A 72,089-nucleotide genomic window follows, 5' to 3' on the forward strand; every position below is an offset into this window, starting at 1 on the left:
TACTAGAGTAGTTATCAATGCTTCACAGTCAAACTGGAAGGGCATATCAAGTGGAATCCCACAGGGACCTGTCCTGGATGGGGTTCTATTCAAGATCTTCATATATGATTTGGATAATGGCATAGAGAGTACATTTATTACGTTTGAGGAGGATACCAAGCTGGGAGGATTGCAAGCACTTTGAAGGACAGGATTAGATTTCAAAATGACTTTGGCAAACTGGAGAAGTGGTCTGAAATAAATATGTTTACATTACATACGGACAAATGCAAAGTACTACACTTAAGAAGGAATAATCAACTGCACAAATACAAAATGGGAAATGACTGTCTGGGAAGGAGTATTGAAGAAAAAGATATGGGGGTTATAGTGGATCACAAACTAAATCAGTCAATGACGTAATACTGTTGAAATACTATCCATGGGACCTTCCCACATCTGGGAAGGGCAAAATTTGCTGCTTTAAAGAACATATAAGCAACATTTATATTTATTTTTAAGCTGGTGTTCAAGGAAATGGCGTTTTATCTCTAGTTAATTTCTTTGTGCTATAAATGAGGCAACACAAAAAACACTTGAATCACAACATTTTGTTTACACCTTCCAGTTATTAATTTATTATTTGCAGACTCCAATCTCAATTAGTCTAAGTTTCAACATAAATTCTGTGATTGTGCAGTATTTTCTTTGCTAGGGCTTGGTTTATAAACAACTGTAGTAGATGCTTTCAAATTCTCATCTATGTATTTTCCATTACATAGACAGCAGGATATTTGCCATTGTTCATTTGAACATTATATAATTTACACACAGTTTAATCTTTATAGTGCAAATAGACTAATCACTGTATGTGATCCAAGCCAGATTTATTTTTAAAGAACAAGGAATGTTACTGAAAATGCATACATAAATATTAAAAAAAAGACTTGTGACCATTTCATAATATATTAGGGTCTAAAGGCTTGATCCTTCACCCAATGAAGTCAACAAAAAAGCCTTCAGAATCTGAACCTGTTAGTTATTGAGCTACCTGAATTCCAATTAACTCTAATGGGAATTGAGACCCTCAGGAACTGGCATTCTGTCTCTGCCAACCCTATCAGAGTAGATCTTACTGAAAAAACACAACTGTCAGAGCTTGTCAAAGAACTCTTGCTGAAATCAGTTTAGATTTCTTTAATTAGCATCATGTGAAATAGTATTTTAGAGATATGGTAGAGATATTGGACTAGACTATAGTTGGAAATGTATGGTTTGAATATCTAAATACTAACATTTGAGATATATGCTGATCTCAGCAGAACATTTCAGATTAGGTCTCCAAAACGTTGCCTCTTAATTTCCATAAATTATTCACTAAAAAGTTATTAGGGACCCTCTTATGCCCTGGGCACTTCATCCTGCTCACATTTAAGTAAATGGAAAAACTTCCATTAGCTTCAATGGTGCAGGATCACGCCCTTAGTGAGGGGGAAAAACATGCATTTATGCAAACTTTTCAAAAATATCGATCATTTGTCCAAAATGGATCAATGAAGTATAACACCATAGTACTGAGAGATTTACAACAAAATAAATACCCGACAAAGTTCCAAACATAAATTAGTTTATTAAAATTTAGTAGACAAAGAACCACTGCATAAATAAAATTAATAATATCTGGTGCAATCTTCTTTCCAACATATTTTGCAGAAAAAAAAGTTCTTAAATTTTGGAACAGATGGGTATTTCAGGATTTTAAAAGTCCTGGAACTGATTTAAAGGACAAAAAGTTCTAATGATGAAAAAATACATGTATTATAATTAAAGAAATGCAATTAAATTGTTTTGTTTCTCAGAGTTTCTTTGTAATTAGAGTTCATGCTTGAAATATTACAACCAGTCAATTACTGTGCACAAAAATAAGATTAACAGAGAAAGTACACAACTATTCAAAGCTTAAGAGAACTAGATACAGTGCACATTTTCAGGACACAACCTGAATGTCTCATATATGACTGTCAGCAATCACATTTTCGGTATTTTATGAAGTAATACACTAGTCTGTTCTGTACATCCTAAATGACGACCTTCTTTTAATTTTAATAGATTTTACTATTATACCTATTTGAAACAGCAGATCCTTTTACCATGTAAGTACAGTTTTCCATTCTGACATGCTGACCAATTTTAGCAAAGTACCTGGATATTTTCTTGACAGATGCGATACCTCTGGAATTTGTATTTTAATAAACAAAAATCATGGCAGCAATATCTTGGGTTCTGAGTGACACATGTACTTTGTTTTGACAGCTATCAGACATTGTTAATTTTCCATGCACATAATCTATTCAAACCAGTTTTCCTTTAGTAGAAAATGTACAGCATCATCAAATCCATTTTGGTACAGTGATTCCATCTTCTTCTGGCTTGGTGGGAATAAAGCTTGATTAAGTCTTACCAGGTTGGCCACAGACAACTGCAACAGAGAAGTATTCTAAGTTAGGCAACTGTAAGGACAAACTATTGTATTTGATTTTCTTGTTCTCTTCATCTTTCCTACCCCCTTTTAGGATAGATAAATGATGTTTCCAAAATCTAAAGACTACTGAAGACCTCGGTTGATCATTCGGATGGTGTAATGATTGTCTGGTTATAGGCTTGCTCTCCCTCCTTATATTTTAGATTCTTTCACTAAGACTATTTTATTTGTAGCTAATTTAATCCAATAATAAATAAAATTACACTGAATAAGATATTAGACATTAGTTTAAATGATTAACTCATTTAATATATATTTTATTTCTTACGCACTTCACAAATGGTGCAATATAATTATAGAATAATAATTACCTTTTATTTGAAATAAATAATTAATCAAATTTTGCAACCATGGAATCACTAAGCCTCTGGAGCCTTGTTTGAGTTGACTAGGGCAGTTCAAAACTCTCAGAACTATTGTTTCAGGTTGACTGCAGATTCAGACACACATCACTGCATCTGCTTACTTGGTTAACATTTTCAAGGTTGTCTCTAACTCTGAGGGCTAGAAACTGTTTTAAGTGACACCGGAGATTCTGGAACACAACTGTGGTGCAGGAAGTGACTTCTGTGGCAAATTCCAGAGATGCAGAATCACAGAAAACAGAGGGCCTCCAAATAAACTCTTTGGCATGTATGGATGAGGCACCAAACTTTGTTTATTCAACCAAGACTCAGCTAGATGACTCAGTTGGTCAATATCAACTTATTTTCTATATGGATTCATGGTGCAAATAGTAGCCAAGTAATGTGTGAAAGATAGCATATACATGTTAATTTCACCTACAAAGTCATCTTTCCAAACCATTCCTACTGCTGAAATCCTTGTCCATATTCTAATCATCTTACCTTGAATAATGCAATCTTTTCCTGTCTGCCCTCAGTACTCCCTACCTCCATTAGTTCAAAATGCCATTGCCAAAGTAATCTCTCTCTCATCATTTCATCCATGTCCCTGAATCTTTCCATTGGTTTATTGTATCTCAGGATGATTTCACTCTTGTATAGAAGACTAGCACATCACTAAACTTCCAGTTAAGACCTATTTTAAGTGCTTAATTAGGACTTCGGTGGTGCAAAGGACTTGTGCTGGTCATCTGCATAGGAAAGAATTTGTCATACTGCATATGTTTCAAGTTCCTCATTCTCATCACAAGTAAAAAGGCAGAAAACACTGCAAGTGAACTGTTGGCTGAATGCCTGGCTTGGATTTGTAGAACACTGAGCCACATTGCTCTGGGAGAGAGGACTATACGAACAAGACAGCCTGCATCTCACAAGCAGGGAGCTAATCTTCCCAGTTGGAAACTAACTGGGCCAGCTAGGAGGGCAAAATAGGAGGAGGAGGCAAAAGTGGTAGAAACTCAAATCCAGTGCATCATAAATAAACTGAATTGATGTGACATAGAATATGAAGACACAACATTTTTCAACTGTTCTATGGTAGGAGTCTGGACAACAAGCAAGAGAAATTGGAAGTTTACATTGGTGAGAATAAATTTGATATAATTGGCACTACTGAAACAGAGTGGGATGATTTGCATGACTGGAATGTTAAAATCACTGGTTATAACTGGTTTAGGAAGGACAAAATGGGTGAAAGAATTGGGGTGTGATATTAAAGATACCATTACTTGTTTTAGAGTTATTGGTAACTCAGAAGAATAGGATCTTGAATGCATAGGGATCAATGGGCTAACAAATAAAGCCCAGGAGAGTTTATTTGTGGGGATCTGTTACAGACCACTGAATCAAACCAGAGAGCAGGATCAGTTACTTCCTTAAGCACCTGTCTTTAATATGAGGAAGGAAAAATTGTGCGGTGATGGGGGACTTTAATATCAGCAATGTATACTGGAAGTCTCAACCAACCAACAGAAAAAAATTATCAGAGTGTCTAAAAATTATAATTTCCTAACACAAAAACTATTGCACCCAAAAGGAGTTAACTCTATTTTGGACATCATTATGATGGAAAAACAATCACTGGACTATTAGCTGGTATTTGCCTAGGGATCAACTATCATGACATGATTACATTCAATAAAAGGCAACAGAGGACAATCCCAGGCATATTTGGTGCTTCAAAAGGGTTAATTTCCCAAAGATGAAGAATATTATGAGCAAAATAGATTGGGAGAAAAAATTTAGACAGAAAGATCTGAATGAAAATTCTGAGTTCTCAAAGAAGATCTTATTAGATGTCGAAAAAGCCATAATTTCATAATCAAGAAAGAATACAAATTTGGCTGAAAGCCAATCCTGGCTCATTAGCAAAGTGAAGGAAGCAATTAGAAATAAAAAACCGAAATATATAACAAAGGGAAATAAACAGTAATAGATAATTGATAAGGGAAGCTAAAGACCTCAAGGAAAAAAACAATGGTTGGAAAGGCTAAAGACAATAAGGAGTGTAAGTACATGTGCCCTTACCAGCATCCCAATGCAAGAAAGCAAGGGGGTCACTGGTATCTGGTAGTGAGTTTCAGCTGGCCTGGTCCACTCAAGGTGCCCCAATTTGTTAATGCTAAATTATAGGTGTCATGTCATTGGAAAACTAATATCACACTGAACATTAATATTCTTAAGTGGTGTATGTATGGTAAATGTCCAAAGGATCATACAAATAGGAAGAAAATGTACAACGGGTGTTTACCAGACAAGTAAACAGGTTTTTCCCAGACAAAGGGCAGCCTGATGTCTCCAGAGGCCATCAGAGTCAATAAGCAATCACATGTCATTTGCATTTTAGCAAACACCAGTGGAGGAAGAAACCATGGAAAGTTCTTCATTAGCAGACTCCATGTCTCCTTCCTCACAGCTTGAATGAGCTTTACTTTGGGCAGGAGGGGGAGGGGGTAACCTTCAGAAGAGTCCATTTCTAAAGTTAACTAGACTATAAAAGAGAGAAGCAAAGACCCCTACGATGACAAAGGAACCAAGCACTATAAACTTTGTGGGACATTTTGACCAGAGGGGTGGTCCGCTATCTTGCTGGAAGGTTGTTTGATAAGGAAACTACCTTGAACAAAGGCTGGAGCTCGTTGTGTACTGTAGGTTACCCACTAGAAAGCATTTTTCACTTCTATTTGGTTGGAACCATTTCTAACACTATCTTTTGTACTTGAACTCACTTAAAATTCTATATTCTTTTGTTAATAAACTTGTTTTACTTTCAATCCATACTAACCCAGTGCTGTGTTTGAAACAAAATGATTGCTAGCTCCTGTTAAAGTGATAACGCTGTGCATTTTGTCTCTTTAGAGCAGAGGTGGGCAAATGACGGCCCACGGGACTGTCCTGCCCAGCCCTTGAGCTCCCGGCCGGGGAGGCTAGGCACCAGCCCCTCCCCTGCAGCCATGCGCCGTGCTGGCAGGTCCCTGGGCAATGGGGCTGCGCGCTCCTACAGGGCAGCGTGTCTGGCTCCGGCCGGGCGGTGCAGTGGCCAGACATGCTGCTCTGAGCGGCATGGTAAGGGGGTTGGGGCCGGGGGGTTGGATGGGGCAGAGGTTTTTTTGGGGGGGGGCCGGTCAGGGGATGGGGAACGGGGGGGTTGGATAGGCGTGGGAGTGCCAGGGGGCCTGTTGGGGGCGGAGGTGTGGATAGGGGTCAGGACAGTCAGGGGACAGGGAGTGGAGGGGTTGGATATGGGGTGGAGTCCCAGGAGGGGGTGGTTAGGGGACAAGGAACAGGGCAGTTGGATGGGTCGGGAGTTCTGAGGGGGGCAGTCAGGGGGCAGGAAGTGGGAGGGGTCGGATGGGGGCGGGGGGCCAGGCTGTTTGGGGAGGCACAGCCTTCCCTACCAGGCCCTCCATACAGTTTTGCAACCCCAGTGTGGCCCTCGGGTCAAAATGTTTGCCCACCCTGCTTTAGAGGAACAAACAAACCTTATTATTCCATTGAATGGTCCAAGGAAGAACTAGACATTGCAGAGAACATGCTTTTGGGAAAAACTGAGACTGGGGAGGAGTACTTGGGTCATCTTGCAAGATATAACCAGAGCTGGTGTATACTGGACTGTGGCTAGGGTTTAACAAGCTAGAGTTGCTGGTTCAGAACTACTTATTACAGACACAGTGCATGGCTTGTCTGCAGGCTGTAGGTATCCAGGCTGAGCCACAGCAGCAGAGCATTTAAGGCACAAACATTATGGGCAATCGATGACAAATCCCTTACTGGTTTGGCTTGCAGTATATTAGGAACAAAAGCAATCCCTCAAATGGTATACTATCCCATATTCCCTTGTTAAAGATGGAGATGGTAAAATTGTTAATAATGATGCAGAAAAGTTCCATAACTATTTCTTCCCTATATTTGGAAAGAACGGGGATGAAGTATTCATTGATGATGTATTTTCCAGCCCATTAGTACCAAAAGAAGTTAGTCAAACATCATCTACTAGGAATAAATATTTTTTAATCAGCAGACCTAGATAACTTGCACCCATGAGTCCTGAAGAGTTGACTCAGGAGATTTCTGGCCCGCTGATGTCAATTTTTAATAAGTCTTGGAATAGTGGGAAAATTCCACAAAATTGAAAGAGTGCTAATGTTGTGCCAATACTCAAAAAGAGCAACTGGACAGGTAACTATAGCTAGTTAACCTGACATAAATCCCAAAATAATGGAAAATCGGATATGATATTCAATTGATAAAGCATTAAAGGATAGGAATATAAATAATGCCAGTCTACATGGTTTTATAGAAAGTATGTCTTATTAAACAAAGCTGATTTCATTCTTCGAGGAGCTTACAAGTTTGGTTGATAAAGTTAACTGCATAGACCTAATATATTTCGACTTGTAATGCGTTTGACTTAATACCGCCCCACATTCTGATTAAAAATTAGCACCACAAACTATCAATAAAGCACACATTAAATGCATTAAGAACTGGCTAACTGACATATATCTCATAAAATAGTTGCCAATGGGGAATTCATGTTGAATGGGATGTTTCTAGTGAAGTTCTGCAGGGATAAGCACTAGTCCAGACACTATTCAACTTTTCATCAATGAGCTGGAGGTAAATATAAAATCACTGCTGATAAAATTTGCATATAACACTAAAACTGTCCGGGTGGTAAATAATGAGGAAAACGGCAATTATATAAAACAATCTGGATCTCTTGGTAAGTGGGTCCATTCAAACCAAATGTGTTTTAATACAGCCAAATGCAAGGTGATACATCTAGGAACAAAGAACCAGGAACAAGGCTATACCTACAGAATTGGGGACTGTGTCCTGGAAATCAGTGAGTATGAAAAGGATATAGGTGTCAGAGAGAACAAACAACTCAACATGAGCTCCCAGTGCCATGCTGTGGCAAAAAGGGTTTATGTGATCCTTGGATGTATAAACAGGTTTTACCTCTGTATACAGCACTGATGCAAGAGATAGTGGAATACTGCATACAATTCTTGTGTTCACATTTTGAAAAGGATGTGTGCACAAAAGAGCCACAAAATTTATGACGGCTTGAGAAAATGCTTTACAGTGAGAGACTAAACAAGCTTAAGCTGGTTAATTCATCAAAAATAAGATTGAGAGGTGACATCATTACAGCGCATAAACGTAGAGAGAAAATACTGGGTACTAAAGGGCCCTGCAGTCTAGTGGAGTAAGGCACAACAAGAACCAGTGGTTGGAAGCTGAAGTCAGACAAATTCAAATTAGAAATTAGGCATACACTGTTAACAGTGAGGGTGATTAACCATTGGAACTAAATACCAAGGGAAGTGGTGGATTTTCCATCTCTTGAGGTCTTCAGATAAAGCCTGGATGCCTTTCTGGAAGATATGCTTTAGTCAAAGACAATTTATGCTTTAGTCATACCAAATTACTGGGTTCTATACAAGGGTAACTGGGTGAAATGTAATGACCCGTGATACACAGGAGGTCAGACCAAATGATGAGCCAGTGATTTCTTCTGGCCTTAAACGCTATGAATCTATGAAGAAGGCCCTTACGCCTTGTGTACACAAGGAAATTAATCAGAGTATAAGGTTGCCACCTGTTCAGGTTTTCCCATGATCATCCTTTTTTGAGGTGGCTGTCCTGGAAAATCTGTAAGTGTGCTCAGTACACATTGCCAGTTGTCCAGTTTTGTGGGCTCAGGATCATCCTGGATGTCTTGGATTTTTGTACCTCAGAGGTGACAACCCTACTGGCATAGCTACTGCAGAATAGCTCCTTGTGTGGACACGATTCTGGAATAAGAATCACTTTTATTCTGGAATAATTACTCTACTTTGGAAGTTGTAGGTCATGCTGTCTAATCTTTCCCCAGGCCTTTACTGGAGGAATTGTATTAAGACAGAATAACTTCTTTATCTTCTTCTATGTCTCCTCTTTTTTCTTAACATTGCTCTATAGTATGGAGTTTGTAACCCTTTTTAACAAACTGTGCATGTGCCAATTGAGCACATTTTATAAACTGAAAATCCAACACTTCATTTTTTTTAAACACACCTAAAAAGATTAGGTTCTCAATCCCCATAAAAAGTCAATGGGAGTTGGGTACCAAACTATCCTAGCTGCTCTTGAAAATCACATAAAACAGCTAGCAAAAATAAAAATAATAAGGCTATCACCAAAATTAGTTAAAAACAAGTCACTCACCATTAAGTCTTGCTTTGCAACTTTAATATAGAGATCTACATGTCCTTTGTCTTGTGGACAGATATCTAATCGACCACTGAAAGGAGAAACAGTGACTGTTCGTCCCATAGGCAGAATAGGGAGGCCATTGGTAAGGCCACCATCAATCCATTTCTATTGGGAAAAAAAGTCAGAGTTTGTTATGTGCTGACTAGAGCTGGGTCAAATTTTTCATAGTGAATATTTTATTTGTTGAAAATGCAGTTTTGGTCAACCTGAAACTATTCATGAATTTGACATGAATTCACTGAATAGTTTTCTCCCTAAATATATTTTTCTGGATAGAAGAGGAGGCGGCCTTTCCCTTATAACTGCCAGCCCACTAGTTTGATCATTCACCTAGGATATGGAAGACCCAAGATTAAATTTCCCCTTGACCTGATGTAGAGAAGAGATTTGAACTTGTTCTCCCTCATTACGGGAATGTTCCCTAACAAATGGACTGTGGGATACACTGAGACAGATATCTCATAATCTTTCTCACTACGTATAAATAATGAAGTAGGCACTGGAGTGGGGACTTGAATTTGGGCATCCCACATCGTAGATGAGTGTCCTAACCACCAAGCTACAGCAATATTCTTACTTACTCTCTCTGGCCCAACGACTATTCTCTGTTCCAATGAATAGTGACTGGGCCAAAAGGAGAGAGAGAGAATATCTCTGTAGTCTGGTAGCTAGGGAATTCATCTACAATGTGGGAGACTCGAAACAGATTATTTTTTATTTGCCAATTTTTTTTGGCAAGTTTTGAATTCAGTTCGACCCGAATCAATTTTTTCAATTTTTCAAAACTGCTAACAAACAGAAAAATCAAGTATTTGCCCAGCTCTAGTGCTGAACCTTTTTCATTGGCCCCCTTAGATCACATAAACAAAAAAAAATGTTAAAAAACATGTTGAATATATACTGTCCTTCTTAGAACACTATAAAAGCAGCAGTATGTTTTCCTTACTACCAAATAAACCAAAATTCTAAAGTCTGGACAACACAAAGAATTCATTGTTCAGTAGGTGACATTATACACACGTATAACTTATAGTGAATGTTTCATATATACCTGGTAGTCTGGACTTGTCTTAAATCTTGACTCAGTGCTAATTTTGGTTTGTTTGTTTTTTAGTTAACAGATTAATATGAACATACTCATATCAATAAAATAAAAACCTCAAAAGCATGATACAACAGAATTCCTCAGAGATTATACAGAATTTAGAATACTAATAATTTACAATTTTGCATGCTGATATAATGTACGTGTGTGTGTGTGTGTATATACATCTATAAACAATAGAAATGTTTTATGTATATGTGCATGCATATATCTATATAATAACTATAAGATCTAACAGGGTATTATAGATCAGTTATTCTAAACAAAAAAAAAATCACCACACTTACACAAATGTGTAGCACAATGAAAATATGGATGCAAATGAACTTTTTGCAGAAAGTTAAAAGATATAACTGGAATTCCAATTTCCATTGTTCAAGATGGAATTTCTATCTAATCATACATATGAGTGCTTTTATATAACAATTCTTTTATTTAAACTATTTATTATTTTTAAAAGACCAGTTTGTTCAACTAGTTAACAATACAAGTAATAACTACAACAGAAGGTACTGCTGGCATGTTTTATTTATGAGGGCTATGAGCAGCATAGTGCACAAAAACTACGTAAGTGGTCAAACTATAGTTATAGATAAGAAGCCAACATAAGAGAACTTGTCTATCCCATCCATGAGACTTCTCATTACTTCCAGAGGAGCAGTTCATTGGCATCTATCATAGAAAGGATGTAGATAAAACACCACTAAAGTGTGTAATGAAGTTATTACTGTCATAGCGTTCGAATAAACACATTACAACTCACAATCAAATACTTCTGGGGAAATTCTGTGCCATTGTGCAATGCAGAATGTTGCAGAAATTAAAACTATGTATGCAGAATTTCTTTTCCCCCATACAAATGGGCTGCAGTGCTGCTAGCCACCAGTAGGGGATGCTGGACCCAGCAGAGCCCAGCTCGCACATAGAAGGCACTGCTGAGAGGAGGAGGAGGGAACTAGAGGGTTCCTGGCAGCTGCAGTTCCCAGCATGCCTTGAGGGAAGGAGAGGGCAATGCACAGGAAACTCCATGCAAGTCTGGGACTGAGCATCAGGCTGTACGGAAGGGGCTGTGGGTATCTGGTCAGGAGGGACCTGCAGCTAGGGTCTGGGGGAGGCAGGGGGTTTGGGTGTATTGGCTATGGGGGCCCCCGCAGCTGGGCCTGGGGGGGGCAGGGTTGTGGGTGCCTGGCCCCCCAGATTGGCTGGGGGGGGGCAGGGAGGAGAGCAGAGAAACAGGAACTGGGTTGTCATAGGGTTTTTTTTTAACTCTCTATTCCTGGGGGAATTTTGTGTGTGTCTGTACTGTTACAGACACACTTGCTGACAGGTATTTTGAAATAAATTACCAAAATAACTGAAACTAGCATGATTACGTAGCATTATTTTGACAAACAAATTGAAGAATTTTGCAGAATTTCAAAATATTGTGCACAGAATTTAATTTTTTGGCGCAGAATGACCCCAGGAGTAAAGCTAACCAGTATCAAGTTTTGTACACACCGATACAAATTCGGACGTAGTTTCAGAATTCTCAAACAAATAATTGAACACTAATGAGACTGTATACATCAAAAGTCCTGTCTGAACTATTAAATTAGTAACTGAAATAATCAATTTAAAGATAAACCACTAGATCAAAAAACTCTACATTAGCCAATTGGTATATTATAGCAATGTTTAAAAAAAACAGGTGTGGTACTCCATTTATTCTTTGCTTGCCCAATGCTAAGACAATTTGGATAACACAACTCAAGGGACAAAAGCACACACATTCTGACTATGAAAATCAACGACAGAATGCTGACAGGAGATGAGTATCAGGTTAAAAAAAAACTATGCCACATGTTGGTGATAGTAATAGTAACATATTATGTTTCCCGATTTAATTATAGCAATTTGTTTCATTATATTAAGAGTGTTCTAGTGACCATGAAGTTAATAGTTGCTATTCCACACACCTGCTGTGGAAACATGGACATTTTATAATTTTCTGCGATTAACTAGCATTATCCAGACTGGTTAAGTTTTTTGGGGAAACACCACCTATCAATCAATTTCAATAAATTATTCATGTCTAAACTATTATTATATTTATATATTAACTTGGGTCAGAAAATTATCTTCCCTAATTTGGCAGCTAGAGTATGCCTCACCAAATCTACACCAAAATTAATGGGCTTGCTAAAAGAGACTGAATTTGTTACTTGCTTAAAGGGACAGCTGAGTAAGGCTTTTGACCTCCCAAAAAAACAAATTTTGTACTTGCCTGAAACAATTTAAAAAACTTTATAACTTTGTTATTTTACTAATTGTAAATTGTATTTCTACAAACAACACAAGAGATATTAAGTCCTCATTGGAGGAATGAGCTGATAGCTATTTATAAGTGCCCACTGTCCAAGTGCAAAATAGTGCAAATTTCTGTAAACTTAATGGCAGATGATGAAGATACCTCTGGGGTTCAGTCACAGGAAATGCGGTTGTGACAAGTTTCCAAAAGAGCCCATTACCTCTACTCTGTCTGGAAATGGTTTATGGCCTTTGTCACATGAAGTGAAACCAGTCCTTAAATTAGGAGGACACTGCAAGACCCTAGCAATAATCAATGATGTGACCAATGTATAGCAAGCATTACCTCTGGCTATAATATCTGTTGGTTCAGCATCTCTTCTGGGGCTCTCCATATTCCACCATTTGGCTGCAAAGCTACCTCCATAGTGGACTGGTCTCTGCTGTAGGCCAGCCTATTTTTCAGCTCTACAAGGGCAGCTGTCCTTGGGCCAGCTCCCTATCTGCGACCAGCCATGTGATTCTGTAATCTGGCCTTCCCTCCATAGCCAACTCCAAATCTGACAATTCCAGAAGACTGCTCCCTCTCTCACATGCCCACATATTGTGACTCTATGATGGTCTTCTTTTTGCCTGGTCCCCCAGAACAATTGGGTTGTCACCAATAATGTATTACTTACTCTACTGCATTTCTAATAAAAATCTCTCATCCTAATTTATTTAAATTCCCATTTTTCTAACAATTTAACATCTCCAGCTTTGTAATTTCACAACTCAAACTTTCAACTTTTTTTTTCTAATTCTGTTTATACTGCAAAATGCCCCTCCTCAAAACTTCAACATTTGTGATACCATACACATAACTTGTAAAAGGGGCTGAATTACAAATCCTTTGTTCCATAGTCTTAAGCACTGCAGTCCCTGTTCCAGGTAATTTCTATGCCATTACACAAAAAGAGAAGGAGTACTTGTGGTACCTTAGAGACTAACTAATTTATTAGAGCATAAGCTTTCATGAAGTACAGCTCACTTCATCGGATGCATACAGTAGAAAATATAGTGGGGAGATTTTATATACACAGAGAATATGAAACAATGGGTGTACCATACAGACCGTAACAAGAGTGATCAGGAAAGGTGAGCTATTACCAGCAGGAGAGCGGGGGGGAGGGGGAGGAACCTTTTGTAGTGATAATCAAGGTGGGCCATTTCCAGCAGTTGACAAGGACAGTAGGAGGGGAAATAAACAAGGGGAAATAATTTTACTTTGTGTAATGACACATCCACTCCCAGTCTTTATTCAAGCCTAAGTTAATTGTATGCAGTTTGCAAATTAATTCCAATTCAGCAGTCTCTCATTGGAGTCTGTTTTTGAAGTTTTTTTGTTGAAGAATTGTAACTTTTAGGTCTGTAATCGAGTGACCAAAGAGATTAAGTGTTCTCCAACTGGTTTTTGAATGTTATAATTCTTGACGTCTGATTTGTGTCCATTTATTCTTTTACGTAGAGACTGTCCAGTTTGGCCAATGTACATGGCAGAGGGGCATTGCTGGCACATACCACATTGGTAGATGCGCAGGTGAATGAGCCTCTGATATTGTGGCTGATGTGATTAGGCCCTATGATGGTGTCCCCTGAATAGATATGTGGACACAGTTGGCAATGGGCTTTGTTGCAAGGATAGGTTCCTGGGTTAGTGTTTTTGTTGTGTGGTTGCTGGTGAGTATTTGCTTCAGGTTGGGGGGCTGTCTGTAAGCAAGGACTGGCCTGTCTCCCAAGATCTGTGAGAGTGTTGGGTCATCCTTCAGGATAGGTTGTAGATCCTTAATAATGCGTTGGAGGGGTTTTAGTTGAAGGTGACAGCTAGTGGCGTTCTGTTATTTTCTTTGTTAGGCCTGTCCTGTAGTAGGTGACTTCTGGGAACTCTTCTGGCTCTATCAATTTGTTTCTTCACTTCAGCAGGCGGGTACTGTAGTTGTAAGAACGACTGACAGAGATCTTGTAGGTGTTTGTCTCTGTCCGAGGGCTTGGAGCAAATGCGGTTGTATCGTAGAGCTTGGCTGTAGACAATGGATCGTGTGGTGTGGTCTGGATGAAAGCTGGAGGCACGTAGGTAAGTATAGCGGTCAGTAGGTTTCCGGTATAGGGTGGTGTTTATGTGACCATCGCTTATTAGCACCGTAGTGTCCAGGAAGTGGATCTCTTGTGTGGATTGGTCCAGGCTGAGGCTGATGGTGGGATGCAAATTGTTGAAATCATGGTGGAATTCCTCAAGGGCTTCTTTTCCATGGGTCCAGATGATGAAGATGTCATCAATGTAGCGCAAGTAGAGTAGGGGCATTAGGGGACGAGAGCGGAGGAAGCGTTGTTCTAAGTCAACTTATAAAATGTGGGGCCATGTGGGTACCCATAGCAGTGCCGCTGATTTGAAGGTATACACTGTCCCCAAATGTGAATGGGGTTATGGGTGAGGACAAAGTCACAAAGTTCAGCCACCAGGTTTGCCGTGACATTATTGGGGATACTGTTCCTGACGGCTCACCTTTCCTCATCACTCTTGTTACAGTGTGTATGGTAACACCCATTGTTTCATGTTCTCTGTGTATATAAAATCTCCCCACTGTATTTTCCACTGTATGCATCCGATAAAGTGAGCTGTAGCTCACGAAAGCTTATGCTCTAATAAATTTGTTAGTCTCTAATAAATTTGTAAGTCCTCCTTTTCTTTTTACGGATACAGACTAACACGGCTGCTACTCTGTAACCTGCTATTACACAGTATCTTTAGAGCTATGAACACTGATTGAAAATGCAAAAACTTCTGAATAAGTGGTTCAAAGATAGGGGAAATTCTGAAATAGTGAGCAATGAAAACCAACCCAGAAACTCAAATTGAGGATGCAAAGCATGAGGACTGGGCTTAATGGAAGCTACATATACCAGTAAATGTAATTTTCAAAATATATTGCATCTGCAGAGCCATTCTTTAAGAGTTACATGCTTTGCTTCATGAGCCACAGAACCATCACCAAGCAGTAAAATTTTTGCACGTCTCATCCACTCTTTAAGCATTCTGGAACAGACGGTGAAAGACCCCACACTCTCTAATTGCCTATAAATTCCCCTCCACATCAAAGGCAATAATCTTCTGTTGCTCTCCACTTGTTGATCAGCAACAAGTTTCAGGAGGAAGACTGAGTACTCCTAAACAAATGAAGTATTACTTCCCCCAAATTGTCCACATATTTAGCTTCTGAATTGAGAGAACAGAGCTACATAAAAGTCTGAATTGACCACGAAGCAAGAGCTGTGCATATTTCAGTGACTGGCATAATACATAGGCAAGCAGCAGTGGCTGCCCTTCCTTTAGTGGAATGGAATCTAAGTCCTCTTGGACAATGCTAACTGAGCCACACCAGGTAACTTCTGAACTGAAATGGCCTAGCCTTTCAACTTCTTGCCAAACACCAAAAAAACTAAGGTAGATCCACACTGCAAACTTCTTAGTGTATAGAATATAAAAAGCTAGCCCCATAGCAGGGGTAAAATAGCATTGTAGACCGTGAGGGACTGATTAGACAAGAAAAGACAGACCTGAAGCCTGTTCGTATGTACCCAGGTATATAACCTGCGTGGCTCTATAGTTGCCCAAGCAGTGCCTCCCCATCTACACTGCTCTTTTTAGCAGTGTAGTAACCTGTCTCTCCCCTACTGGAGCCTTCTCTGGCAGCAGAGAAAGACTCCAGCAGTGGGGAAAGGCTCTGCCAGCTCTCTGCTGCCCGAGTCTTTCCCCACTGCCTTCCCCTTGGCAGAGCCTTTCACTGATATGTGTAGCTACACATTACAATGTGGACACACTGTGGCACTGTGGTTTTTCACTGTGGCATGTAGCTACACATACCCTACGTGCTGCCACAATTGATGCAGTATAGATATAGCCTTAGATTTACAAAGAGAATCTGTCCCTTTCAAGTAATAGAGAGTGTTTCTGACATCCAGTGTATTTACCCTAAACTGTAAAAACAAGATCAACATCCAAATGACTCCATCTGGCAAAAAGTGAGGCTGCTACTGAATTTCTGGGGGACCTTTCGTCATGGTCTGACCCCCCTGACTCAGGGTGGTGCTCTTATGTGCCAGATATGATGTCAGTGGAGTTGAATTGTACAAGACACTATTACATACATCATTCCCACAACCAGGAAATGAACTCAAGCTTTCTTTTGGCAGCCAGAAACTAAATTGCCAAAGATGAATCCATTTCAATGAAGGGCAAAATTATTTATTTGACCTTATTCTGGAAAAGATCTGATGGGAGGAAAAACACTAAACGTAACATTAACATTTTGGTACATCTCAACTGAATCCAACTACAATGTTTAGAAGGAAGAAATTACCTAGAGATTTTTGTGCGTCAAACAATACTGTAATCATTAGCAGCCCAGCAAACTAGATAAACAACTGGATATTATATTAACATTTTAAGAATGCTGCTTTCAGGTCACTACCATTTCCAAATGCATAGTGTCTCTGGCATTCGCTATGTTTGTATAAGAATGGATTGCAATGACTTCCTCGAATGCTCTTTTCATCTACAGTGTTAAATAAATAACCCTCAGTGTGTAACAAAACAACAGGCTTGTGATTCTCCCTTCCCTCCACCCCCCAAATCCATCTGAGATTTTGATGTCACAAGTGAAGAGTGCTTTTGCAATTAAATACACAAGTCTTCAAACATCACAATATTACCTCTCCTTTATATTCCACTGCTTTAATTCCTGCATACACTGGCACAAAACTGCTGGCTAGGAGGACCTAGAGAGGAGAAAAGGCAAAAAAGGTGACAGTAAAATAAATCTGAAAATATTAATATTTTCTTTTGTGTGTCATGTAATCTTCACCAGTCAATACAATAATCATTATTCAACATGTTAGTTCCATCTACTTCACAATAACCATTTAAAAACATATTCATCTCAATATCTGCTATGTACTATATGTCAAAATGCGATTAAGAGTTCAGGACTGTTATTTTAGTTAAATTATAAATAGGAATCTCAGAGAGTGCACATGGTACAAATCAATTATTCTATCATTGATTTAATAATGTTTGGTTTAGAAGAATCCAAACTAATTTTAGATTTACTTTATTCTTTCATGTTGCTACAAAATCACAATTTCTTAATATAGATTAAAATCTAAATATATGTAGATTGTAAACAAACTGTATGTTATTCATAGTTCAATACTGAAAAGTGAAGCTAGAACTGGCAAAAGACAGGCATTTAGCAGATACTTTGACATAGTGTTTTTCTTTCTAATACATCAGTTTTTCTGAATAATAATGCAGTATGACAGGAATTGCACTTTTATAAATGATAGCCTTAAAATTCACATATGTATACCATCCACCTAAATGAATACTTTTTCTTTTTTTTTGTGTGCTGAACTATTGCAGAATGACAGCGACAAGTTACTATATGAACTTACATTAGGTTAGACTAAATAACCGACTGGATTTTGGCTCTCGTAAAAGTGATACACAAAGATTACACTCACATGTGCAAAAACAACTCAATTTAAAAAAGCAGCCAAAAAATAATATCTTTGTATTCCACTAAGCAATTCTTTGTAATTATTGATGTTTTACTATTACAACCCTTTTCACTGCTAACAGTAGTTACAATCATCAGGGCCAAGTGTTATGGACACATCAAGCATATAACTAGTCAAAAATTACAAGAGCAGAGTAGTTCCCAAGGCAACAGTTTGTAGTTTTCTAGCTTAGAGAAATACACTGCAATGCAGCACATGCCTAGAGAACTAACTCTACACTTTTCAGCACTCGCTACTGTAATAGAGAACATGCATTCACTGCAGATTGCTGTTCACCTATCTTCTCTCCAGAACAAAGGACATAACTATTCTACTCTATTCTACATAGGTTTTTATACTGCACTCATCACCATAGTATCTGAGTTCCTTCCGGCAGTGCACTAAGCAATGTGACTACACATCTGTCATGTTCAGGTCTCTCATCCACTCTCCAGGGGGAGAAACAAGTGCAGTGGAGTGTCTTGTTTTGGTAGTTTTGTTTTTTAATATACCTGTTGCTAGGTATTTATATTAGAGAAGACAAAATAAAAGAAATATGCCTTGCACTTGGAGCAGAAAGTGGTGAAGTCTGTGATGTTCCTTAGTCTTCATTCCACAGTCCTGGACTACCACCCAAGAAAGTTCTACTTCCTGCACAGACAAGCTACACTCTTACTGTCAAGAGTTACACTGTATCATAGGAATGGAGTTGTTGACATGATCTTTTTGATATCCCAGGCCCATACCATGGAGTGCTTTGAGGAGAAGGACTGAAACCCTGAACTTGACACAAAGTTCTATGAGAAACCAGTGGAGGACAGGTCTGATATGCTCACTGTAGGCTGTGTTGCTGAGAAGATGCCCTGTACCGTTTTGTACTAGTTGGGCTTTCCTAAGCACTGAAGACTTCACACCCAATTATACTGCATTGCTGTAGTCCAGCTGAGAGATGAGGAAGACATCAATAACTGAGGCAAGCTGTTTGCCCACCAGGATAATGCAGTCTCCTAGCCAACCAGAAATGGCAGAAAGCATTACTTGTGGCTTTTGTTATGTGAGAGCTCAGAGTCACTGAGGAATCCAAGAGTACTCCTGGACTACATACTGAATTGACCAACTGTAAATATGAACCTTCAACCAAAGGAGACTGTAGACTGGAAGCAAACTCATCAAAATACTTTCCTTTGCCCATCTGCACCACCTCTTTCATGCTCAGATTCAGTTTCAGACAGCTGAAGTTCTCTGCTTTCTTCTTCAACAAAAATAGCCCACCAATTTTGAATATTGACAGATTTAGCAAGATATTAAAAACTGGCACTTAAATAATGGCCTTTTAAATTCATACTTTGAGATCTAAACAAGTAGCTGGATTTTAAGTGCTGATTTTAAGTGCTGATCTAAACAAGTAGCTGGATTTTAAGCAGCACCAATCGAATCCAACAGATGCTCAGAAACGCAGGGAAAGAAGGAACCCTACCACACATGCCACTGGTTGGCCCATCTACCCCCTATGGATTTTAAATAAAATATTTTCAAATATTAATTGCCTAAAATACAGAAGATTGTATGCAATATTTTAAGAGGTTTTGGGGAAGAACCCCTTCCCCAACTACCTCAAGAATCCTCATTCCTATTTGTTTTCAGATCAGCACACATTCACAATCATGACCAAGTCTACATGGTGGCATTTAGAAGAAAATGTTGGAAAGCACCAGAGATGTGCCCCCTTCGAGCTCGACATACTGTACACATGCACATTTTTTTTTTTGGCAGTGTATAGGCCTGTTTGAACACAAGAACTTCCTTTAGATGTGTCCTTCTCTTCCTCTTATTCTGCCATGTGACCATGAGATGATACAATGCTACACTGACATCTGACATCAAGACCCATGAAGGCAGTGACCAAATATGGTGAACTCCCTCTACTACCCTGATCTACCTTCAACACTGGTCACCACATGATCTCTTTTTTTTTAAGTGGGTTTCAGTGAATAAGAGAAAATCGTGAAACAAATATTTAAGAAGACAGCAAAGGGACATACATACGTTTAAGGAATTCTTTTTAGCAAAATTTACAGAAACACAGGGGGCCAAATTCAATAGCACCTTCTTCATCAGGATGGGTTAAGTAAACATTTTGGGTCAATTTTCTGAGGACCTGTTTAGAGATGAACCCAAGGACCAGCCTGGAAAGAAAGCAGAGCAGGGCCAGGGAATCAATACTCAGCCCAGTAAGAGTCAACCCTGTTGTTTTTATTATTATTGCCATATGGTTAAACCTTTGGTTTGTGAGGGCAGGATTTCCAGGTTAGGATCAGTAACATTATTGCTATGGAGGAGGATGTTACATGCTACGGTGTTTATACCCTAGGTTGAGGGCATTACGTAAGAGATTTGCATAGCACCCACTCCCACCTGTCTGCCATGGGCTTTCAAAAAAGGATGACGAGAAGAATTTTTTTTGTCTAACTTTGCTTTCAATTAAAGCTTCCAAAACCCTTAAAGACTAACAGGCATGAGTGCTATATATTTTTGGAATTACAGCTTGTTGTTGTATCTGCAATGCCTATGTAATGCTGCATATGTATGCTTTGGGTAGCAAATTATTGTCCCATATAGCAATAACAATATCTACTTTAAGTACTTTTTCATCCTATTTTCTCGTTGGAAGGCCATGATTCTTCATGCAGCAGGCATTCTTTTGCCGTGCCTCACCCTGGATTTTCTGTTTCCAGGCTGGGGAGGGGGAGCCGGTAGGAATCAACTCTGCCCCCAATAATAGTCTGCATTCTAATCCTAAAGTTTGTTAATTGTGGTCCTTATTTTGTTCCACTCCTGGAAGGCGCTGCATGAAAATTAGGACTGTCAAATATTTAAAAATTAATTGCAATTAATCATGTGATTAAAAAATTAATTCCGATTAATCATGGGATTAATCATGCTGTTAAACAGTAACAGAATACCATTTATTTAAATATTTTGGATGTTTTCTGCATTTTCAAATACATTGATTTCAATTAAAACACAGAATACAAAGTGTACAGTGCTCACTTTACATTTATTTTTTATTACAAATATTTGCACTGTAAAAAACAATAGAAATAGTATTTTTCAATTCACCTAATACAATAGTGCAATTTCTTTATCATGAAAGTTGAACTTACAAATGTAGAATTATGTACAAAAAAATAACTGCATTATTATAAACACTTTAAAGCCTACAAATTTACTTAGTCCTACTTCAGCCAATAGCTTAGACAAAAAGTTTAGCTATAATTTGCAGGAAATAATGTTGCCTGCTTCTTGTTTACAATGTCACCTGAAAGTGAGAACAGGCGTTCATATGGCACCGTTGTAGCTGGCGTTGCAAGATATTTACGTGCCAGATATGCTAAACATTCTTATGTCCCTTCATGCTTCAACCACCACTCCAGAGGACATGCGTCTATGCTGATGACGGATTCTGCTTGATAATGATCCAAAACAATGCAGACCGACGCATGTTCATTTTCATCATTTGAGTCAGATACCACCAGCAGAAGGTTGATTTTCTTTTTGGGTGGTTCGGTACTGTAGTTTCCCCATCTGAGCGTTGCTCTTTTAAGACTTCTGAAAACATACTCCACATCTCATCCCTCTCAGATTTTGGTCGACACTGCAGATTATTAAACCTTGGGTCAAGTGCTGTAGCTATTTTTAGAAATCTCACATTGGTACCTTCCTTTGCATTTTGTCAAATCTGCTGTGAAAGTGTTCTTAAAACGAATGTGTTCTGGGTCATCATCTGAGACAGCTATAACATGAAATATAGGGCAGAATGCAGGTAAAACAGAGCAAGGATGTACAATTCTCCCCTGAGGAGTTCAGTTACAAATTTAATTAACACATTATTTTTTTGAAGAGCATCATCAGCATGGACATATGTCCTTTCGAATGGTGGCCGAAGCATACAAGGGCATATGAATATTTAGCATATCTGGCACGTAAATACCATGCAACGCCAGCTACAAAAGTACCATGCGAATGCCTGTTCTCAGTTTCAGGTGACATTGTAAACAAAAAGAAGGCAGCATTATCTCCCATAAATGTAAACAAACTGGTTTGTCTTAGTGATTGGTTGAACAAGAAGTAGGACTGAGTGGACTTCTAGATTTTTTTTGTTCCATAACTACACTCAAAACCAAAACAATGTAAAACTTTAGAGCCTACATCTGTAAGTTACACTTTCTCGATAAAGAGATTGCACTACAATACTTGTATGAGGTAACTTGAAAAATGCTATTTCTTTTGTTTATCATTTTTACAGTGCAAATATTTGTAATACAAATAATAAAACGTGGGCATTGTACACTTGGTATTGCGTTGTAATATATATTTGAAAACATAGAAAAACATCCAAAATATTTAATACATTTCAATTGGTATTCTATTGTTTAACAGTGTGATTAATCACAATTAATTTTTTTTGAGTTATTGGCATGAGTTAACTGCAATTAATTGACAGCCCTAAGGAAAATGTTTTATGGAACAGGAATTCAAGACAATGTTTTAGATTTCTGGGTAGAGAGAACTTTCTGAGACCCCCCCGGTAGCTTACTAAACCACTACACTCACCAATGGGGTGCTAAGTCACTGTGATGTGGGTGTACCCCACACAGGCCCCGAAGGGGTTACTGTCAGCCTGAGGCTAACTAACATACCCGGCAGCACCTCGTGAGAGAGACAGGCAAGCTTAATTGATGATGAAACCCAGCTGGGGAGGGGCTGGGTGGTGATTAAAAAGCCAGGAAATTTGAAACAGAAGAGGGCTGCAGGAAGAGAGTCTGCAATCACTCTCTGGAGAATAGAAGAGTGCAGGGAAGCAGCAAGGACTCTAAGGCCTGGTCTACACTGGGGGGGAGGGAAATCAATCTAAGATATGCAACTTCAGCTACGAGAAAGCATAGCTGAAGTCGACGTATCTTAGATCGACTTAGAATCACTTACTTTGCATCCTCGCGGCGCAGGATCGATAGCCGCCGCTCCCCCGTCGACTCCGCTTCCTCCTCTCGCCATGGTGGAGTTCTGGAGTCGACGGCAGAGAGCTCCCCAATAGATCGATCACTACCCACTGATCCGTGGCCTAAGGGAGCAGACTTTGGCTGTGAGCTGGAACCTAGAGAAGAGGGAGGGCCGGGGCTCCCCTACCAGCCATTAAGGAAGTTGGGGTGAAAGCCCTTGACGTAAGGGGCATAAAGAACCCAGAGACAGATGGCAAACTGGTTGTAAAGTCACTGGATTATAGTTAGGTTGGATTCTCTGTTAACCCAGATGGGGTGGAGTAAAGCTTGACCTCGCTGGAGGGCCAAATTTTGGGAACAGAGACCACTACACTGACAGAGCGACTGTCAGCAAGGGGTACTATATGGGGAAAGAGCTGCTGTATCATGCCTGGTCACAAGAAAGCAATCGTGCAGCAAGTGAACCCCTTCACAATCACCAGGTCCACTGCATACACTGATGGGACCCTACCACTTGCGAAAATTACTTTTTTTCCCCATTCTCGTATTTCTGAAATATTAGAGAGCTTCCCTTGCATGAAACAAAGTCTAAGCCAGTACTGGTAAATATCCCTGAAATATGACTTTAACCCACCATCTCTCACCTAGATCCAACTTTTTTCTTTTAATTAAAGTAAAATCAATGTTACTTACCACAGTGTGTGCGCGCACAAGGCTCCCAATGGTAGACAAGAAAATGGCTATACGTGAGAATTTATGAAGGAATGATATATAAGTATTCCAAAATGTTGCAAATTGTGTGGTTGTGTACAGAAAGAAAGCAAAATGAGGAGATTCTCTTCCTTCCCCCAATGGCAATATAATTAATTTACTGTTTCATTCCATTGGCAGGCACTTCCTCACCTGCTGGGCCAAGCCTCTCACCTAGAACTCTGAGTGTCACAATTAGCCAGCAGCGGGATCAGGAGGAGGACCAAGGAGGAGCAAACAGCACCTTGCTTTTAAGAAAACTAAGCAGGAGAGGGGCACACTCCATGAGGAGAGACAGCTCAAGAAGTTCCTGGATAAAGAGGGTGAACAGGGAGCAGGACCAAGGGCTCATAGCCAGAATGATGAATATGTGCACCAGCAGCATGGTTCAGCAAGCTCTTGTGCTGCTCCACAGCCACTTCATGGCACAGTTCAAGCACCAATGCATGTGCCAGCTACAATGTCTGTAGCTGCATAGATACACGTAGACATTACAGGTCATGACTCAGAATGGTTGGGCAGTGGAGTTTGGAAGGGCTGGTGAGAGAAATCACAGACAGGATTTCTCTTCTAAAATACTGACAGTTTTCTGTTTGAGAGAGAGAGCGAGACCCCTGCCCAACAGATGTACCCCATCTCTGAGAAACAGGGAGGTGGCAGAGCTTGCAGTTTTTCTTTGCCATACAGTAAATATTTTCAGTCAGCCATAAACCCTCCAATTTCCTGATTTAATGTTCTACCAACACTTATTAATATTAATCATATTGTCAGTGTAGCAGTTATTCAAACACTCAGCCAACTCAGAGAAACCAATCACTGCTGCTGGACACAAATCTATGATGCAGTCTTAATCCGCTCTTAATATAACATATGAAATGCACATCAGGAATAAAACGCAGATCATTGTCTCCCAAGTGAATCACCACAACCCCAAGGTCAGGGGTGGGCAAACTACGGCCTGTGGGCTGGATCCAGCCCACCAGCCACTTTAATCCGGTGCTCGAGCTCCCACTGGGGAGCGGGGTCTGGGGCTTGCCCCACTCCGGAGCTCCAGCTGGGAAGCAGGGTCGGGGGCCACTCCTGGAAGCAACGGCATGTCCTCCCTCTGGCTCTGCATGCTGCTCCCATCCCAAGCTCCGTCCCTGCAGCTCCCATTGGCCAGGAATCACAACCAATGGGAGCTGCAGGGGTGGCACCTGCAGATGGGTCAGCACGCAGCGGAGCTGCCTGCCCGCGCCTCCGCCTAGGAGACAGAGGGGGGACATGCCGCTGCTTCCTGAAGTCACTTGAAGTAAGCACCACCTGAGCCTGCACCCTGAGCCACCTCCCCATGCCCCAACCCCCTGCCGCAGCCCTGATACCCCTCACGCCCTCCAAACCCCTCGGTCCCAGCCCAGAGCACCCTTCTGCACCCCAAACTCCACATCCTCAGCCCCACCCCAGAGCTCGCACCCCCAGCCGGAGCACCCCTCCATTCCCCATGCCCCAGCCAGGAGCCCCCTCCCACACCTTGAACTCCTCATTTCTGGCCCCACCCCAGAGCCTGCACCCCCAGCCACAGTCCTCGCCCCAACTCCAATTTCATAAGCATTCATGGCCTGCCATACAATTTCTATAGCCAGATGTGGCCCTTGGGCCAAAATGTTTGCCCATCCCTGCTCTAGGTAGGTCACAACCTGTTAAGCCATCAGTTAGATGCGCCAGAGTGGGCAAAACACGATGCCAACACAGGCCACCTCTCTCCACTCCCATCCTGTGTGTCTTTGGAAACACCGCATAAATCTGCGCTGAGATCAAGAAGTAGCCACTTGCCAGCCCCATTCTCCTCCCTATTCTCAGAAACTGGTAAAACAGCTTTTCTCAGACAATCCAAGGCTTGCCAACACATCCTCATTTCCCCGCTCCCTCAAGAGCAGCAATCCCTCTCCTGTCCTCCTACCACAAAGTCCTCTGTACCTGGTTCCTCCCCACTTGATATAACCAAAATTTTGGTTAGACCAGCTGCAAATAACATGAGTTATTAAATCTTTACTGCACAGAAACATCAGTGGGTGTTCACTAACGGCAATGGCATTGGCACACTCCCTCCAACCCATTAGGCATGCATGAAGCGGCTTCACAGAAACCTTAATGTTTTTTCTTCTTTATTGGTGCTTATGCACTGTAATCCTACTAGACTGCACAAGCAAATAAGTGAACCTGTTCTTAAACATCTTTCACTGGAGTCCCTCAGAAACTTAATGGGTGCCGTACAGTACCTTGGGTAAAACTTGACTCACTGCAGCCCCAAAACCCTCTGACGCCTTATTTACCCATTCCTCTGCTCCCTAATACTCCTTTCCTCCCGTTCTAGGAAGCAGTCACATGTCTATTCCCCCCCGCCCCAAACACTTTGATTACTCACAATAAAATTGCCACCCATGACTCAAATTAACACATTTAAGGATGAGAAATCACAAGGTTTCTATGAAGTCGCTGCATGCATGGCTGGGTAGTTCGAGGGAGTGTGCCAATGCCACTGCCGTGAGTGAATACCCACTGATGTTTCTGTGCAGTAAAGATTTAATAACTCATGTTGTTTGTGACCAGTTGTTTCTGTTAAAATATAACATGTTTCTATTTTATGGGGAGGTTTATTATGAACACAGCAGAATAATAAAGAGGCTGGTCAACCTCCAGCCACTCAGTCCAAAACTCCTTTTATCTTAGTGGAGGCTTGTGGTTAGCTCATCCTTAAATGTGTTAATTAAAGAGTGAGCGCACAGCCATCTATCTCCACAGGGCCTGTGATTCCTCCAGTCATTGGTATTTCTCAGTTTAACAGTACAAGGCAGCAGAAAGAAATAACTATTTTTTATTTTGGGGAAAGTGAGGTATGGGATGGTGCAGGAGTGCAACAGAGCCCATCTGGCCAAGTGTAGCACAGCCCTAGGGCTTACCGAGCCCGGGCCTGAGAGTCCAATCCTGGTGCACAGGAGTTTGACAAACTTTTCTTGAGATCCAAGTCTGCCAGGAGGTTGGTATGGGAACCCATGCGCGCCCACTCCACTGGGTTCCAGGTCAGGGCCTTCAAGTCAGGTAAGCAAAATCAGGATTCTTCGACTCTGACAATGCCCTGATCTTTTTCCTACCTTTCCCTGGATCTTTGCAGGCTCCCCACCCTGTCAATCAGTTAATCCGCTCCTGGACTGTTGTTTCTGGGAAGCTCTTTAGTAGTTTGCTGTCAGGAGCTTTTTTCTTCAGCCTGCTCACTTCTCTGGTAACTGCCCCGCCGCTCTGCCTCCCAGCCCTTTTATCCTCCCAGCTGCTTCAAGGCTTCCAATCGGTAGCAGCCCGCGGTGCCTGTATTAATTCTTTGGTTGCTGGGCCAGTATGGGATACATTCACCCCATGACAGGGGGTTTCTTTCACTCAGGAACCACTCAGCCAAATGACCCCAAATTTCGATCACAATGTTATCCTTCATTCCCATGACACACACCTAATTTCAAAGCAATCTGAGTAACCAATCAGATTTGAAAGCACTTAGAGTGTTGATAAGTGAAAAGTAATGCACGTTGGAAAAAATAATCCCAACTATACATACAAAATGACTGACTCTAAATTAGCTGTTACTACTCAAGAAAGATCTTGGTGGTCACTGTGAATAGTTCTCTGAAAACATCTGCTCAATGTGCAGTACTAGTCAAAAAAGCTAAACGTCTTAGGAACCATTAGAAAGTGATAAATGATAAAACAGAAAATATCACAATGCCACTATAAAAATCCATGGTATCCCCACACCTAAATAATTAATGCAATTCTGGTTGTCCCATCTCAAAAAAAGATATATTAAAATTTGAAAAGTACAGAGAAGGGCAACAGAAATTATTAGGGATATGGAGCAGCTCCATATAAGGAGAGATTAAAAAAACTGTGATTGTTCAAGCTTAGAAAAAAGAAGACTGAGGAGTGATATAATTGATGTGTATAAAATCATGAATGGTATAAAGGCAGTGAATAGGGAAGTATTATTTACGCCTTCACATAACACATAAACTAGGGGTCACCTGATGAAATTAACAGGCAGCTGCTTTAAAAGAAACAAAGTACTTTTTCCCATAATGCATACTCAACCCAGGTAAGTTATTGCCATGGGTTGTTGTGAAGGCCAAAACTATAACTGGGTTCAAAAAATAATTAAGTGAGTTCATGGAGGATATGTCCCTCAATGGCTATTAGCCAAGATGTGCAGGGATGCAACCTCATGCTCTGGGTGTCCCTAAACCAGAAGATGGCACTGGATGACAGGAAATGGTTCACCTGATAAATTGCTCTGTTCTGTGCATTCCCTCTGAAGCATCTGGCACTGGCCACTGTCAGAGACAGGACACTGTGTTAGATGGAGCATTGGTCTGACCCAGTATGGCCATTCTTATGTACAAGAGTTGAGCTTTAAAGCCCATAAAATGGCAGGAATGTAAATCTTGTAGGCATTTTTTTGTATTGTTGTATGCAGTCTGTAAATAATGTACATTTTCTTAAATACTGTTCTCAGTTGGGTCTCACAAAGATTTAGTGGGTGCTACGCACAACTTTGGGTAAAACTCAACAGACTGAGACCATTTGATCTGCATCACATCAATAGTTTGAGCTCCTGCTCTGTACAAAAACATACTATCTAGAAACTTTTTGAAAAATGGCTAGTTTTTTTCAGGGTTTGTATCTCTGGAACTCCTAGCCCAAATTTGGGTCACTACCCTTATCCTGCACCATCATGAGGCACACCAAATTTGAAAGGAATCTGATTAAGCATGTTGATTTTAGAAGACTTAAAAACATTGACCTTTAAACAGAAGTTGTGACACAACCTTAACTACAGTGGTGCTGCTGTGCCACTATATTTTTGCTTGCCTTGGTTATGTGGGCAGTCCCACTGAAGTCAGTGAGATTACTCAAATGAGTAAAAGGAATAGGATTTAATCAAATTACAAAAAAAAAAAAAAAAAAGATGTCCCAGACTTTGGGAGACAGGCATGCATTTTCATTTACAGAAGTGATATGCAACTTTGTTACCTTAATGAGGTCCTCCCTGGAGGCAAAATTTGAAACCAAATAATTTTTTCCATTTTTAGTGTTGGTAATTGATACATAGAGACGATTCTCTGCTATCTCATGAGCATTAGAAGGAAGAAAAGACTCTATACCTGCCCTATAATAAAGAAAATGATTAACATTATTCACCATTAATTATTGAACAGCTTATAAATATTTCAGAAGTGGAAGAAAGCTGAGCTTTCCATAGTACAAATAGCCTTCTATACTTTCTCACTATTTTCACTAATTTTGAGTTTTATATAGAATTGAACTTACAAAAGTACATTAAGATACATACCTAAGTCGTGTCATGAAATCATAACCTGGTGTCACTGCACCAAAGTACAGTTTTCTAATTTCCTCTGCAAAGTTATAGGTAAACGCTTCGCATTCCTGAAAATTAAAATGCTTGGTATGAAAGGTTATGTAGTTATTAAAAACCATGTCCACCTGAATTACACCAAATATTAATAATAAATAATTGTAGTGTAATGGTTTATCCATAGCATATTAATTGATGAGCATTTACTTTACCAAAAAGGAGTTACAAGATAACTGATGAAGTCTATGTTTGCTCACGTCCCATTACAGACAAACCAGATGTGAATAAGACAAATGAATTACTTCTCCACACCACACCATCTCACTTGTGTATATCACATGGGAAAAAATGTAAAAGAAAGTTTTATATATTTATATATTCATAGAAAATAAACAGCATACCTTAGGGATTTTTTCTTTCACCTGATGTATGTGTATGTGTGTGTGTGTGTGTGCGTGTGCATATACAAAAATCCAAAAGGTGTCCTGTTTATTTTCTATGAATATCACCCATTAGATGAGGAATCCGCTGACATGTAACATTGCAGAAGTTAGCTTTTATATCAGGGAATTTCAATGGAAAGCGACATCTTAAAATTCACTTAACCAATAAAGATACAGATGAGGTATTTCACGACAGCTGTATAAAAAGAAAGACTGAAAAGGTATTTAAAGGCTCCTTCCTCACTGATGCAAAAGCAAAATTTCTGCAGTTGCTGGGAAAAATTAACAAGTACTGGTGACAACTGAAGTGGGTAGGCAAAACTGGCAGATAAAAGACATTCTGAGAGTAAATCTTCAGTAAATACAAGCAATTTACAATGGAATAAAGGTAATATTGCATCTGACCCACAAGAGCCAGTTCTCTGAAGCTGCTGAATACAATTACTTTATGTACAGTAAATATATTTTTGTGACAACATATTAAATTCATATTTACTTACAAGTATGGAATATACTGCTATCTCTCACCATTTTATTGACAAGTCTTGCAACATCTAGTGTTTTTCTTAAAGTTCCAGGTCTTGATGTCATGTTATAAAGGTAAGAATATCAATTTTAAAAAAAAAAAACCCTAAGTTTCCAAACCTCATTGTTGCAGATCAAAGCTTAGAAATGTGAACCCTAAAATGTCAGAAGCTCAACTGTCAGAAGGCAAATAAAAAGAACCCAATATTTATTTGCTTTTAAGACGATTTTCAGAGGGTCTAACTTTGGACTTTGAATGCTTGAGATTAGCAAAACTGTATTTGTATGAATTCCTATACCATTTTGTGAAAAGAGTTATTCCGATTCTAGTGTCTCGAAGAACCTGCTATCCAGTTTTCAAAACCGGTTTTCAAGAAATATGTTGTACCTAAATGCACTTTAAGTGCTCAGTTGTACATTAGAGTGGTCTATAAATAGTTTAGAGTTTTTTGCTTTCTGCATGATGAAATACTAAATTTGTTGCAATAAATAAATAAATTAAAAATAGAGTCTTGGATCAACCATTTGGAGACATCTGGTTACAGGGATTTTTGTTTGTTTCTTTGTGTAACATGTTATAAAATCAGCGCTCAGAAAAGGTAAAGATTGACAGCCCTGAAAACAGAAGGCATGCTATCCACAGAAGAGATATATACCACTGGCAGCAGTAAAACTTTCCCATACCTTGCATGTGTCTTAAATCTGGCCCACCTAAGTGCCAGAGGAAAATTTAGTCTCCCTACTCAGGCTCTCTGTATAGACTGGCAACATATGTGTGAATTAATGCCAACTGTGATAGATTTGTACTAGAAACAAATCTTCACTCTAACATGTCTGAGACCAACTTATTTCTCACAGATCAAACAGATATCAGATAGGAACTACTGACAAATTGCGCTCTATAGGGCATTACCAATTCCAAATCACCTGTTCATTTCAAGTGAATAAGTGTGGACACACTATGTATTACAGGCTATTGTTTTGTATGACAGAATCTAGTCATAATAAGAATTATTCACTTTTGCCATCAAAAAGAACATCTCCTGTTTACAACTACTCAAAGTTATGGTCATAAGATATTAAACTATTCAAAAGCATCAGTGTGACTTAGGAGCCCAAGTTCCATTTGCAAAAGTGACTTAGTATTGATATGCCTAAAGATGCAGAAACTAGTGAAAGTTAAGTGCTTAACCTGCGTAGGAACTTTTGAAAATCACATTCGGCACGTGTCACATCCCAAGTGAGTGCCCTAACCACTGGGCTAAATCTTACAAGGGAGCTAAGCCACCACCACTTCTTCACTACCAAAGTTGTGAATCTAGTCCTCCTTTCCTTTGTTTTAATCAAAAAGCCTGAAAGTAAAATGAAATTTTCTGGGTCGAAATGTTTTGTTTTGACATTCCTGGAACGTTTTGATTTGTAGGAAGTTTTCAAAAAATATTTTCCCTTCAATGCAAAACAAAACTTTTTTAATTTTTTTTTTTTAATTTTACAGCAAACTGAAAAAATCCATTATTCACCAAGCACTAATTACAGCTCACCTCACTTTTAGACTCTCTCCTCAGATTCAGAAACCCACACGAGAGCTCTGTAATCAGGGGTGGGATAAAGTCCTAATTATGATTTGTCTAACTTAGCCATATTTGAAAAAAACCTAACTTGTCTAACAAAGTTGTTTTTATGGATATCAAATATGTCTATGTTGGAATGTTCTTTGTAACATTCTTTGTTCATGGTTTGGCTCAGATGGAATTTTTTTTTGCTAATGGTAAGAATATAGAATTACAGTGACAGAAAAGCTGAATAGAAATTTCAATAGAAATACAACATTTGAATGAAACACATTCTATCCACAAGACTGAACTGTCTTTGGGTAACATCCATGTAAATTAAGAGATACAGTAGAACCTCAGAGTTATGAACATCTCAGGAATGGAGGTTGCTCATAACTTTGAAATATTTGTAATTCTGAACAAAATGTTATAGTTGTTCTTTGAAAAGTTTATAACTTAATACAGCTTTGAAACTTTACTATGCAGAAGAAAAATGCTGCTTTCCCTTTATTTCTTCATAGTTTATGTTTAACACAGTACTGTACTGTATTTGCCTTATTTTTTCATCTCTGCTGCTGCTTGATTGTGTACTTCCGGTTCCAAATGAGGTGTGTGGTTGACTGGTCAGTTCGTAACTTTGGTGTTCATAACTCTGAGGTTCTACTGTATTATTTTGTCCACTGGAGGGCTCACATAATTTTCCATTCGTGCAACAGAAACAGAATGATGAAAAAGTTAATTTTTAAAAATGTAAAGAAAGGTTAGAGACCTCAAATAGTGTTCTCTAGTTCATATAATGATCTCTGTACATGCAAAATTTCATTAATATCAGACAATGTAATATGTACTTTATTCCAATAAAAGAGCAAAACCAAAACTTTTCCTACATTTTAACCTATAAAAAGGGCCAGGCTGGAGAAAAACCCTATTGCCCAGAAGACCAGTATAAACAGAAATGCTATCTGGGCAAGTAAAGGTATCCACTAAAGAGAACAAAGGCTGAAGGCAGGGTGTGTGACATAGCTGAAATTGATACCAGTTAATGGGAAGAGGCCAGAAGGAAGAAGTGAGCAGAGCAACAGAACTGAAGTTCCAGTTAACAGAAGAGACAAATGGACCTAGCTAATCTCAGCCAATTTATGCATCCTAATTTTCCACTCGCCTTTGGTGAGCAACTTTTTCAGTCTCTGTTCAACAGGACTCTTAGCCTGTGCACCTTATTAACATAAGACAGGAAACCCTCTTTAAGAAGTAAGATATCAATTTTACTATTTCATCTATCTGATTTCTGTAGTCTGCCAATGCCATACCCTTCTTTGCTGACTGGAGCTTCGGACAAATAGTCCTTGTTCAGGCCCCAAACATGGTGACAAAATGGGAAAATCAAGAGATTGTGACACAGAGTTTATTTTCCCTCTGATCCCTCAAATAATATTTTCCTGATAATATCAAAATTGGTATTTTATCATTGCCTAACATACTGATATTAAATGTTCAATATTTCAATGTTTAGCAAGATTTGGTCTTCAATGCTGTATTCAGTCATTTCACAAAGAAGTAAGAGAGGCAAAATACATTGTTGGAAGTTATGTATATTGAAAACTAAACCCTTTTAGGTATGTCTACACAACAGTTAAACGCCCCCCGGCTGGCCTGGATTAGCTGACTTGGGCTCTAGGGGCTGTAAAATCAATGCACAGACATTTGGGCTCGTGCTGGTAGTCAGTGAATGATAATTTAGTTTCGTTTTTACATTTTGGGTTGGATTCTCCAGTCTACTAACGCCACTTTGGGCTGCATAAGAAGTGCAAAGTGATCTTCAAGCAGCCGAGGTAGTGGAGAATTGCTGCTGCAGAGAACTCTCCACCAGAAAGCTCTGCTGCTCCACTCCCTCTCTCCCTCACCACTTCCAGCCTAAGGAGGAGGGGATATTTTGGAGGGGTAAAGCCTGGGTGGGACAGGTAGGGGGAATGGCAGAGCTCTGCCATGCATCATCCTCCATTGGTGTAAGTTCACAGGGACAGCCCGAAATTGAGCAGGGCTACTTGGCCCTGAATCAGAAAGCCACAACTGGCTTCCTGCAAACATGCCCAATCATCCACTCTTTACTCCACCCAATCAGACCTTGGACAAAATAGAGAATCAAAGCCTATAACTGTATGCGCTAATATCAATCAAGTAAGAAAGCACCTATAAGTTCCTTATATCTCCTTCCTTACAAGGACAGCAGTGCATGTCTACTGAACAGTGTCAGCAGTTGGCTGTAACTGTCAGCCTAGGACAGAAACTGATTACCACTCTACAGCAAACTTTAATAAATTAAAAGCATATCACCAGCAAAAATCTCACTCATCACTTCCCTCATATTGTCTCCTAAACCCAGGTTTCTCAACCTTTTTCTTTCTCAGCCCCTTCTGCCCCCAACATGCTACAAAAACTCCAGAGTCTGGGTGGTGGTGGTAAGGACTGGGGGCTCTGGGCTTCAGGTGCTTCCATCTGGGCTTCTGCCCTGCAGGACATCAGGGCTCCGGCCCCTGGGCAGGGACCTCGGGCATAGGTGTAGTTTGACTTCTATTTGGGGTGGGAGTGGGGCAGGGCCGGCAGGGCTCGGGAAGGGAGTGCCAACTCCACCCCCGACTCACCTCAGCAGACCACCCAGCTTGTCTGGGTTGGGTGAGGCGCAACCAAAAATTATAACTCAAAGGGTAAGGGGTTCAGCTCAAAAAGTTTGAAAACTGCTCAGGGTGCAGGGAGAGGGGTTCTAGGGGCTGTGTATAGGCGGACACTCAGGGTGCAGGGAGATGGGTAGCTAGGGGCTGTGCCAGGAGACACACACACACCACTGCTGTCGCTGCTCCCCGAAGGCTCTGCGGAACGAGGTCCCCATGCCCAGGCAGCTCTTACTGGTTGTACAAAAGGGGCTGGGAGCTGAGGAGCAGCCACAGCCCTGGGCACCAAGAGGAGAAGACGAGGGAGCGCTGCACATCCTCCTCCATGAAACCTGTCAGAGCAGCAGCCACCCTGCACTGCCCAGTTCCAACTTCCCACCACCAACCTGGCAGGAGGCGGGGCTTCAGGGGTTGGGGAAGAGCAGTGTGTGGAGTTGCCGCTGGGACTGCTCTGCTACGGTTAAGGCACTGCAGTTTGGGGGTCAACGCACCTCCGATCTCCCCACCAACTCTGCCCATGGGCTCGGGGCTTCTGCTCCACAGGGCACCAGGGCTTGGGGCTCACAGACCCCCTGAAACCGGCTCATGGATCCCCAGGGGGCCACAGATCCCCGGTTGAGAACTGCTGTCCTAACCTACAAGGATACAAATAGTGTATGTGCGTGCACACATGTATGTATGACTTTACATATATCAACAAATCTTCATCCATATATGACTTTAAAATTATACAGCTAAAATACAATCTTATTATTTAAATTGAGCACATACTTCATTAGTTTTAAAAACTGTATGAGGAATATACACAGACTTTCTTTGTTAGGGAAAGCAAAGAGTTCTGAGCTCTGCTCCTAGACAAGAACTAAAATAACAAACAAACACACAAAATAAAAGTCAACCAAATGAAAATAGTGCCAGCCTAAAAACCTTACTTTAGGAATTTAAGGGTTTTTTTTTCTTTTGTTTTTTAAATTGCTACATTCTAAATGGATTAGTTACTTTTCAATTACCTCTATGTTTTCTGGCATTGTTAACAGAACTGTGGCAACCAGTGATCCTGCAGAAGCTCCTGCAAAAGCCTTCACAACCTTCAGTAACTTCTTACCATGCCTGCAAAGAGCAGATGCTGCCCCCAAGTGGTATATACCCAGAAACCCACAAGCTGCAAATGACAGGTTGAGATGTTTCATTTTTGCTGTGGAAACAAAATTTTGCTATCAGGAGATGGATCAGTTAAATGCTTTAACACATTTATTTTTTGCTATATAGCACACACAAGCAGAATATCTAAAAACAGCTGGCTTGTTTTCAAAAGAGCTGAGCACCTTCAATCCCCAATTAATTCAACAGGAGCTTGTAGGTGCACAGCATCTTTGAACTTCAGGGCAATTGTGTTCAAAATGCTGCTTAGTCAAATACTGCTCCATTTCTATTGTTTCAACTGGAAAATTATTTTTATCCACAATAAAATATTAATAAAGTGTTTTTATAAATGTTGTATTCCTTTGTTAAATTAAAAAGTTTAACACAATATATTGAGTAGATACGTTTTCCCATATCTGGCCACTTAGTAAAGACAACTTTAAAAAAAAATAAAATAAATTATTCTAGTCATTTTCCAGAACTGTTTGATGGATTGGTACAGTTTAAACCCATTTTGCTGCTGGCTGAGATGGTTAAAATTGCTCCGAACTGTAGGTAATTACATCTGGTCATCATATTCACTTTAAATGTGCAGTACTGACTCTAAAATAGTCCTCTTGGAAAAACACATTTTTCCCTTTCATTATTGGAATTAATTTACTTTAGAAATGCTACCATCAGCATCCAATAATGCAGAGACAAATTTATGTAAAAGGCATTTCTTATTCAGAGAAAAGAAAACACATCTTATAGTTGCAATTGTGAGAAGACAAAAGAGACACAAAGTATAGTTTTAAAAAAGTAAAACAAAAACCACCACACGTTGATTTCAATGGGACTACTCACAGCAGTAAAGTTAAGCAAGTACGTAAGTGTTTACAGGATCAGGGCATCTACCTACCTTAATGCTTAGCATGGCATCTAGAGCACTTAATATTAAACACGGTGTTAACTAGAGTTCAATTGCCCAATGTGTAACAAAGGAATCTGAGTATCAGAGGGGTAGGTGTGTTAGTCTGTATCCACAAAACAACGAGGAGTCTGGTGGCATCTTAAAGACTAACAGATTTATTTGGGCATAAGCTTTCGTGGGTAAAAAACCCACTTCTTCAGATGCATCATGGGTTTTTCCTCACGAAAGCTTATGCCCAAATAAATCTGTTAGTCTTTAAGGTGCCACCAGACTCCTTGTTGTTTTTAAAGGAATCTGAAATCTTTTACAGGATTGAGTCTACTCTCAGGTTTAGGGAGGACAAGAGTCCAAAGCAATACCATTAGATCCCTTAAATTCAAAGCTGTGTTTATACAAGGGAATTTTAAAAACAAAATTCCCACCAGTGTTACCATGGGCTCAACTGAACCTGTGGCAATATTAGAGAAAAAAAAAATTCCCCAAATTTATCTTGAGTAGACAAAACCCTAAAGATCTAACTTCTTACATACCTCCAGAAACTTGCAAGATTCTGCTATTGCTGATCATAAAAGCCATATACTGTATGGAAGATAGTTAAAATAAGCAATAAAAAAATAAGCAAAGTATGCCACAGAAGGCCTCACCCTTATGATCTCAGACCTTCAGCAAAGGATTAGGAAATGAGTGTTAAAAGGGGATGGAGAACAAAGCTAGACCATATTGTTCGAGTTACTCTCTCAGCCTCAAGATACCTTTAGCTCCTAAAACACACAGGTCTAGATGAATGCCTAATGAGAATAGATTTGTTACTCTAATTAACTATATCTTTAAATTTCCTTTGTAAATTATCTTCCTCTTTGCACTACCAAAACCCAGTAATTAGCTTATGTATTTTTTCTCTATATAATCCACTTATTTCATGCAACTTCTTCAGTATGTTCGGACTGGACTTGTAAATCATGCAAAAATAAAAGCTATAAAACTAATTCTCTTTGAATATATTGCATTTTAAAGGTAAATTTATCTGAGAGTGCCAAGGCATGCCAATGTTACTACAATAATAAGGTTGTTAAACCTCAGTGTGCTTCTCAAACATATGTTCACATAAAGTTACAGTGATGGATTCCCCCCTGGGGTGCCACCTGGAACTGGGGTACCACTGACCCCTCTGACCCTAAGTGGTACCCTAGTTCCAGGTGGCACCCCAGGGGGGAATACTGTGCTGCTGTGATCAACCTGCACTTTCACCAGCACACATACTGGTAGGTACACTCTCAGCTGCAGTTACATTCAGATGCTGTGTCTAGCCCCTACATGGGAAGGTGCCAGCTAGGGAACTTCCCAGCTACTCAGGCACGCACCCCCTCTGGAGTGTAAACCCAAAATAATACCATCTTGCGCTTCACAGGGAACTGTACAGCGTAAGATCATGAAATTCGTCCCCTCCCTCAGTGTGGAGAGGAATACACAACAGTTTTCTGCCCCAGTTATGACTCCCACACACTGGTTTTCGATAAAGCAAAACGAAGTTTATTAACAGCAAAAGACAGATTTTAAGTGATTATAAGGGATTGCAAACAGATCAAAGCAGATAACCTAACAAATAAACAAAAAACGCAAACTAAGCTTAATATACTACATAGATCGGATATGAATAGCAAATTCTCACCCTAAGTGAGGGTACAAGCAGGCTGCTGTTTCTTAAGGGGCAAGCTGCACTAGTTTACAGCTTGGAATCCCCAGGTGTTCCGTTCACAGGCTAAAAACCCTTTAGCCTGGGTCCAGCACTTCCCCCAGTTCAGTCTTGGTTCCTCAGGTGTTTCCAGGAGTCACTTTGGTGGGGAGTCAGTGAAGAACCACGGTGATGTCACTCCCCTACCTTATACAGCTTTTGCATATGGCGGGGAACTCTTTGTTTCAAAGCTTGGTTCCCATGCCAATCAGTAGAAAAACACTGATATCCCAAGATTCAGACCAGCACCAGGTGACCTGATCACATTTCCCTATAGTGTCACAGCAGCCATCACTTGGAGGCTGTTTGTAGTGTCCCCAGGTGGGAGATAAGCTTCTTCTAAGACCTATTGTTTTCTCCTAATGGCTCATTAATCTGAATGGGCCATCTAGACTGAGAGCCTCTTGCTTAGTGGATTTAAGATTAAACTCGATAAGTTTATGGAGGAGATGGTATGCTGGGATAACATGGTTTTGGCAGTTAAATATTCATGCAGGAGTGGTGGGTGAAATTCTGTGACCTGTGTTGTGCAGGAGGTCAGACTAGATGATCATAATGGTCCCTTCTGACCTAAATATCTATGAAATAGTGAGCGTTCCCCAGGTATAAACACTTTTGTAATACAGATACATAATCAATATTCTTAACTTCGATACAAAAATGATACATGCATACAAATAGGATAATCATATTCAGCAGATCATAACCTTTCCAATGACATCTAACATGACTTATCTTGCATAAAACACATCAGAACTATGTCATAATTATATCATAACATCACTATGAAGAATTTGGGGTGAAGCGTGACAGTTACACAGTCACTATGGACAGATTTGTTTGATCCTCATTAACTCATTACCTGAAGGAATATTTGAATTCTCTAGGCATTAAGACTCCTTGTTTTCCCAAATTTAGTTTGCATGCCTCTAACACATCCTATGTGTACAGTACAGGTTTCAGGGCTTCATATGGTCATGTGATGAATGATCAGAAGAATAAAGCATTTTGAAAGAGAAGCCCCTAACAGGTTAAATCCTTTATGTTTCCTTCATTTAGTATGGATTAAAAGCAGGAAAAGGAGAAAGATTTCCTCTTTGTATACAGGTTTAAAAATACCTAAAAAGCTCTTGTTGAAAGTCTATGAAAAAGCAGCAGAATACAAGAAACAGTTTGATACATTTTATACACTGAAGTCCCTACTTTGTTTAAACTTGTATGTTGAATGTCTTCCATACAGACTGGATCAGGTAACACAGAAATGAATCATTAATGTATGGGAGATTGTCTAAAGTGTAAGACCTTCTTTTAAAAAAAAAAAGTGTATAGTTTAGATGGTGTTAATTAGAATTCACTGAAAAAACACTTCCTACCTTATCTCTAATTTTTTTGTGGGGGAATATATAGAAGCTGTAATTTACAAAATAATAGATGGGTATTTCAAGAAAGATGAGATACACTGTAAACCAATTAGCTGTATAATAAGCAAATTAAGTGATATGTGAGAAAAGTAACTGGAGAATATATATGAATACTTTATGTAGAATTGTTGAGACAATACAAAGAAAAAATAAATGCCATAGAAAGTGTATTTTAAGAAGGAAGTGTAGCAGGGAGAGAGCAAAATAAGATTTGTTCTGAAATCAGAGCAGCTTTTTTTGGTAACACCTACATATGTAAGAGATAATCTAAGCCTAGTGTGTACTGAAATGGTGACACCGATGCTTTTTGAAGTGCAAGGATGTAGAAAAAGAGAGAGAGAAAAAATGATACAGACTAACTAAAACCAAAAGCTGTGGTCTGTCATGGAGCTCATTGGGAGGGTCTGTTTTCCTCTACATTTCTCCATAACCTTAATGGCAACTTTCAGAATCTTATTTTAGTTTCCAAGATAAAGTACTTACATTTCACGTAACTCTTTTATTTCCTCTTTAGTCTGTAAATTAATAAATACCTCCCCTATTTAATCTACATTGAATTTGGCATTGACTGTTGTATCTGGGAACATCAGATATTTGTTGCTTGCCAATGTTTTCAAAGAGAACATAATTGTGCATTTAAGGGATGCAGAAACAGGTAAACGTGACTTAAGTGCAGATCCATCTTAGGGTATGTCTTCACTAGGACATTAAAGTGCTGCCACGGCAGCGCTTTAACGTGGCTGTGTAGTCGCAGCACCAGCGCTGTAAAAAATACCACCCACATGAGGGGAGTAGCTCCCAGCACTGGTGCACTGTTTACACTGCCACTTTACAGAGCTGAAACTTGCAGCTCTCAGGGAGGTGTTTTTTCACACCCCTGAATGAGAAAGTTTCAGCACTGTAAAGTGGCAGTGTAGACAAGGCATTAGTGTTGTTGTAGGAACAGAGGGAAGACAGCTTCACCTCCCCTGTTCAGAGACTTCTAGGGGATGGTTTGCCACATGGCACAAACTAGGGCAATCCCAAGGGCTGCCCTAACTGGTGCCCCTGTTATACAGAATGTCTATGGGCCATTGCAAAGACAAGGAGACAAGCTTACCTCGGCCACAGACCCTACCACTCTCAAATCAGTCCTTCCCGCCTCTGGATCACCCATGTCTCATACATCAAAATCCTTCCTGCATCTTCTGTGAAGCAAGAACAGAGCAGACAGAGCAAACTCTATGCCTTGAAGCAGGAGTCTTCTTTACAAGGGATATTTTTTGGAACAGGCTTACACCAGTATACCAGCGCCTTTGCACCAACTTAGCTAATGAGAAAGGGTCCTAAAGAAATGACAAATCTGACATTCTGAACAGGTGGGCAAGGGGCACAGAGAATTCTACAGTGTGCCATAACAGGGTCCCTAGGGTACAGCTCTGGGTAGAGGAAAGCCAAAGAACACAAGGGTATTTATAAATCTGTAGCACTGGAGTAGGTAAAATGAAAAACACTCATGACTAAGCCTTTGTTTTTTAAAGTTCTGTCCCCTTCCCTCTGCCCCAAAATATCTATGTATCAAACCTATTCAAATTTAGAACTAATCCTTCCCCCACAACTCCCCTCCCCCACAACCATTTAAAACGTCCTTTATAAGAACAGCAACAATTTTACCTGGCCTGTTTGCTGATTACACTGGACCACTGACCAATAAAGGTGGTCACTAGTTCAAAATTCCAGTGCTGCAAATAAAAGGCTGTCAAGCAGACAGAGAGTCCAATGTCAGTGGCATAAAGGAACTGCTTGAATTCCTACTGCCACGAGCCTTCTTAAGTGTTCCATAGAACTGTTATTTAAAGATGTGCAGAGACCTTGAATGAAGTGTAAAAAGTATTGAAGATGCAGCTACTTATGTGTGCAAACTCATTTGAACTGGAAATGTATTTTAAGTATTTTAAGAGCCAAAGAAAAATCAATTTCTATATAGTTGGTATTTCTTCTCTTAATCTGTCTTGTCTATTTAGGCCCTAATCCTGCAATGCAATACATGTGAGTGGATGAAGGATGTTTGCTCACTCATTGAGTCTGCAGGTACTGCAGGACATGTAACTTTATACACTAAACATTTGAGGGCAGGGCTGTCTCTTACATGTGTATGTACAGCAGCTAGCACAATGGTGCCTCTATCTCTGTTGGGCTTCTGGGAAATACCGTTACACAAATAATAGTAAAAAATATTTTAAAAATAACAACCCACAGCCTAACATTTGCTATAAACATATTTCACCAAAATTTTTAACGAGAATTAACAAAAAGGAACTGCCAACAAATGGGCCATTTTTATGAACAAAAATATACTGAATGAGAGCTATCAAGCAGTTTAGATGAGACACGATAAATATTTGCACTAAATGAAAAGACTTAAAATATTACATTAGCACGCTGGATGGTTAGCTACCATGCATTGCTAGTTCAATAAACAAGCTTACAATTTAACTTGGACTTTATCTTGAGAAAATAAGCAAAGGCATGAAAGGAAGAGATACAAGGTATTCACAAATTTATACTCACACTGGGGCAGCTTTCCAGGGATTGTAAAATAACTATCAATTTAATAAGCATCAAGAAATCAGATAGGAGTAAATACTTATGAGAGTCTTCCTTTCGTGTGTCTTCAAAACCACAAAAGCCCCAAATGGGTGAGCTGTATCAAACGCAAAGGCTCTAATTCAAAAACTACTGAAGTCAACGAGAGTCCTTCCATTGATTTCAATGGGCTTCTGATTGAGCCCAAAGCTCACACAAAGACTCCATTACTAAGTCACCTCATGCTACCAACATACAAGCTAAAGTTATGGAGTAAAGAACTACAAAATAATACCAGATTGCATCCTCGTCATTTGGTAGACCGTTTCTTCTAAATCATCAGCCAATTCCCAATAAAGTAAACAGAAAGAGTTCTGCTGACTTCAACTGGATTGGACCAATAGTGTATTGGGTGAATAAAATTTATTTTTTAAATTGCAGAATGTACCCCAGTGAACCATAATAATTATTATTTAGTGCACTGTGGAAAAAATATAAAACTTTTTTATTAGCAATAAAAAATTCCTGTATGTTGTGGGGGTTTTTTGTTTTATTTTACAAAATACTTAACTCTATATTATACAGTAATTTGATGAAAAAAACAAGATATTCAGGGTTTAACTGAGAACAAAAGTATTAAATACCTTCCATCATGAGTTGTCTTTCATCATATGTTGCTTTGGGCCCTTTCCCATAGGCTGTTTTAACTTTTTTAGCACCAACAGCGGTTGCCATGTCCATTATCAGCCATTCATTCTGTACCTGGGACACCCATATTAAGGCAATCAAAGGTTAATCTTTTGAAGGAAAGAATAAAAGAAATGGTTGCAGGAAAATCTCAGCTTATTTTTTTCTGAAGTATTTAAAATAATGCTGTGAAAAATTACGATGTGTTTTTTAAAACTAGATCGGCATGTTTTCCTTAGAAAGATGAATAAAAGCTCCATGTCATTTACATATTTGTACAATGTAACACTTCCATAATATATTATATGCTATTATTTATAATAAACAACAGCATGCAGTAATTTACACTTTCAAAGCTGAAACTAATCTAAGTAGATGTCTAAAACTAGGTACAGTAGACCAGTGGTTCTCAAACTAGGGGCGCTGCTTGTTCAGGGAAAGCCCCTGGCGGGCCGGGCCGGTTTGGTTAGCTGCCATGTCCGCAGGTTCAGCCGATCGCGGCTCCTACTGGCCGCAGTTTGCTGCTCCAGGCCAATGGGGGCCGTGGGAAGCGGCACAGGCCGAGGGACGTGCTGGCCGCCCTTCCCGCAGCCCCCATTGGCCTGAAGCAGCAAACCGTGGCCAGTGGGAGCTGCGATCGGCCAAACCTGCAGATGCAGCAGGTAAACAAAAGAGCCCGGCCCCCCAGGGGCTTTCCCTGAACAAGTGGCAGCCCTAGTTTGAGAACCACTGTAGTAGACTACGCCACTTACAAGCAGTATGTGTAGAACATGATGTGCAAACACCAAGATTAAGTTTATATTTCATAAATGATCTTGTCCACTGCTTCAATGTTTCCACAGCCTTAGGCTTTTCTCCTTGCATACCTTCCATTGTCATACTCAAATTCTATGCTCTAATCCTACCTTAGCAAATCCTTTACCTCTTTTTCCGGTCTTTGTGCCTCATCCCCCCCACACACGAGGACTAATTCCCTTATTCAGTAAATCAAATCACCTCAGCTCATGCCCTCCTGCAAGTCTCTCCTAAACACTTATTTCTTTCAGCTAGTCTTCCACCTGTAATCATCTTATTTTTCCTACACTAAAACTACACAGAGGTTTTATTTTTTTCTTAACAAAGCTAGAACAACAAGAAACCTATATGGCAAGTTACGTATCTTCTGTTACTTCCCTACCTCTACCCCTTAGTCTGGTCATTTTTCTGAGTTAGTGTCCAAACCTGCAATCCCTTATGCGAGTAGTCCTCAATTCATCAAACCCTAAGACAGTAAACTCTAGAGGAAGGGATCTGATCTTGTTGTTGAAAGAGCACCATGAATACCTATACCACAGAAAAAATAAATTAAGTAGATACTTACATTATATGTGGATTTAACACGTGTGGCTCTTAGATGGCAGTAACCCAGAACACCTGTCCAAAACTGGTGAATTTTTAAAAATATGCTACCATGCAGTCCATGCTTTTTCAATGAAGGCCATTGCCTTTGGATGCTGCACATGCGTTTAGTGGCCCACATTCCTCTGCAAAGTAGCCCTTGAATCCAGATGGTGTAACAATGAATGGATGTGCTCAGAGCAGGATCATTTTACAGCCGCAGACTTGTAATGAATGAGGTAGTTACACCACCACCAGATGAGCGTATTGTTGGACATTACAAGGTTATGCAAGAGAGATGTCCCATCATCCACTAATAATATTTAAAATATCTGGTGGAAAACACAGAAAGCCAAAATCAAGTTGAATGACAATAAAAAAAAAGCTGTATGTCAAGGCCCTCACCCTACAATGGGAGCCATGTAGAAGGTAATCAGTAACACATCATCAAACTGATCCATAAGGACTCTGCTTGCACAGATTAGATTGCAGGATTGGGCCATATTTTGCAAGTGACAATACAAGCTCTAGAGAAAGAAGGTGGGTGAGGTAATACCTTTTATTGGGCCAACTTCTGTTGGTGAAAGAGACAAACTTTCGAGCTCAAGAACTGTGTAACCGTGTCTCTTTTATTAACAGAAGTTGGTACAAAAGATATTACCTCACCTGCTTTGTCTTTCAAATATCCTGGGACTTTTTGAAAGTGGATGGGCCTGGCCCATCCCCTTTTTGCCATGGACCTGCCCCCACCCCATCTCTCTGCCCCCTGCTGGCAGCTAGTGGGGAGCCTGGGCAGCTATTGGATGCCACGCCACGGACCCTCCACCTGTCCAGGGTAGGGGGTGAAGAGCAGCCCCAGGCCTATGTCCCTGTTCTCCGGTCCCGCACCCACAGTAGGTGGAGGGTTCGCGGCTCCCGGCCCACTCTGGCTTCCAGCTTGGCCAGGGACAGGGCTTCGGCCGGAAGAGGTGGGGGCCCCTGGCCCCAAGACTTTTGGGAGGGCTCTACTGGCCCTGCCAGAAACCAACACAGCTACATCATTATAAATACACACTCGAGACAATTACATAGAAGAACTGAAAATGCATTCCTTGTCTGGAAGTTAATTAATGCTAAATGTAAAAAAAAAAAAAAAAAAAAAAAAACATAGGAGGGAAGATTGCCTTGACTTCCACTTCAAATAAAACACTGTCAGATCCTGATAATCCATGACCATAAAGGGAAAGCATCATCTTGAAATGTAGTCAATTTCAAATGGGAGTGAAAGGCAGCTCAAACGGGAGGGAAAAGTCACTACACCTGCCCATGAGTGCCCCTTCCAATGTCGTCTGTTGTCCAATCACATTCATTTTATTTTTAGAATTTTGGAGTGATTTGTTATTGCCTCAAACAGCTGCACTGACTATGCAAGAGAAACTGTGCAACTGCCTATGCAGCGTCACCCAATACCAGGGCCAGCCTTGGGGCGGAGGAGGGAGAGGGGAACCTGGGTGACTACCCAGAGTGCAAGTAGTCAAGGGGGTGCCGTGTGGCAGAGCAGAGGTGCGCGCTGCTGGTGTAGCGTCAGAAACTCCTCCTGGGTGGCAGGAGAGCACCATGTGTGAGGGGCACCCAGATTTCTCCCTGGTTCCTCCCAGCAGAGGAACATGGGGGAGGGGAGCAGTGACACACAGATATGGCTCCCCCACCATGCTCCTCCATGCTCCCCTTGCATAATGACAGGTTTCAGAGTAGCAGCTGTGTTAGTCTGTATCTGCAAAAAGAAAAGCTACAGCTCACTTCATCAGATGCATCTGATGAAGTGAGCTGTAGCTCACGAAAGCTTATGCTCAAATAAATTTGTTAGTCTCTAAGGTGCCACAAGTCCTCCTTTTCTTCATGCTCCCCTCGGGATGATGGGGAGAATGAGGAGCAACACCCAGGGGCCCCTGCATCTAGGTCACTTTCCCCATTTGGGCTGTGAGGCGAGCACCAGGAGCCGCTGCTCTCTGCCCTTCTCTTAGGCAGCCAGGTGGGGAAGTGACCTGGGATGCAGGGAGGGAGCCCTGATGTTCTCGCTCTCCCCCCGCCCCCGCGGGGTGTGCGGAGCAGCAGCCGTTAGAGGGGAGCGAGCAGCAACGCCAGCTGCTCCCTGCATCCAGCTCAGTTTCCCCACGTTGGTGCAAGAGGCGGTGCGGGGGCTAAGGGCGACGGAGGGCGGGGAGCCCGCGGGGGGCCAGGGGCACCATTTCCCCTAAAGCCGGCTCCGCGCAACACACGCTGGGGGGGGGGGAGAGGAAAAAATAACCCGAGTCTCAGCAGGGCTGTAACAGTTTCAAAGTCCGGTCGGAGACGTGACCAGGGTACAGCGGGGACAGGGGAGATTCCCCCCAGGCCACAGCGCAGCCCCCCACCCCGAGGGGGTCACAGTTGGGGGGGGGGAACCTTCCGCCCCCGCACGCGGAGGCAGGACAGGACGCGCCGCCGCCGCTTCTGCCGGGATCCGCCTCGAGGCCTAGGGTTTATGCAGGGGGCGGGGCTGCCCGGGCACGCGCTGGGCTGGCTCCTAACGTCAGAGCCCTGCGCGGGTCTGGGCCAAGGAAGGGCGCTGGGGAGACCCACGCACCTCTTCTCCCTGCACGCGCTGGCCGCCGCTGACGCGCCTATTGTTCTACAAACTGAGCGCCAACGAACCGAGCGACGCCCCCCGGCCCCACGCCGCCCTCGCCCGGTCGAAACCTCGCGAGATCTCGCTTCCCGCCCGCTGGGAGGACGCGGACATCGGGAGCTCGAGTCGCACGCGTGTGACGCGTCAAGAGGCGAGACACAATTAACACGATTCGCCGCTCTGTGCCGTTCCACCCGGCTCGGGCTCGCGCGCCTCACAACGGGGTCGGTGCGCGAGGACAGACAACACTCCCGCGTCTCGTGCCCCCTCCCACCCCCACCCGGCGCATGTGCAGTGTGCTCGCGTTGGAACGAGGCACACAATTTGCGACAGAGGAGGTCCTGGCAAAGTCCTCCGCGCCCCCGCCCCTCCCTGGCGCGCGCAGGGAGTGGGCGACTGGCCGGGATCCTGCGCGAGCTGTGGCACGTGCGGGGCCCAGCAGGCGCTGGAGCCCCCAGGCCTGAGCAAGGGGAGGGTCCGTGAGCTGGGCTGCGGGGCGGCAGTGAGCCGCTGCATCCGGGCGTTGCCCCCCTAAGCTTCTTGCTTAAGGCCCGGCGGGGGGGGGGGGCAGTCTGTCGGGTGCCAGGCGGCGCGCCCAGGATCCCCGTGCGGAGCGGCGGTGGTGCATGTGCCCCGCTTCCTGGCGGCTTGCCTGGGCTTTGTGGAGTCGGTGACTAGCAACATTCTGCTGCTTCGGCCCTTTGAGGCCAGTCAGTCTGGGTCAGAGGAAGCAGCCTCCCGACAGGCGCCTGGAGTCGATGTACTCGCTACAGTTTTATTTTGAAATTGCTCTGCTGCCTAACGTAATGTGAAGGAACGTTTCCTTGGCTCCAACCCCACCAACTGGAGGCAACCCAGCCCCTCAGATATTGTTCTGAACTAAATAAATTCTGTGATCAGTTAATGACAAACACAAGGCTTCTGAGGGGCCACTTTAAGTGCGAGTGATATTTTACACAAGCCCCCTCCCAACCTAAATTTGATTTACAATATGCGAATGATAGATGTGATGATTTCCCATTATGTTTTTAGTACGTGTAATAACAAAAAAATATTTTTATTTACAGCTTCTGTTGGTTGAGCTTATTGCTCAGCCTGGTGGACTCCTGCCATTCTTCTATTCCTGCTTCCTCAAGTTCCATGTATACCATTTTCCCATTCCCCTCTATTTGAGGGACTTCCTGAAACTCCCTCTAGTCTCCCCCCAGCATGTGCCCCTCATTCACTCCTCCCTCAGACTTTTCAGTGAACCTGCACCCAATCCTGACACAGCACAATGGCCAGAGCTGTCCCAGAGGTCCGTGGTGAGCAGGGGGGTGAATGGCTGCAGGGTGATCTTCCACCTCTGTGCAGCCAGTGGCTTGTGCTCCCCACTGCCATGTTAGTGCTGAGCCTCCACATTTATTTATTGACAAAATTGGCAGAATTTTATGCCTGGCAGGATCCAACTGTTTAGAGACTCAGGGGGAATCCAGGAGTGGGTTGAAAGGGTTCTGTGTGGGGCAATCTGGGTGCGGGTGGTTCAGTGGTGGGAGGGTCTGGGTGCATGAGGGATCTGCATGGTCAGGGGCTCATTGTGTTTCTGGGTGCAGGGGCAATGGGACTCTGCAGGACAAGTGAAGGTGGTTGGGGATCAGCAGGGGGGTCTGGGTACTGGGGGACTCCAGATACAGGGGATGGGATGGGGGGCAGTCTGGGTGCAGGGGGGTCTGGATGCATGGAGGTTGGGCGGACATCTGACCTGACCCTGGCTAAGGCATCCCCAGCCCCCAGTGATTTACCTATCCACTGGCTGCTCTGGGCACCCTAAATGACATGCCCGTGCTGCTGGGGAGGGGCACGTGACTGCTTTTGTGGGTTCCCTTTGCGTGCCTGTCAGAAAGTCATTTTTCTGTGGGGAAGCAAAGAAATCTCTGGGGGTCATTAATTCTACGTGCATGCAGTGGTGCAGAATTCACTAAGGAGTAATTATTTTAAACATGATGTAAATGCTTAAGGAATGATTGAAAATTACATTTACCATACATTTGTTAAGTATGAATTTAAACTGCCTAGAAAAATGTAAATTCTGATTTGAGAGAAATGCTAAAAGCGTCTTGAAAAATGTTATATGTGGTTTAATTTGACACATTTTTCAACAACTCAGGTTGTTTCTGAAAGGTGTATTTCCCATTTAAAGTATATGCCTCATTCCTAAAACATAAGAATGGCCACATTGGGTCAGTCCAGTGGTCCATCTAGCCCAGTATCCTGTCTTCTGACAGCAGCTAGTGCCAGGTGCTTTAGAGGGAATGAATGGAACAGGGCGTTTATCAAGTGATCTATTCCCTTTTGTCCCGTCTCAGCTTAGTCCAGTGAGAGGCTTAGGGACATCCAGACCATGGGGTTGAGTCCCTGATCATCTTGGCTAACAGTCATTGATGGACCTATCCTCCATGAACTTCTCTAATTGTTTTTTTAACCAAGTTATACCTTTGGCCTTCACAATGTCCCCTGGCAGAGAGTTCCACAGGTTGACTTTGAGTTGTGTGAAGAAGTACTTCCTTTTGTTTGGTTTAAACCTGCTGCCTAATAATTTCATTGAATCTTGTGTTATTTGCAGGGGTAAATAACACTTGTTCACTTTCTCATCACCGCTGATTATTTTATAGACCTCTATCATATCCCTCCTAAGTCATCTCTTTTCTAAGATAAACAGTCCCAGTCTTTGTAATGTCTTCTCATTTGGAAGCTGTTCCATACCCCTAAACATTTTTGTTGCCTGTCTCTGTACTTTTCCCAGTTCTTATATATCATTTTTTTTAAATGGGGCAAACAGAATTTCATGCAGTATTCAAGGTGTGGGCATTCCATGGATTTATATAGGGGCATTATGATATTTTTGTCTTATTATCTATCCCTTTCGTAATAGTTCCTAACATTCTTTCTGCTTTTTGACTGCCACTGCACATTGAGCAGATGTTTTCAGAAAATTATCCACAGTGACTTCAAGATCTCTTTCTTGAGTGGTAACAGCTAATATGGACTCCATCATTTTGGATGTATAGTTGGGAGTATGTTTTCCAATGTGCATTACTTTTCATTTATCAACACTGAATTTCATCTGCCATTTTATTACCCAGTCACCCAGTTTTGAGAGTCACTTTGTAACTCTTCACAGTCAGTTTTGGACTTATTCTCTTTTGGACTTATCTTACTATCTTTTGGACTTACTATCTTTTTTCCAGGACATTTATGATTAGATTGACCAACACTTGTCCCAGTACAGATCCCAGTACAGAACCCTGCTATTTACCTCTGTCCATTGTGAGAACTGACCATTTTTTCCTACCTTTTGTTTCCTATCTTTTAACCAGTTACTGATCCATGAGACGAACTTCCTTCTTATCCCATGACTTTGCTTTAGAGGCTTTGGTGAGGGACCTTGGCACAGGGTAAGTAAACGATATCCACTGGATCACTCTTATCCAGATCTTTGTTGACCTCCTTTCCCCCAAACACAAATAATTGTAATAGATTGATGAGGTATAATTTCTCTTAACAAAAACTGTGTTGACGCTTCCCCAACAAATGGTGTTCATCTGTGTGTCTGATTCTTTTCTGTACTATAGTTTCAGCCATTTTACCTGGTACTGAAGTTAGGCCTACCAGCCTGTAATTTCCAGGATCGCCTCTGGAGCCTTAAAAAAAAAAAAAAAAAAGGTGTTACATTAGCTATCCTCCAGTCAGAGGTGATGCAAGGGAGGGGGGTGTATGCAGGGTCATGTTCTCCCCCCCCCAGGTTGCTCAGTCACTTGGTGCAGCTGGGCTCTGTCCTTGTGATACAAGAGGCTTTTAGCTGTTCTTTGCTGTGTAAGGAAATCAACAGTACCATGGAAAGCAGTCAGGCCAGGCAACTCTAAACATCCAAAGATGGGGCAGAAAATATTGTAGAAATCATCTCTCCCAATTAACATAACAAAGGTGGTGACAGTGTCATAATGCTTAAACATGCATAGAAATGTAGTTCGTTTCAGATTTAAGGCTTTTGATAAGAAATAATGATAGTTTATAGATAGAAATCTAAAATAGCAACCATAAAAATTTTATATTAGAGATATCAAAATGGATGATTTGGACTGAATTGACCAATGGCAGACAGAAGATTATGGTGAAATAAAGTTCAGCAAGGCGGGGCTGAGCTAACTCCAAAATGTCTGAAGGGAGGGGTGAGGAGGAGCTTCTCAACTAGGTTCAGCAAAAATGACAAGTAAAGCTGATTGGCTAAGCAGGTATCACCCCATGGGGAAGATCCATGCTGATAGCTGGAATTGAGAAAGCAACCAATCAAAGAAGGCCAAAAATTGTATATAAGGCAGAGAGCTGACAGGCTTGGGTGTGTGTATGAGTGGAAGAGAGCAAGCAGGAGCAAAGCAAGAAGGTAGCAGGGGAAGAGCAAGAGTTAGCAGTGAAGAAGCAGCAGTAGCTGACAGAACAGAAGGACCCTTGAGATAGTACAGAGGGATTATAAAGAAGGAAAGTAAGTATATAATTCCTTTTTAATTATAAGGAATGCATGAGTATGATTGTAAATAAAGGTGGATGCCTGTGTTTGAATGGATTTGTATCTCACCCATTCTATGAATGAATAAGCATCACTTATAGAATGTTATTGTTTAGGTTTCTTTAAGGTATAACATTGTAATGTTGCTTTATACATATGTATGGAAATCTCTGTTACACTGTAATAGATTTAATAGCATTGTATTAAGGTTTTATACACATATATGAGGGGATCAATGTGTGCCATATTATGCAGTGTATCTGCTATATGGTCTGTGTAGCCTATATATATGATTCCTAAATGCAATACAATTGTGTTATGCTATGTGTCCTGTATTTTAGTGTATTCTTTCTTGATTAAGAGTATTGTAACTGATTATTTTCTTTGAATAAATGTTATTTTGTTTTTGAAGAATTATTTTTAAGTGTCAATCCTTTGAGCAGAAGGCTGTATCTGTGTCTTCTCATGGGTTAACAAAACTAGTCTGCTCTGTGGAGTCAGTCCTCTGAGGGTTAGAGACAAACTCCTGGTAAAACCCTGGCAATTACTCTAGGGCAGGCCACCTGCTGTTACTCCTTGAAGCAGGCCAAATTGATAATTGGTTTACAGTTACAAACAGGCCACTATTGGGGTGCTTGGGGTCCACATTTTGGGGTAACACCTGTGAGACAGCTGAGCCGGCATACTGCGAGCTGCCCCATGCTGGGAGAAGCAAAGGTAGGAGGAACAGCTGGGAGCTGCAGGGAGAGGCCAGTGCTTTCCATGAAGAGGGGAGGGAAAGCTCCCAGCACACTCTCAGTCCCAGATTTTCCCAAAAACATGTTCTGCAATGTTCAGCCTTCTACTGGACAGTTCAGATATTAAGGTTTGTTACTCCTGTGAGGAGTCACTATTCAACAGTTTGATTGCTCCACTTAAAGTAACAAACAGTTCAGTTTAAACACAGCACTGGACTGATTTAGATTAAAAATAAAACAATTAACAAAAGAAGACAGGATTTCAAGGGAATTCAAGAATAAGAGAGAAAGTTATAAATGGTTACCACAAATAAAAGTGAAAACATGCACCTAAAAGTCTCAAACTCAATCTATCAAGTTTTGGTTCAAGGCTTTGTTTATGATGCCATTTCTCACCCATAGACTTCGAGCAAGATGATGACTGACCCTCTCCTCGGTCAGGATCTCTCCAAGAGGCCCAAAGGTGCTAGTGCCTTTGTCATCTTAAGTGATAAAGAGATAACGTAATAGGTAGGGCTGTCTGATTTTGAACATGTGCTAATAACTTCATGTAGGGGAATTCATAACTTTACATATAATTTTGCTACATATGTTTCACTATGATATTGATAAGTGAGTTGTTTTCAAATGATATCTCAGAAAGCATATTTTGTACAAAGATTATTACAAGAGCATGTGGGGCCTAAATAAAGGGGTAGTTTTGGTCACAATACCTTTGCCATTTCTCAAGAAAGGAAATTTATACAAAGAGCTGGCATGAGCTATACAGAAGTTTCAAGATGGCAAGTGGAAAATGAAGAGGGATATAAAGAGAAAATCAGTGGGGAAAGACTTAATTTGAAATTCTTTTTTTACTGACAACCATTAGACGTATTATTCAGAAGTGAATACATTTACATTCTGTCATCCACTGAACACCTACTTATTATGAACTCTGCATAGTAAATCTATATACAGTGGATGTAATATACATGGTTTGGGATTTTAGTGAAAGATTAAATACAGTGTCTTGCAATATTAATTCACATTGGCTTGGATTAAAATACTGATACATAAATTGAAGGACCATAAAAAAGTTTATGGATTTATGGTAATGTATTAAAATGTGAAGAGATGACTAGTGGGGGATCAGAAGGATCAGTGTTGATCCTATTTTATTTAACACCTTAGTAAATGTTCAACAAGAGGAGATATAACACCAATGAAACTCACAGATGACACACTTGGGAGTTGCCAGCAAGAGTGCGGCCAGGACTGCTGAAATATTAGATAAAAGGAAAAAATAACAAAATGAGGTTCAACTTAGAATCATAGAATATCAGAGTTGGAAGGGACCTCTGGAGGTCATCTAGTCCAAACCCCTGCCCAAAGCAGGACCAGTCCCCAACCAAATCATCCCAGCCAGGGCTTTGTCAAGCCTGACCTTAAAAACTTATAAGGAAGGGGATTCCACCGCCTCCCTAGGTAACACATTCCAGTGTTTCACCACCCTCCTAGTGAAAAAGTTTTTCCTAATATCCAACCTAAATCTCCCCCACTGCAACTTGAGACCATTACTCCTTGTCCTGTCATCTGCTATCACTGAGAATAGTCTAGATCCATCCTCTTTGGATCCACCTTTCAGGTAGTTAAAAGCAGCTATCAAATCCCCCCCTCATTCTTCTCTTCCGTAGACTAAACAATCCCAGTTCCCTCAGCCTCTCCTCATAAGTCATGTGTTCCAGACCCCTAATCATTTTTGTTGCCCTTCACTGGACTCTCTCCAATTTCTCCACATCCTTCTTGTGGAGCATTTCTTGTTAAAATGCAAGCTCCAAAATGATTATTCATCCTTTTTTCCTCTGAATTAGGACTGATGATCTGGCCTATATACTGTTCTGGTGGGAAATAATTTGGAGAACTGAATCATAGAAAGCAGTAAATCAAAGAGACCTAGTGCCATAATAGACATGAAATTAGATACAAGTTTACAATGCAATACAGCATCAAAAGAACTCAATGACATTTTGGGTGTCATATGCAAAGACATTTTTTCCCAGAGCCGGATGATCCTAGTCATTGTCTCTTTCTAGCTGTAGGCCAATTGAACCTCAAGCATTACATTCAGATCTAGGCTCTGCATTGCCAGAAAGAGAGAGACAAAATTGGAAATCAGATAGGAGCAGGAAAAAAATAGGAGGTAGGGGGCCTAGCTGGATAGACTTGAAGCCTAGGGCTGTCAATTAATCACGGTTAACTCATGTGATGAACTAAACAAAAAAAAATCACGATTAAAAAAATTTAATCACACTTAATTGCACTGTTAAACAATAGAATACCCATTTAAATATTTTTGGATGGTTTTTTTACATTTTCAAATATATAGATTTCAATTGCAACACAGAATACAAAGTGTACATTGCTCACTTTACATTATTTTTTATTACAAATATTTGCACTGTGAAAATGATAAAAGAAATAGTATTTTTTCAATTCACGTCATACAAGTACTGTCCTGCAATTTCTTTATCATGAAAGTGCAACTTACAAATGTAGGGTTTTTTATTGCATAACTGCACTCAAAACCAAAACAATGTAAAACTTTAGAGCCTACAAGTCCACTCAATCCTACTTCTTGTTCAGCCAATCGCTAAGAGAAACAAGTTTGTTTACATTTATGGGAGATAATGCTGCCCACGTCTTAATTATGTCATCTGAAAGTGAGAACAGGCGTTCACATGGCACTGTTTTAGCTGGCGTCACAAGATATTTACATGCCAGATGCACTAAAGATTCATATACCTCTTCATGCTTTGATCATCATTCCAGGGGACATGATTCCATGCTGATGATGCTCGTTAAAAAATAATGCGTTAATTATATTTGTGACTGAACTCCTTGGGGAAGAATTGTATGACTCCTGCTCTGTTTTACCCACATTCTGCCATATATTTCATGTTATAGCAGTCTCGAATGATGTCCCAGCACATGTTGTTCATTTTAAGAACACTTTCACTGCAAATTTGACAAAATGCAAAGAAGATACCTATGTGAAATTTCTAAAGAGAGCTACAGCACTTGAGCCAAGATTTAAGAATCTGAAGTGCCTTCCAAAATCTGAGAGGGATGAGGTGTGGAGCATGCTTTCAGAAATCTTAAAAGAGCAACACTCTGATGCGGAAATTACAGAACCCAAACCACCAAAAAAGAAAATCAACCTTCTGCTGGTGGCATATGACTAAGATGATGAAAATGAATATGCATCAATCTGCACTGCTTTGGATCATTATCAAGCAGAACCCGTCATCAGCATGGACGCATGTTCTCTGGAACAGTAGTTGAAGCATCAAGGGACATATGAATCTTTAGCGCATCTGGCATGTCAATATCTTGCGATGCTGGCTACAACAGTGCCATGCAAACGCCTAGCTTTCAGGTGACATAAACAAGCAGGCAGCATTATCTTCTGCAAATGTAAACAAACTTGTTTGTCTGAGCGATTGGCTGAACAAGAAGTAGGACTGATTGCACTTCTAGGCTCTAAAGTTTTACATTGTTTTATTTTTTAATGCAGGTTTTTTTGTACATAATTCTACATTTGTAAGTTCAACTTTCATGATAAAGAGACTGCACTACAGTACTTGTATGAGGTGAATTGAAAAATAATGTTTCTTTTGTTTTTTACAGTGCACATATTTGTAATCAAAAATAAATATAAAGTGAGCACTGTACACTTTGTATTCTGTGTTGTAATTGAAATCAATATATTTGAAAAAGTAGAAAACATCCAAAATATTTAAATAAATGGTATTCTGTTATTATTTAACAGCACGATGAGGCGGAAAGGAGTCCAGGAGGGCTGGCTGTATTTTAAAGAATCCTTATTGAGGGACAAACCATCCTGATGTGTAGAAAGAATAGTAAATATGGCAGGCAACCAGCTTGGCTTAACAGTGAAATCCTTGCTGATCTTAAATACAAAAAAGAAGCTTACAAGAAGTGGAAGATTGGACAAATGACCAGGGAAGAGTATAAAAATATTGCTCGGGCATGCAGGAGTGAAATCAGGAAGGCCAAATCACACCTCGAGTTGCAGCTAGCAAGACATGTTAAGAGTAACAAGAAGGGTATCTTCAGGTATATTAGCAACAAGAAGAAAGACAAGGAAAGTGTGGGCCCCTTACTGAATGAGGGAGGCAACTTAGTGACAGAGGATGTGGAAAAAGCTAATGTACTCAATGCTTTTTTTGCCTCTGTCTTCACGAACAAGGTCAACTCCCAGACTACTGCACTGGGCAGCACAGCATGGGGAGGAGGTGACCAGCCCTCTGTGGAGAAAGAAGTGGCTCAGGACTATTTAGAAAAGCTGGACGAGCACAAGTCCATGGAGCCGGATGCGCTGCATCCGAGAGTGCTAAAGGAGTTAACGGATGTGACTGCAGAGCCACTGGCCATTATCTTTGAAAACTCATGGCGATCGGGGGAAGTCCCGGACGACTGGAAAAAGGCTAATGTAGTGCCCATCTTTAAAAAAGGGAAGAAGGAGGATTCTGGGAACTACAGGCCAGTCAGCCTCACCTCAGTTCCTGGAAAAATCATGGAGCAGGTCCTCAAGGAATCAATTCTGAAGCACTTAGAGGAGAGGAAAGTGATCAGGAACAGTCAGCATGGATTCACCACGAGCAAGTCATGCCTGACTAATCTAATTGCCTTCTATGACGAGATAACTGGCTCTGTGGATGAAGGGAAAGCAGTGGATGTGTTGTTCCTTGACTTTAGCAAAGCTTTTGACATGGTCTCCCACAGTATTCTTGCCAGCAAGTTAAAGAAGTATGGGCTGGATGAATGGACTATAAGGTGGATAGAAAGCTGGCTAGATTGTCGGGCTCAACGAGTAGTGATCAATGGCTCCATGTCTAGTTGGCAGCCGGTATCAAGTGGAGTGCCCCAGGGGTCGGTCCTGGGGCCGGTTTTGTTTAATATCTTCAAAAATGATCTGGAGGATGGTGTGGATTGCACCCTCAGCAAGTTTGCAGATGACACTAAACTGGGAGGAGAGGTAGATACGCTGGAGGGTAGGGATAGGATACAGAGGGACCTAGACAAATTGGAGGATTGGGCCAAAAGAAATCTGATGAGGTTCAACAAGGACAAGTGCAGAGTCCTGCACTTACGACGGAAGACTCCCATGCACTGCTACAGACTAGGGACCGAATGGCTCGGCAGCAGTTCTGCAGAAAAGGACCTAGGGGTTACAGTGGACGAGAAGTTGGATATGAGTCAACAGTATGCCCTTGTTGCCAAGAAGGCCAATGGCATTTTGTGATGTATATGTAGGGGCATTGCCAGCAGTCGAGGGACGTGATCGTTCCCCTCTATTCGACATTGGTGAGGCCTCATCTGGAGTACTGTGTCCAGTTTTGGGCCCCACACTACAAGAAGGATGTGGAAAAATTGGAAAGAGTCCCGCGGAGGGCAACAAAAATTATTAGGGGACTGGAACACATGACTTATGAGGAGAGGCTGAGGGAACTGGGATTGTTTAGTCTGCGGAAGAGAAGAATGAGGGGGGATTTGATAGCTGCTTTCAACTACCTGAAAGGGGGTTCCAAAGAGGATGGATGTAGACTGTTCTCAGTGGTAGCTGATGACAGAACAAGGAATAATGGTCTCAAGTTGCAGTGGGGGAGGTTTAGGTTGGATATTAGGAAAAACTTTTTCACTAGGAGGGTGGTGAAACACTGGAATGCGTTACCTAGGGAGGTGGTGGAACCTCCTTCCTCAGATATTTTTAAGGTTAGGCTTGACAAAGCCCTGGGATGATTTAGCTGGAGATTGGTCCTGCTTTGAGCAGGGGGTTGGACTAGATGACCTCCTGAGGTCCCTTCCAACCCTGATATTCTATGATTCTATGATTAATCACGATTAATTTATTACATTGTGCGATTAATTGTAGTTAATGTTTTTAATCGCTTGACAGACCTAATATTTACCTAAGGTGGGGAGGTAGAGAAATGATGACAATCTACAAATATTTTAAGGAGGAAGTGGAAAGTGGGTATAACTGGTACTTTGCAGAAATAAAATGGCCTGTCACCAAAAGTGCGGGGATGTTGTACATTATTGATTCATAACTTCATTTTTCTATTATGCATTTCCTTTTAGTCTGGTTGATTGTAGGTGTCCTGTAAAGTATCTGAAGCCCTTAACTGATAGCCATCATTATCAATTGGAGTGAAGTGTCTTGCATAATCACTGAGTCAAATTTTCCCTTATGCAGAGAGCTAGTATAAGGCCTCTGCATCATTTAAGTCCTAAAAGTGGGGCTTAAATGGTGTGCAGTCCTTGTGGTGCCCTCTGCACAATGGTGAATTTCATCCTATATAATTACCTATTGTTGCACAGAGACCTTAATGGGCTAACTGACAGAGTGAGTCAATATTTCCATTGTATAATATCTTGGAATTAAGTAAACATTCATTATAAGCTACTAAGTACAGGGAAAAAAATTCAAAATGTCAATCAATTTTGACTTTTCCATTAGAAATGTCCAAAAGGTTATCATTTTTTATTATAGTTCCCTAGTTCAGGAGCTCTTCTGAAATACTCTGTGGAAAGTTAGTAAACTGATAACAGAGGCATGGTAGAGGTGGGGAGACACAATTTGAAAATTAACATTTTTGGTATAGGTTACCAGAAGGTCACTTAAGCGATTTTTCAGATATTATATTAAGTTATTCCATGAGGCAGTTATATATGTGGCACAGTGTGTCTGAATCTTAAACTCAGATACATGGCTGAGAATAAATGGTGCACAGGATGGAGTGGTAAGAAGATGCTGTGAAGAGCCTTTTGCAGATTGGAAACACCACTTTTTTTTTTTTTTTTGAAGAAAGGGTCTGATTTGTGGAGTTTATTCATGACCTGCGCAGAGTCTGTGTAGGTTCTTCAGGCCCGCAAAGACTACATTTTATATCGGTAACTCCACTGGACTAGTCCAACTGCTGAGTAATGGGTTGTTTTGTTTTCTCATATTAATTCAATAATAAATGATGCTACCAACCACTGAAGCTATAGGTAGTAACTTCCCTTAGGAGCCTTTAAATGGCCAAACCAATATTTAGATGTTAAGTGTACAAAATATTCATAAGAACAGCCGTAGTGGGTCAGACCAGTGGTCCATCTAGCCCAGTATCCTGTTTCAGACATTAGCTAGTGTTTGATGCTTCAAAGGGAATGAACATGACAGGGAAATTTTGAGTGATCCGTCCCCTGACATCCAGTCCCAGCTTCTCGCAATTGGAGGTTTAGTGACACCCAGAGCACAGAGTTGCTTCTCTGATAAATCTTGGCCAATAGCCAGTGATGAACCTATCGTCCATGAATTTATCTAATTCTGTTTTGAACCCATTTATATTTTTGGCCTTCACAACATTCCCTGGAAACAAGACTGTGTGGTGTGGCTTTTTAAAAAACTTGATGCCTATTCATTTCACCAGTTAACTGCAAGTTCTTGTGTTACGTGAAGGCAAAAATAACACTTCCCTATTCACTTTCTCAATGTCATTCATAATTTTTTAGACCTCTCTCATATCCTCCCTTAGTCATCTCTTTTCTAAACTGGACATTCCCAATCTTTTTAAATCTTTCCTTGTGTTGAAGCTGTTTGATACCTCTAATCATGTGTGTAGCCCTTCTCTGCATCTTTTGCAATTTGGATATATCTATTTTGAGATGGGGCTACCAGAACTGTACTCTGTATTCAAGATGTGGGCATATCATAGATTTACATAGTAGCATTATGATATTTTCTGTTTTATAATCTATCCCTTTCCTAGTGATTCCTAACATTCTGTTCACTTTTTTGACTGCCACTGCACAGTGACCGGATGTTTTCAGAGAACTATCCATGATATCTTCAACATCTTTCTTGAGTGGTAACAGCTAACTTAGAGCCAATCATTTTGTATGTATGGTTGGGGTTATTTTTTCCAGTGTGTATTACTTTCTTCATCCAGACATATTCTCTCAGTAATTTTGAGATACAAATGTAATTTTTAGGGTTATCTTCTCCATAATAAAGTGTTGCACTATGGACCAATAATGCAAAGCTCACTTGAAACCCACTAGCAGCCTAGTAGATAGGGGGAAAGTAGTAGACTCGATATATCTGGAGTGCACTAAGGCTTTTGACACTGTCCAGTATGACATTCTCATAAGCAAACTAGAGAAATATAGTGTAGAGGAATTAATATAAAACTGGTTGAAAGACCATACTCAAAGAGTAGTTATCAATGGTTCACTGTCAAACTGGGAGGATAAGAACATAAGAATGGCCATACTGGGTCAGACCAAAGGTCCATCCAGCTCAGTATCTTGTCTACCGACAGTGGCCAATGCCAGGTGCCCCAGAGGGAGTGAACCTAACAGATAAGGATCAAGTTATCTCTCTCCTGCCATCCATCTCCACCCTCTGACAAACAGAGACTAAGGACACCATTCCTTACCCATCCTGGCGAATAGCCATTAATGGACTTAACCTCCATGAATTTATCCAGTTCTCTTTTAAACCCTGTTATAGTCCTAGCTGTCACAACCTCTTCAGGCGAGGAGTTCCACAGGTTGACTCTGCGCTGAGTGAAGAAGAACTTCCTTTTATTTGTTTTAAACCTGCTAACCATTAATTTCATTTGGTGGCCCCTAGTTCTTATATTATGGGAACAAGTGAATAACTTTTCCTTATTCACTTTCTCCACACACTCATGATTTTATAGACCTCTAACATATTCCCCCTTAGTCTCCTCTTTTCCAAGCTGAAAAGTCCTAGACTCTTTAATCTCTCCTCATATGGGACCCGTTCCAAGCCTCTAATCATTTTAGTTGCCCTTTTCTGAACCTTTTCTAATGCCAGTATATCTTTTTTGAGATGAGGGGACCACATCTGTACGCAGTATTCAAGATATGGGCATACCATGGTTTTATATAAGGGCAATAAGATATTCTCCATCTTATTCTCTATTCCTTTTTTAATGATTCCTAACATCCTGTTCGGTTTTTTGAGACTTACCGGTCTGTAATTGCCAGGATCACCTCTAGAGCCCTTCTTAAATATTGGCATTACATTAGTTATCTTCCAGTCACTGAGTACAGTAGCTGATTTAAAGGACAGGTTACAAACCATATTTAATATTTCCGCAATTTCACATTTGAGTTCCTCCAGAACTCTTGGGTGAATGCCATCTGGTCCCGGTGACTTGTTACTGTTAAGTTTCTCAATTAATTCCAAAACCTCCTCTAGTGACTCTTCAATCTGTGATAATTCCTCAGATTTGTCACGTACAAAAGACAGCTCAGGTTTGGAAATCTCCGTAACATCCTCAGCAGTGAAGACTGAAGCAAAGAATTCATTTAGTTTCTCTGCGGTGACTTTATCGTCTTTAAGTGCTCCTTTTGTATCTCCATCGTCCAGGGGCTCCACTGGTTGTTTAGCAGGCTTCCTGCTTCTGATGTACTTAAAAAACATTTTGTTATTACCTTTTGAGTTTTTGGCTAGCTGTTCTTCAAACTCCTTTTTGGCTTTTCCTATTACATATTTACATTTAATTTGGCAGTGTTTATGCTCCTTTCTATTTACCTCACTAGGATTTGACTTCCACTTTTTAAAAGATGGCTTTTTATCTCTCACTGCTTCTTTTACATGGTTGTTAAGCCACGCTGGCTCTTTTTTAGTTCTTTACTTTGTTTTTTAATTTGGGGTATACATTTAAGTTGAGCCTCTATTATGGTGTCTTTGAAAAGTGTCCATGCAGCTTGCAGGGATTTCACTCTAGTCACTGTACCTTTTAATTTCTGTTTAACTAACCTCCTCATTTTTGCGTAGTTCCCCTTTCTGAAATTAAATGCCACAGTGTTGGGCTGTTGAGGTGTTCTTCCCACCACAGGAATGTTAAATGTTATTATATTATGGTCACTATTTCCAAGCGGTCCTGTTATAGTTACCTCTTGGACCAGATCCTGCGCTCCACTCAGGACTAGATTGAGAGTTGCCTCTCCCCTTGTGGGTTCCTGTACCAGCTGCTCCAAGAAGTAGTCATGTAAAGTATCGAGAAATTTTGTCTCTGCATTTTGTCCTTAGGCGACATGTACTCAGTCAATATGGGGATAATTGAAATCCCCCACTATTACTGAGTTTTTTATTTTGGTAGCCTCTCTAATCTCCCTTAGCATTTCATTGTCACTATCACTGTGCTTGTCAGGTGGTCGATAATAGATCCCTACTGTTATATTCTTATTAGAGCATGGAATTACTATCTATAGAGATTCTATGGAACATGTGGATTCGTTTAAGATTTTTATTTCATTTGATTCTACATTTTCTTTCACATATAGTGCCACTGCTCCCCACCCCCTGCTCTGCCTGCCTACCTGGCCCTGCGTGTGGAACTGGTAGCATTTCTGAAAATGCCACCATAGAGATCCTCTTTCCTAGCAGCCTAAATTTGGCCTCCAGGACATCTCTCCTACCCTTCCTTATGTCATTGGTACCAACATGTACCACGACCACCAGCTCCTCCCCAGCACTACACATAAGTTTATCTAGATGCCTCGAGAGATCTGCAACCTTCGCACCAGGCAGGCAAGTCACCATATAGTTCTCCCGGTCATCACAAACTCAGCTATCTATGTTTCTAATGATCGAATCTCCCATTACTAACACCTGCCTTTTCCTAATGACTGGAGTTCCTTCCCCCAGAGAGGTAACCTCAGTGCGAGAGGATACCCCAACATCATCTGGAAGGAGGGTCCCAACTATGGGAAGGTTTCCCTCTGTTCCTGTTAACTGCTCTCCTTCTCTGGGCCTTTCATCCTCCTTAACAGCGCAGGGGCTGTCTGACCAGAGGTGGGACAAATCTACAGTATCCTGGAAAGCCTCATCAACATACCTCTTTGCCTCCCTTAGCTCCTCCAGTTCCGCCTGGCCTCCAAAGCCCGTACATGGTCTCTGAGAGCCAGGAGCTCCTTGCATTTTCTCCTACAGTTATGTAGGTTAATGATAGGGTTTTTGTTTAAATCAAGAAGTTTTGATTATAGTGTAGTATAAAGGTTTTAAAGAATGGCAAGCGTACCTTGCCCCCTTCCCACTCCCCTTCCGAACTCCCTCTCGAAACTCCCTGTTAGTGGCCCCTGTTTGCAAAGCTCCCTGGTTGCTTGCTCACTGCTTTATAAAGCCCTGGCCTGCCTGGTAGCCCCGCCCCCTGTCTAAGGCTCAGCCAATGAACAGAGGCTTCTAGATTTCAAACCTTGTTCCAACTGCCGGCCACAGCACTTGGTCCTTCAAACAAACAAACAAACAAACAAACAAACAAACAGACAGACAGACAAACACAAGCTCAGCACACATCATGTAACCCACAAACACTACAGACAGCCACTTGCCCCAAGGGTCCCGTATTTGCTCCTCCTTCACCTGGAGAACTCCCTCTTGAAACTCCCTGTTAGCAGCCCCGTATGAATGCTCTTTAACTTGCAATAAGGGATTTGTGTCTCAGGGATATTGTGCTTTGTTTAAGATTTCTAGATCATATTGTAGTAGGGATTATTAGTCACTTAAATAAAAAGATACTTGGTTTTGGAGAGAATACCGCCTGTGTCAATTACTTTATCGGAAGGTTATATATGAGTCCTTTAGTGTTTCTTTAACAACCCCAGGAAATTTTACCTTGGAAAGAACAGAGTAAGGGAGCAATAGGCAGGTTATTATATCAGTACTACAAAATCTATTTTCAGGGTAACAGGCCCAGTGTAGAAGTAGCCCTGGGGACAAGTGAAGTAAGCTTGAAGAGTGAAATAGGTGGCTGCTTCATTTATTAAGTAACTTCAGGCTATTATTTAGGGTGGAGGGAGAATCAGGGCAACACTACATCCTTACAGTGCCACTCAGGGCGGTGGTGCAGTAACTCCTGATCAAGTCTGGAAAGGAACTGTCAAGAGCTCATAGAGGGGCCTGAGAAGACCAGGGATAAAGCTGGTACCCAGCAAAGGGCTGAGTGGAAACTTTTTTCTCCATTGACCACTTTGTGGATCCTTGGAGGGAAAGGACTTGGAGGTTTAGCCATAGGGCAATACTCCAGATCATCCATTCACCAGGAAGAGACCATTAGTTGAACCATTGGAAAATCACCACTTCAGGATGGAATTTGAAGCAATAGGTTTGCTTCCAGGTAGTGGCGTGCTGTGGTTATATCAACCCTTCTATATATGGTACACCTCTACCCCGATATAACGCTTTCCTCGGGAGCCAAAAAATCTTACCGCATTATAGGTGAAATGGCGTTATATCAAACTTGCTTTGATCCACCGGAGCGTGCAGACCCACCACCCCAGCACTGCTTTTCCGTGTTATATCCAAATTCGTGTTATATCAGGTCGCGTTATATCGAGTAGAGGTGTACTATTTTCTTCCCCCACTCCCTTTCTTTCTCCCCATTTTATAATTCAAAACATTGTTAAAAAAATACCTATCACTCCACCCCTTTTCTTTCCCCAAAACCTCTCATCTTTCCCACTGTTGCTCTGTCTTCCCTCACGAAACTATCCTATCCCTACTCTATTTTCCTTTTCCCACTTTTTCCCCTTATTTCCTCCTCAAAATCTTTCTTTCTTTTTCCTCCATAAAATATAAATAACTGAGACTTTTTATGTGGCTTATGAGGAGCATGTTGGCAAATAGCAACAGGTAATTCATCTCCTTTGGTGGAGAGGCATCCAATATTTCTTTACACATATCCAATCTTTATTTCCAGTTAATTACACTAGTCTCCTTTCCCACCCACATTATCCCTCATATTTAGATTTTACCACTTTCCATGGGTCCCTAAGATTCTACGTGGTTTGCATGCCCATTTCCTTCTTTGAGTCTTCCTCCTGCTTTCTCCCCCCAGCCAGTCATCACCACTTTCACCAAACTGACTTTCCTTGTATTGCTATGCTGCTAAAAAAATATTTTAAGTCTTGTACTTACTGTTGACAACTTTCTAGTCTGGTGTAACCTGCAAATCACTACTTGCATGTGCAATCACCATAATTTTCTTTTCTTTTTCTTTTCTCACCTGGTCATCCTCATCCTTTTAACTCTTTTTCCTCTTTATCTTCCAAAGCACTAAACTAATAGAAAATACATACATCAGTTCCATTTCAAATGGACAAGGGAACTTTTAGTTACTGTCAGGAGGGCCTGCCAGGCCTGTTAGTGAGAGACATGTTGGTGCATACTAGAATTTACACCCCAACTCGTGCACTTTAGTACACTGTGTAGACCAGCCCTTTGTAGTAACTATGTGTTGGAGATACTATAATAGGTGTGCATGTATAAGAATAGTGTATTTGTTATTACACTTGATAATGCCAGAACTAAAAAGTTTAAGAGAGAAAGTTTCAGGGGCTTTACGGAGGCCTCCCAGCCACCCATGTGCTCAGAATCTTGTGACTACCCTCCCTCTTCCAGCTGGAATCTTGGTACTGAGAAATACTGGTAATGATTAGCTAAGAATTGTAACATTCAAGGGAATTCATCCTCATTAAGAGAAAGGTAGGAGGGATCTTTGTCAAGTTAAGAGGACTGAGAAAAAGTGAAGCAGTAGATGGCAGAAAAGAGGGTCTCTGAAATATCAGCAGTTTCTAAAAGCTTGTTTAAAAACGAATCTGAGGATTTGAAAAACTGGGGAAAATATCTAATCTGCAGCACTCTGGAAAATCCTGAAGAAGCATGACTGCTCTATCAGCTTTTGCAGTATGCCTCATATGAGCCCTGAATCCCCATGAGGTAGAGGTGAAGAGAGTGGGACTGTTCTGATAACATTATCTGCCAAGAGAAGGAGATTTTGTATTGACAAAGCAAGTCTTTGATGAAGGAGGAATAATCACTACAATACTATTTTCCACTTAACTTGATATCCTACAACTATAAAATCTACATTTGCTGGGATTTGAAGCTGTCAGACAGATTTTTAGAAAAAGTGACTACTGCAAATCTTGCTGACGTGGAGAATAAGGAAATTGAGGCATATATTAATCTAAAGAAGACCTGAAGTGGTAGGCTCACTGTGCATTCAATTAACTTATGATTTTAAGGATAATATTTGAAATATAATTCCAGAATGCATGTGCTCATGTTCAGGCACACCACTCTCATCTTCCTTTTTGTTCTGTCCTTTCCAAATGAAATATTAGTGAAAGTTTAATTTCTACATCAGTTATGCCGCAAATGCACAGAGAAGGATAATTATGTGGCAGTTCATGTGGCCATATATACACAGGACTGTGCCTATATATTGCCCTCTTTTTCCCTTTGAAAGCCTTTTAACACACACCTGCAAAGATAAGTATTTTTCTTTGTCTTGATAAAGCTCTACAGTTTAAAAGTTGGCAAAAAGTGAATTTCAGAATGTTAGGCTAAGCCCGCAAATCTTTATTCCCGCTATAGGACGGAGTATACATTGTCATCACCTGTAGGGGCAAGGTTGCGGAAGATTGGCGAGGAGCTAAGTGGTGGACTGAGTATGTGACTGGATGTAAGCGGAGGATGCAGGCAGTTTCAATGAACTTTGTCCGACAGACCCTGCCAAAAGGTATTGTAGCACATCTCAGCATATTTTTGCCTGTAAATGAGTCAGTTTATGTAATAAGCATAAATTATATATATAAGAATGTAACCAGCTGTTGACTCCATGTAACCCCGAGATAAGGGCGGAGAATATAGCGCCGCAGAGGACTCCCCCCCCGGCGGAGTCCTGCCTGGTCAGCTGTCCCAAACGGCCAGAGTCCCCTGCAACCCCTCCACGCGTCCTAGGGGCTCCCCGCGCAGATTGGAGCGTAAGTTCTCCCTTCCTTCAATAAAGCATAGTCTACTATTCTTAGGCCTGGGTGTCCTCCTTTCACTGGTATCTCCCTCGCAGCCCTTGCGGGCACATCACCCCACTCAAATCAATAGAGCTAAGACACTTTACACCAGCTGAAGATCTGATCCCTTCTATTTATTTCTGTTTTCTTACCTGCTGAATTCTTCCCTTTTCCTCCTACCTCGCTGCCCTACTCAGCTCACTGATAGTCTTCTCTATGGCAAATATCCACAGCCCAAGTCCTTCTCTCCCACATCCTCCCAACTTAACTTTTGGATCTTCTCTTCTACTTTTAAAGCGGTTATTTGTAAACTCATCTTATTGTACCTTGCTCCTGCCTGTCCCCTGGAGCCTGCACTCAGGCATTCTTGATACTCATGTTTTTTTCCTTGTAGACACACATGCCTTATAGAATCTTGTACTGGGAAAGAAACAAGGGGTCAAAGACATATGAGTGCAAGCTAAATGTAGCAGCAAATAAGGAGAGCAGCAGCTGGGTCAAGGACTCAATTCATGATTCTGATGATAAGCCTTGAAAGTCCTAACTTGAAAGTTTGTGCCCTCACTTTTCACTACAACCTACTCTCAAACTGTGACAGCACTTGTCAGTGCTGGAGAACCTTGGGGAGACCACAGAATTATTGGAAGAGCAACAAATTTCACAGTTCAGGAGCCTGTACAGCCTCACAGGGGAAATTCAAACTAGAAATATTTCTCTCCTTGCAAACACACTTGAAAATGTTGCAATATTTCCAGTATTATTTACCATTTATAGACATTTTTAAGTGCTGGAAATGATGCATGACTAGTTTTGGCAGGATTCTGTTGTAAGTGCATGGTGTCTGAATAAGGCTTAATGCTGTGATATTTGGCTGCCTCTAAATTACTGGAAAGTACTCATTTTTTCATATTTGATACTAACCTAATTCCCAAGCCATTACTTATGCCAAAAAATGCTAACTATGGAAACCACAAGTGAAACACACCAGTATAATGATACTGTAAAAGTGACAATATTTGCAGGAACTATATTTCATGGTACTAGACACTCATTTTAATCATGCAAAAAAAAAATCCTCCTAAACATGGCCTTGTGTTCTTTCTAGCAGCTACTTGGGGCGTAAGGAAAGATTATCTCGTTTTTAAACTGGACATTATAAAGGCACATGCTTAAGAAAGCTATGGTCATTATCCAGACCTTAGACTCATTTGTATTTTATATAAAATGGAGGGTTACCTTGACAGAATATATTTTTGTTGCTGCTGCTGCTACTGAGTAGACTTGAGCTTTAAGATCTGCAATCAATACAGGTTAATCCAAGTGGAAATCATTCTCACCTGTTAGTTACAAGCTGTGCAAGACCAGGAAAGCAGGCTCCTGGCTCAATTTGTGATGTACAAAATGGGCCATAAATTATTAATGATGTTGTAGCCAAGTCCTTAGTCTAAGTTCTGAGCACAGAACAGTTTTGTCTCACTTGGCTCATTGGACAGGATTGTGGTATATCAACACCTTGGGGATAAATGGCTTTGTCTGTGCATTTTTGTATTTCTATTTCAGGCTATATTTAACTGTTCTGTCCAACTGATCTTTGCCTTCCTAAACTTCTGCGAATTAGAGTGGAAAATATTTCACCACATCAGCTCTGAAGAGCAAAAACGAACTAGAAAGCAAAACAGAATGGATCCACCATTCTGTATCCACCATCCACAGAATGGTGGATTCTGTATCCACCATTTACCATTATATCAGTATAGAAACTACTTTACGAAAAGGTTAACAAACTGACATAAGTCAGGAAATTCAGAGTTAACTCTTAGTCTGCAACTGGTTTTGGTGTGACACTCCAGCTGAAGTGACTTGTATCTTCCACCATTCGTAGTTTTAGCTTACAGGGCTCACAGAGCAGGGAGAAAAGCCATTTGACTTGGAAACCAAGAACTGTGTTTAGCTGAAACTCTGAAAGCGGAGTTATCTGTGTTATGAGCTTTGCTGTGGCTTTCAGCCTTCTCTGTTTTAAGCTGAAAAGCAAGTATGAATACATTATTAATGTAGTCTAAGAAAGAATCTCCTGCAATTGGATATCCATTCATTTATTTTCTTATAAGGAATGAACCTGAAGTCCAAACTCTAGAACCAGGATACTATTTATGTCAATTGTCCTCTTTGAGCAGCCTAACCTTCATCTTCTCTATATTTAATCAAGTCAGGTATGAAACAGCTTTGAGGTATTGGATTTATTTTCAGAGACATCAGTCACAGAAAAGACAAATGCCTTTGGATTTGGATTGGATTTTGAAAATTGGATTTTCCAGGGGTCTGAAGTGAGAAGCCAGAAGACTCTTCCCAGAACATGAAGTACTATGCATTTTTTGCAGGAGACATTATCAAATCAGTACCTTAGATAATAGAATAGAATACATTGTTTCTCTTTCAGTTTAAGGGACAGAAGAGCCCTTTGCGCTGTTCCTAAATTGCAAATTAATGTAGATAGCTAAATATTAATATGCTTTAGCTGAAACCTAGTGCTGATTACACATTGGGTAGGTATAGTACTGTAATTTATTGTAATGTACTTTAATTTTCTGTAATGTAATTTTGTTACATATTCTTAACTAGCGTTACTTTGACCTAGATGCCTGTTCAGCTTGTTATATGGCTCTGGAACATCCGTTGGATGACTAGCTTGGATTGAGCCATAGATAGCCAGATAAAGCAAGCTTTTACATAAAATGAAAATGTAGGGCTAGTTGGTTGCTGGCCTTGCACAGGTGGGCAAAGAATGAGATTGTATATTTCTTGTATGCATCTGCAAATAGGCAGTCCCAGTCCCAGACCTTGCACGTCTGAGTCAGACCACTGAGGCATCAGTTAAAAAGTCAAGTCAAGACTATACCTTTGTTTGCTGCAGTTCCCCTACCTTAAAAACCATCAATTCCTATCAAGCACTGTAAAAAGTAAAGATTTATGGATGAAAAAATTGATGAAGTGCTAATTATTATTACTTACCAAGCTACATTTTCATCCCTCATCAACTTTGCTATGCCTCCACTGTCTAAAATGATCTAAGCCAAAATTATTCTACCAATGAACTCAACAACATGAAAATTACACCTTCCAAACACTTCAAGACCAGATCCTGCAAACACTTGAGTGTGAGTAGTCCCATTGACCTCAAGTTTGAACAAATAGATTGTGTGTAGGTATATACACAAATTACGTCCTTTCCCCAGATGTTCTGAACAGAGTTTCCCAACATAGTTAACAATAGCTGTAGACTGAAACATGGAACTTAGTATTTCACAAATCTCAATAAAATCTAAGCAGTACTTCATTTTTGGAAAACATCTGGTTAAGTAGGGCTGAGTATTCACATGGAACATTTTTGTGGCATGCATTGTAGAATTATTCTGTCTTTCTTTCTGAGTGATCTAAAAATTTAGTGACTTAGATCATTGGGGACACTGAACTACTTTTGCTGAGAGGTGCCCGTAAGCTAAAAGCTGTCTCCATCTGGTAAATAGTCCTTACTTTCATCACACAAGTCATTTGTTTCTATTAGTAATTTTCATATCACAGTTTCTTTATTTTTTCAAACAACTGAACATAATGAAACAAGAGTATCTATTGAACAAGTTCAACACAGTCTAAAGGTTGTATAAATGAAGAGCTGCTAGTAAAATAAAGGAATTCTGCAGTACAAATGTACAAATTTATTGTATTATATTCCAAGTGCATAATGTTTTATTTCAAATTAGGTGAAGATGAACAGCACAAACATTAACAAAATAAAGAGTAACTTTAAAAAAAATAATTAAGATCAGATGAGAAAGTCAGTAGTGATAAAACATGGCACACTACCATACATTAAACTGTGTACTGTGCATATGACTATGACCTGATACAAAGTGCATTTGGAGGCTGAGAGCATATCACTTCTGAATTTCATTTTTAGAGTTTAATTTCTTATCCTTATCATTGTATTAGTTATTTTCTTTCTTTCTTTCTTTCTTTCTTTCTTTCTTTCTGCATGGAATACGGTAGTGATTTGAATATATAGTTCAGTTTTATCTCCTTTGACTGAGAGGTTGACTCTAACCCCAATAGAAAAACCTGATAATACAGTAGGGTATATGGCAAGAAACCTCACCAGGCTTGTGAAAGTAAGGCAAGATTTTTAAAATCATTAAAATAAAATTGATCACTAGAGAGCAATTTTGTTCTTTTCAAAACTAGAATAAGTCAGAGTAGGATAGCTGTATGTCACGTGCCTGTGGAGATATTTGGTGAACATTTTATAATTTAGCCCCAGCTTCCATGCTCTGCTCTGTCAAGAAGTGCCATTTGAAGGCCAAAGGGAGAGACTAACTAGGCATTTGCCTAAGGCACCATCCTACAGACAGTACATGTAGAGATGACAGCCAAATGAGTTGATATGTAGATGTGCATATTGATAGATAATCCCCGTATCCTTTGGCCAGAACTGTTGCTGCTACTGCTTCCTCACTGGTATCCACTGGCATTTTAAAATGGAGGCTTCCTTTGATGTGATAAGCACACAAGACCAACGTCACTGGACAGTGATCCCTCCAATATTCCTTCTGCTTTATGCCCTATATTTAACTAGGAGAAGTGTTTACATTAAGATACTCCCTGCCTCTCCACGAACTGTTGGCTTCTACTGCCTTATGAGGGGAGCAGACTTGTACTCCCTGTAATGTTGTGAATTAGGGGGACTGCACCTGGGAGAGACCAGTTACTGACTGACAGGCTACAGTGGGAAGAGAAAAGCTATAACATTGCAAAGGCTCACAGAGATTTATGAACTGAGAATCTGAACTCTAACACATAAAACAAAATGACTACTATACTGATTTTTAACTTTTATACTTTCCTACCTGTATGCTGCCGACCAGATCTATATCAGAATA

General features: G+C 40.8%; 1 protein-coding gene across 4 annotated transcripts; it reads right to left on the bottom strand.

Annotated features, from left to right (window-relative positions):
• Positions 1-1,666: 1,666 nt before the first annotated feature.
• Positions 1,667-47,253, bottom strand: PNPLA4 (patatin like domain 4, phospholipase and triacylglycerol lipase). Of its 4 annotated transcripts, XM_074945746.1 has the most exons (10): positions 46,960-47,253; positions 44,338-44,686; positions 42,935-43,052; positions 35,527-35,711; positions 35,008-35,151; positions 29,303-29,397; positions 28,984-29,119; positions 17,333-17,398; positions 9,142-9,294; positions 1,667-2,458 (listed from the first exon to the last, which is right to left on the bottom strand). In XM_074945746.1, exons 2-10 carry the CDS (start codon positions 44,494-44,496, stop codon positions 2,327-2,329), a joined length of 1,188 nt encoding a protein of 395 aa, XP_074801847.1. In that variant the 5' UTR covers positions 44,497-44,686; positions 46,960-47,253; the 3' UTR covers positions 1,667-2,326. The 4 variants fall into 4 exon arrangements, with proteins under 4 accessions (XP_074801847.1, XP_074801855.1, XP_074801864.1 ...); XM_074945754.1 differs by lacking the exon at positions 35,008-35,151 and having other exon boundaries at positions 46,960-47,247; XM_074945763.1 differs by lacking the exon at positions 46,960-47,253 and having other exon boundaries at positions 42,935-43,087; positions 44,338-44,462.
• Between the last annotated feature and the right edge of the window lie 24,836 nt (positions 47,254-72,089).

This window comes from Natator depressus, chromosome 1 (genome assembly GCF_965152275.1).
Source record: "Natator depressus isolate rNatDep1 chromosome 1, rNatDep2.hap1, whole genome shotgun sequence".
Taxonomy (NCBI): Eukaryota; Metazoa; Chordata; order Testudines; family Cheloniidae; genus Natator; species Natator depressus.

Excerpts from the sequence above, each read along its gene's own strand:
- PNPLA4 (XM_074945746.1), bottom strand. The coding sequence starts at position 44,496 with ATGTGGGCCACTAAACGCATGTGCAGCATCCAAAGGCAATGGCCTTCA. Across the intron at positions 35,152-35,526 it reads CAATGCCAGAAAACATAGAG|GTTAGGACAGCAGTTCTCAA; the intron begins GTAATTGAAAAG and ends GTATCCTTGTAG. Across the intron at positions 2,459-9,141 it reads TTGCAAAGCAAGACTTAATG|TTGTCTGTGGCCAACCTGGT; the intron begins GTGAGTGACTTG and ends TCTCTGTTGCAG.